General features: G+C 45.0%; 3 protein-coding genes across 3 annotated transcripts; all 3 read right to left on the bottom strand.

Moving 5' to 3' along the window:
- Positions 1 to 10,000: 10,000 nt before the first annotated feature.
- Positions 10,001 to 10,957, bottom strand: LOC142246168 (olfactory receptor 6B1-like). Its single transcript, XM_075319234.1, has one exon. It carries the CDS (start codon positions 10,955 to 10,957, stop codon positions 10,001 to 10,003), a length of 957 nt encoding a protein of 318 aa, XP_075175349.1.
- A 34,361-nt stretch (positions 10,958 to 45,318) lies between these two features.
- LOC142246080 (olfactory receptor 5V1-like) lies at positions 45,319 to 46,257 on the bottom strand. The gene has a single exon (XM_075319130.1). The coding sequence runs from the start codon at positions 46,255 to 46,257 to the stop codon at positions 45,319 to 45,321; it is 939 nt and encodes a 312-aa protein (XP_075175245.1).
- Positions 46,258 to 69,956: 23,699 nt separating this feature from the next.
- On the bottom strand, positions 69,957 to 70,892 carry LOC142246002 (olfactory receptor 5M5-like). The gene has a single exon (XM_075319036.1). It carries the CDS (start codon positions 70,890 to 70,892, stop codon positions 69,957 to 69,959), a length of 936 nt encoding a protein of 311 aa, XP_075175151.1.
- Positions 70,893 to 72,089: the final 1,197 nt, after the last annotated feature.

Here is a 72,089-nt window from a genome sequence, read left to right as displayed (position 1 = left end):
TAATGGTGCAAACCTGTTAACGGCCTTACGCCTGGGTGACATCACACATGTGCCTTGCATGACTCACATCCTCAACCTGGTTGCACAGAAATTTCTAGGCCACTATTATGTTATATTCAGATCTTAATTTTTGGAAATGTGGAGACTCCATGTAGGGACTCTAAATTGTCTTTTGTCTGCAGTGACAGGGCTCTGGGAACAAGAGGCCTACGCCTGTCTGTCATCTTACTGTATCTTGTGAAGGTAAAAATGCTGGCTCAGGCCTTGTTGCAGGACGCACACATCCATGTTGTGCCATTAGACTATTTGTAGTCATTGCCAATTTTTGCTATTTTTCCAGTTGTCTGACATTAATTTTTGGAAATGTGGAGACTCCAAGTAGGGTCTCAAAATTGTCTTTTGTCTGTACTATCAGGGGTGTGGGAGCTAGATGCCTAATACTGTCACTCATTCACTTTTTTATTTTTAAAATTGAAATGCCTGGCCACATCTTGTGTGTTGCAAGGACTATACCTCCCAGCTGTGCAAATACACTATGGAGAAATGAGGGGGGAGGGGGGGGGCAATTGATGCCACTATTCTGTTGGTTGCCTGAAAAGTTTTTAAATATCGAGACTTCAAAATGGGTCTGCAAGTTGTGTCTTTTCTGTACTGGCAGAGATGTGGGATTAAGATGCCCAAGCCTGTCTCTCATCTCTTTTGATTTTTAAAATTGAAATGCCCTATACCTGGCATGAGGGAACAAGAGGCCTAATCCTATCACACATCCACCTCTTGATTATAAAAATAGAAATGCCAGGACACATCCTGTGTATCACATGGATCATACCACAATGGGGAAATGGGGGGGGGGCAATTAATGGCACTGCCCTGCCATCTGCCTTAAATGTTTGTAAGTATCAAGTTGCCAAGATGGGTCTCCAAGTTGTGTCTTCTCTGTACTGGCAGGAGTGTGGGAGCACCAGTCCTGCACCTGTCTCTCATCCACCTCAATATTTCTTATATCAATAGTCTAGGAAGCTAATGCCTATGACAAAACAGTGGTGCTGCACTGTAAAATGTATTTTTGCTGTTTTGGAAGATTTTTGACCCCCTCCCCCCTTAAAGGTGTTTTATCTACCTTAGGTTTAGCCTCCTATTGAATCCAATGGGGTTCAAAAAGGTTTGGCGAACATAGCGTTTGTTCGGTAAGGCTCTGCGAACCGAACTTCGAAAGGTTCACTCATCTCTAGTCCCTGACAGCAGCATTTAGGTAGTGTGATCCCAGTAGATCACCCAAGCAGGCGTTCATCTGCACTCCCTTACTGTGACTGCATGGTGTCAAAAGGGTTTTCTACAAAAAAGTTAGGGACCTACTTTTTTAGCTGGGATGTGGCAGTGAGCTTCATACAGTTTGATCAAAATGTTAAACCATGAACCTCATATTCAGGTACATGCATTTTTGCCTAGTGGTAGATGATTTTTTTACTGTGCAGTTCATGTCTATTTCTCCAGCTATGTTGCATTACATGGTTTGTCCCCCCTGTGTTTTACTTGAACCAGCACTCCTCCCATTTGGCACAGGCATTTTTAATTAGCAAAAGACTGCAGGAGGGGTACTGCCTTTTTTGCTCTCAGTTCACAGACCGGGAGCTTGTGGAAGGTGAGTTGTCCAACTCCTTTCACAGGGTGTTTGTGCTATGTGGCCGCCATTGTTGTTGTAGTTTTGCATCAGTGGGGTGGTGTGGCCTGGAGTCATGGAGACTCAGCCTTGAAGCATGGGCATTCTAAGGCACTAGGTCACATGCCCTGCTTGTGATCTCTCGCTGGGCTGTGGTTGGCATGAGGCACCGCACCTTTCAGGCTACAAAAAAGGTAGGAACCCACTCAATAGTTCATCGTGACATGGCAGTGGGCTTCATACAGTCTGATCAGAATGTTAAACCAAGAACCTCATATTCAGGTACATATTTTGTACATAATTTACATTATTTTTGCAGAGTGGAATTAGATCAACTGATGATTTTTGGCTCTGCGGTTCTCTTGCTGTGTTGTTCAGGGTTTTCATATTGTTCTCATACTGGTACCCCAATAAATTCCAGTAACACGCTGTATTTCATAGCAAACCATGATGAGCTACTACAGAACAATTGATTGAAAATTATAACAGCTGGCATTTCTAGAACCTTCATTAAAGGGAACCAATCATCAGGATTTTCGTATATAACCTAAAGCCAGTACAGTGATGGCACTATCAGGCTAATTATCTACATACCATTAGTGGTCAGCTCAGATGTTTAGGCTTTCAAATCCAACAAAGTAGTTTAAAAAATCGACAGCTACTTGAGTGGCAGCTGCAACAGAGCAGATAATCTCTGGGTGGGTATTCAAATTGATTCCTTCCCCCTGCCTGTTGTTCCTCCCTCTCTCTGTTCTCTATGATAATTTTACTATTCACTAAGATGGCATTGGAGTTGGCACCTGCGCATAGCTCTTATCTCCGGCGCCATATTTGTGAAGATCATGTTACCTCCTGTTATTCTATTTTTGTAGCTGAGAGCAGCGCATGCACCCTCGCATCTTCTGCTCTTGTTGTGACTGCGGGAGCGAGAGTGGTCACAACAGTAGTGGAGAACAACTGAGTGGAGGATGCAATTAGCAAAAGGGAGGACACCATGCTAGTACAGCAGCCTGCCAGGACACCATGGCAGCACAGAGGCACTGATGTCACGGGGTTAGGTGACTCAATTGTGAAGTTATTTCACCTGACCCTGTGACATGCGATCCAGTGCCGATGTCGCTAGCGCGCTGCTGTCGGCTTGTTTCTCCAGGTTGACACATCCTCCGATCAGCTGTTTCAGGGGGCAGTCTCCACTTCTGTTTTTACCGCACGCGCTCCCGCAGTCACAATGAGAGCAGAACATGCAAGGGCGCATGTGCCGCCCTCTCAGCCGCAAGAATAGAATTGCAGGGGGTAAAACGATCTTACAAATATGGCACTGGAAATAAGCACTATGCAAAGGTGCCAACTCCGTCTTAGTGACTAGAAAAATTAGCATAGAGAACAGAAGAAAAGAGGAACAACAGGCGGGGGCGGGAATCCATATGAATACCCACCCAGATATTATCTGCTTCATTGCAGCTGCCACTCAAGCAGCTGACAATTTTTTAAACTTTACTTTGTTGGATTTGAATGCCTAAACATCCGAGCTGACCAGTAAAGGTATGTATAGAATCAGCCTGATAGTGCCAGTATAGCACTGGCTTTAGGTTATATAGGAAAATCCTGATGATTAGTTCCCTTTAAGTAGGACTTTTAAAAAGGAAAGAAAGCAGTTCCTTATCGATTGAATCTCCTATCTATCTAGCCTCAATTGTTTAGATCTGTACATCAAGCATCACCACTAAGCTCCACATTCATGTGACTGACGTACAGGATGTCATCACCACAGGAGTGAATTTGTGAGAAATTCAACAGGTAAGCAATGATTGTTTCTTTATTTTAACATTCTCTGCTCTAGGGAAGATTTTATAAAAACCTACAAAATCCTTTAATATTTATGAATTAGGAAAATATACAGTGGGTGTGGAAAGCAATAATAACCCTTTACATTTTTATCTCTTTGTTTCATTGCAGCCATTTGGTAAACTCAAAAAAGTTATTTTTTCTCATTAATGTACCCATCTTGACAGAAAAACAGAAATGAAGAAATTTTTGCAAATTTATTAAACAAGAAAAACTGAAATATCACATGGTCATAAGTATCCAGACCCTTTGCTTAGACACTCATATTTAAGTCACATTCTCTCCATTTCCTTGTGATCCTCCTTGAGATGGTTCTACTCCTTCATTAGAGTCCAGCTGTGTTTAATTAAGCTGATAGGACTTGATTTGGAAGGGTACACACCTGTCTATATAAGACCTCACAGCCCACAGTGCATGTCAGACCAAATGAGAATCATAAGGTCAAAGGAACTGCCCAAGGAGCTCAGAGAAAGAACTGTGGCAAGGCACAGGTCTGGTCAAGGTTACAAAAGAATTTGTGCAGTACTCAAGCACAGTGGCTTCCATAATCCTTAAATGGAAGAAGTTTGGGACCACCAAAACTCTTCACTGTGGCTGACCCCCAGAGATGCAGTAGGGAGATGTGAAAAGTTCCACAAAGTCAACTATCACTGCAGACCTCCACCAGTTGGGCCTTTATGGCAAAGTGGCCTGACGGAAGCCTCTCGTCAGTGCAAAACATATGAAAGATCGCATAGAGTTTGCAAAAAACACATGAAGAACCCCGAACTATGAGAAATAAGATTTTCTGGCCTGACGAGACGAAGATAGAACTTTTTGGTGATAATTCTAAGTAGTAGGTGTGGAGAAAACCAGGCACTGTTCATCACCTGCCCAATACAATCCCAATAAGTTTATAAAACAGCCAACAGAATGGAGGGAGGACACTATGCTGTACTTTAAAGGAAAATGGATCATAAATCTCATAGATCCTTAATGCATCACATTGACAATAAACAGGTATTGAAGGGAATGTGGTTGTTATTGCTATTAAAGTTACTATATTTTTTAGATTATAAGACACACTGGAGGAGGAGGAAATTATAACAAATTTTGACGCAAAATATGTGATCACGATGCACTGTTATGGGGGAATTTGCTGATGACACTGTTAAGGGGTAATGTCCCCCAATTCTGTACTATTGTCCCCATCCTGGTGTATATGCCCTCCATTCTGGTATGAATGTCCCTAATCCTGGTATATATGTGGATCATGCTAGTAAATATGTGGCCCATCATGGTATATATGTCTCCTATCCTGGTATATAAGATCCCCATCCTGGTATATACATTATGACCCCATCCTGGGCCAATCCTGGACTATTGGAACTAATGTCCCTCATCCTGGTATATATGTTCCCTATCCTAATATATGTGTCCCCGATCATGGGCCCTTCCTGACATATATGCCTCCAGTCATGCTGCACACATAAAAAATAAACAAATCTACCCACATTCTCTCTACTCCCATGGTGTGCAGTGTCCTCTTCTGATGCAAGCAACTGACTTTAGCATGTAAGTGACGGGCAGCCCATGATGACACTGCCATGCTCCACAAGTCACATGCCAATGTAACCTGTAGTCTAAAATGAATATTCACTATGGGTGTGAGGAGCAGTGAATGTTATTATTTTTAAATAATGGACGTACATGATCATACATGCAGAAAGCTGGTGGCTTGGGCCATCACATGTGTCCGCTTTTAAACAAAATTAATATTTACTACTCCCCATACCCATAATGTCGCCCACCTCTCAGCGCCAGCTTCAGTGCCTAGCGGTGGATGACATTATGGGTAGGGGGAGCAGTGAATAGTCATTCTCTTTAATACCTGACACATGTTTGCCCCAGCTGCTGTCTTCCTGCAGTGGCAACCCAGCTCCTGCCTTCTGTGATCCCCACCCCACAGCCACCCCAGCCCCACTAAAGTGAGGCAGATACATCCAGACTAAAAGATGCACCCCCACTTTCCTCCCAAATTTGGGGAAAAAAAGGGCGTTTTATAGTATACGGTATCTCATAGACTCCTATTTCCATTTTGGACAAGGTAGCCTTTCTCCTTGGTGCAGTCATGGTGTATAGAAAAACTACAAGAGGATATAGGCCAATATATCCAACTGGTTGTGAGTTTTAATATTAAGATTTATTTATACTCACAGATACAAAAGTAAATAGCTTGCATATAGGAATTAATAAAAAGTGCACATGGTGTCCAAATCAAGAAAGACTTATGTTTCAGCCAAATTTGCTTCTTCGGGACAAAAGCAAGAAGCAAATATATAAAGACTGGGCTGCAATCAATACATATCCATATATTCTAAAACTATTCTGAGTAAAACGAATAAAACACACATACTGTGCTACTGTATCTCATACTGTTTGTGAAACTAACATGTTGTATTAAAAATATGGCATAAAAGATGATACTATATACATTTTTTGTGGATTTATGAAACAACAAATGAAAAAAGAAAGAAAAACAAAAATTTCTTCTAAAGATGTGCTTTATGACTTGCATTATTTTAATCCTTATTCACTAATATTCTTTCTAATATAACTTTTTAAAATGTGTCTGGCTAATTTATAAGGGAAGTTAATTGATAAAAGAAATATATAACTATAAGTCAATTTATAAAATGCAGAAGATGTGTCATAATGACAATGGGGATAGCAGGACGCCTAAGCTGTCCCTCAGGCAAGGGGGTCCTATACTATCCTTAGTCTTAGGAATACCCCTAAAGGTGGGGATTTCTGAGCATCCTTCCGGGTCTACTCCTGAGCAGACCTGATCTGATACCCCTCCCCCAGGGGAAGCCGGGTCAGGAGTGAGATTAAACCCACAAAAATAGACAGAAAGGGGAAACCAAAATTCTGTCACACAGCACACACTCACAGAGGTATAAGACAAATGAAAGATAAGTAGGAAAACTAGAACAGGGAGGAAGCCACAAGATGAAAGGTAAATTCCACAATCACTCCAGGTAAAAAGCAACACTTCAGGACAGGACACCAAAATACACAGACCAATGCAGTATATCCTATAGCTAGCATAGGTAGAAGATTTCATCCAGCCTAAATATGAGAGGAGCAGATGTGTTTTGCTTCCTCACAACGTGTGTTCAAAGACAATCTGACTAAGGCCGGTGTCCCACTTGTGATTACCACGCGCATATCTCGCGCGAGTTTCATGGTGCATCACCCGTCACAGACTCACACGCTGCTCACAGGAGTGGGTCGGTTGCATGCATTTCTATACAGACGATCCACTCCTGTGAGCAACGTGTGAGTCCGTGACGGGTGATGCACTATGAAACTCATGCAAGATATACACGCGGTAATTGCAAGTGGGACATCGGCCTTAGGCTGGAGGCACACTTTCATTTGACTCTATAGAGGATCTCATTGCAGTGCCTGGACTGACCACCGGATCTACTGATAGGAGTTTGTCAACTTCATGTAGTTCTATGCAGATGTACACTCCTGTCAAGAGAGCCTGTGGCCAGTCTGGGCAGTGCGATTCGATCCTCTTGCGAGTCACACGCAAGTGTGAAAGCCTAAGGCTGGAGTCACAAAAACAATTAAAAATCATTCCAATTTTCATCCAGGAGAGTAGAAATCTATTTTGTATTCCATATGTGATGCGCATGCTATGCGACTATGTATTTTTGTTTTTGCCTACCATCCGTATGCCAAACGTATGTATATGTGTATGTGTATGTGTATTTTTCTCAGACACTTTAATTCTACAGTCAATTACATGACCATTTACAATGTTCTACACTACAGAATGGTAATGTATCTGTAAAAAATAGACGGCATACGGATGGTCTGTGTGATGTCGAATATTTTCTCTCACCAATTGACTTGTATTGGCAATTCCCATCCAATCTAAGGGTGAGAATGCACTTTGCGTTCACCTACTTGCAGTTCAAAACGCACCTTTTGGGCTTAATTGATTTGACCAAAGTTGCCTTTTTCTGAACTTTAGCGCTGAAAACGCATGCCTATTTACCACGTTTTTGATGCGTTTTCAGCGCTTTTTACATGCGTTTTCACCTGCGTTTTGACAGATGCATTTTGAGCATCAAGACACTGCCTAATAAAGTTTAAACAGTCAAAAAGAATGAAAAAAGAGAAAAAAAAGGAAAAAATCTATATTAATGGGAAAAATAATGAAAATAGATATAATTCACAAAATTATAGCGGTAATATACATTTTATCGGAAATATAGCAATAAATGCATATTTTTCTTAAATTTAATTGTCGGATTTTGTGTGTGTGTAAAGGGACATATAAAATTATTATTTTGATGTCCAAAAAGCATGCGTTTTGGTAGTCCAAAATGCATGTTTTCTGCACTGAAAAAGCAGGTAAAACGCAGGATTTGGAAGGAATTTCCATTTCCAAAGGTTTTTGCCATTTCTCATTGACTTCAATGTTAGCAAAACGCACCCAAAATGGCAAAAACAATTGACATGCTGCTTCTTTGAACGCATGGTTTTTGCCACAAAATATGCAAATTAAACGCAGCGTTTAGAAATGGAAAGTGCGGTCTGAAAATCACCATTTTCCATTGACTTTGCTGGAAAAATCAAAACGCATGCCTTTTGGCATGAAAAAGGTGCTTCTCAAAACGAACATAAAAAGCACCTGAAACGCAGGTGGAAACGCAAAGTGCGGTCTCACCCTAAGGGTATGTGCGCACGTGTGCGTAATTCATGCAGTTACGCTGCGCTTTGTAGCGCAGCATAACTGCATGCATCCTGCGTCCCCTGCACAATCTATGGAGATTGTGCAGGGGCCGTGCGCACGTGGCGTATTAGAGCGCAGCGCTTCGGCTGCTGCCCGAAGCGCTGCATTCTAAGAAGTGACATGTCACTTCTTCCGTGCGCTCTGCCGGCAGCTCCTGCTCTGTCTATGGCAGGAGCTGCAGGCAGAGCGCATGGAATCGGCTTTTTTTTTTTTTTCTACGGACATTTTCTGCAGCGATTTGAAGCGCACGTGTGCTCTTCAGATCGCTGCAGAAATTTCTGCAGGGCTAGTACGCAACGTGCGCACATAGCCTTAGACTTCACTTGCAGCATTCTGCAAACTTTTTCTTTTCCCGAATCTGGAAGAGAAAAAATCTGCTGATCTCCTCTGCCTCATTGACTAACATTGGTGCTAGTGCAATGTAAGATTTTCTCGCATTTCACTTGTCCAATTTATACGCTCATGTGAGCGAGGCTTAATAAAGCCTCTTTTAGACCAAGGTCATTCATAGGACTTCAAATGACCAAAACCCTATTCTCCCAATTTCAAACTACCCAGTATACCTAATATTATGAACAATTGTGTCTTCTACTATTTTAATCTTCAAGTTTCTTCCATCCAAAATCTCTATTATTTTTTTTTTTGTGAAGTCATTTCTAACCAAATTCTGCAGGAACCTTGACACCTACGAGTTGAAACAGATTTCTAAAATTACAGACGTTTTTATTAATAGGCATAATGAAAGCATACCTCCAACATTTTTTGTTTTTGTTTTTTTCTTTTTGGCACTGGAGTAGTGCTTGAAATGTAAGCTCCCTGTTTTATTCTCACCCTCATATGTTTTCATGGTTTTTCAGTCCTATGGCACAATTTTGTGACTGTAATTTCGGACTGGCTAGAAGTCAGAAGTTACGTCACAAGCTCTCAATACAACTCTATGAGAGCCAGAACAAGGCCAGAACGAGGCTCTCATAGAGATATATTGAGTTGTGACTTCTAGCGCTCCATGAAACACTTTAGCTCCCATCAGGACATAAATCGCTAGAGATTAACAGTAGTGGAGGTGATAGAAGATGAAGCCCAGGAATGTGAGCATTATACAGAGGGCATAGGACTTAGTTGCAGGAAGGGAAGTATAAGACATGGGTCTGGGGACTTAGTTGCAAAGCACCACTCTAGTGATGCAATAAAAAAAAACTCTTGAGTGCTACTTTAAGCATGAGCACTCTTTATACAATAGTATATTTAGCACTGAAAACTACAAATAACACTTTATTATATTGTCCTGCTATGGAACAGTACTTTTTCTATTAGTCCCTTTAGGTCACTTGACCAACTTTGCACCAACAGAGAAGAAGTGAAGGATGACTTGCAGACTGGGATGAGATATTTACTATGAATGATGTAATTTTGGATTATAAGTGGACATGAGTTGTTCTTAATGAATAAACCCAATTTGTAAATAGCAACATACAATTATCTACTGACTATGGAGGTCCTGAGAGCTGAGCCCCCACCCCAACAGCCTATACTTTGGATAGCCTATTAAAGGAGTTTTGTCTTGGAAAAGGCCTTTAGGAAGTCACACACCTTTGCAACAACGCTAACATTTTTATGTTGTTTTCTCTTTATTAATAATGAAATTAACATCCTACCTATCATAATTGTTAGAGCTATATTTTGTATGATTGCTTCTATTTTGTTCAACCTTTACTTGAAACAGCATTACATTTAAACATTGTAGACAAACTTTTCTTCATATCGCTGTTCCTTAAGGTGTAAATCATTGGATTTAGCATAGGAATTAAAAAAGAGTATATAACAGACAGAAACTTATTGAAATCAAAGGAGTCAATAGCCTGAGGTCTTGCATACATAAATATAGTTGTACCAAAAAATAAAACTACCACTGTCAAATGGGAAGCACAGGTGGAGAAGGCTTTTTTCCAGCTTTTATCAGAAGGAATATTTTTTATAGTGGATATTATATAGACATAAGATATTATTATGAGAATTAATGAGCTAATCAACACTAACAAAGCAGTGATGAAATCAACTATCTCTACAATGGAAATGTCATTGCAGGAGAGGTGAATGACTGGTGAAATATCACATAAGTAATGGTTAATTATATTGGATCCACAAAAGTTAAGCTGTGTTATCAAACCTATAGAGAATGAGCAGGCCAGGAATCCTAAAAACAGACTACCCAAAGTAAGGATCCAGCACATCTGGCTAGTCATAATACTGTTATAGAGTAAAGGGTTACAAATGGCAAGATACCTGTCGTAGGCCATGGCAGCCAACAAGAAGCATTCAGAACACCCAATAGAAAGAAATAAGTATAACTGCAACATACAATCATATAGAGATAAAATCATATTATGGTCTGTTGAAAGGCCACTTAACATTTTTGGAACAGTAACAGAGACATAAACTGTTTCCAACCATGATAACTTGCTAAGAAAAAAGTACATGGGCTTGTGAAGTTTTGGATCCCACATAGAAATAGCAATGATTGCCGCATTTTCCAAAATGGTAAATATATAGGCAATAGAAAATATTACTGCAAGTAGAGTTTTAACCAATGGAGTCGCTTGGAAGCCAAGCAAAATAAAATGTGTTTCATTTACGCTACTGATATGTTCAATGGAGAGCATGCTGAGCCTGTGTAGTGTAAAAAGAACACATGGGCTTCATTGGTGCTTTAATGCCTCTTACTGTATAGAGTGACGTTTTATATTTATAGATTAAGTTCTCAATGGGTTTTATATTTTCAGCAAATTTCTTTTTTCTTGATGATCATATTTTAAATGGTTCAAAGCTAATGTCATAAAACCAAAAAAAATCACAGTTACCAATGACTATGCCAATGAAGTCTTATTGACTTTATGTATGTACAAAGCACACCAGCTTCTTGAGTTTGGATCTTCCATTTACTTCAGACAAATAATCAAACACTGAAGGGCTGACAAGCAGGTGCTCACAATGGCAGCTTTCAGAAACCATTACGGAGGGGGCACAATTCTATAATGCCAAGTTTTTTTCATGAATGAGAGGATTATTAATTTGGGCACTGACTGTAGTTATGAATCCATGAGCGATTGATGCTTTAATATTGTATTATATCTAGAGGTGTACCTGCGAGGGAGCTGGTGTGATATGCATCCTCTGTTTTCAATGCCAGGCAGACACCAATACACAACTAAAGACCAAGAAAAGAGGTGAAAGCTTTGCTCCAGGGTAAGACTAATTAGAACTTTGAAAATTGCTTATGTTGAGTTAAACTTTCCAAAATAACCAATATTAGTCTATGGTCTCATCATTCATCATAAAAAAAACGATAGGAATTAAAAGTGAAGATTGAAATCAAAAACTAAAAATCCAGCAAACATAAATAAAATCTGAATTTGCCAAGAAGAAGAATATGAAATCCTCGATAAAAACCAGAAATAAAGTGGCAAATATCAATGTTGTTATATGGCTTCAGCATAATGATTCTTCAGTTCTTCATCTTTAGTCACTTGGCTTACTATGTATAGTAGCATAACTTGCGCTTTTCTCGTTTTCTGGAACATCACATTAAAAATGTTCTTCATAGTAGAATGATCATGGGCTAGATGCTAATCTAAGCTTATTGGCTACTAAACTGAATGAAAAGAATATTCCATATAAATAGCATAGAAATGTATCAAGTTGTGTAAAAATGACCTTTGTTTCTTTTGTCATGTATTAGTCTTTGTTCATCTTGAGCATTTGTAAAATTAAGTCTATCCTTTGCATAGTACCATCTGTGAATATTAGTAGCACACGGTTTGGTCACCACTGTTTATATTAACTTATTATCTCTACCTGTATATAATTCATCTCATATAGCTGCACAGAATCCAAATCTCTGTACTCCAGACATTAAAGTGCCCTCGGAGATTTTCACCAGTTGACTCTAAGCTATTTTGGGGGCATACACATTGGAATATTCACAGCTTTCAAGTGTGTTCAATTTTTATAATCGACAACATCAAAAGTTCTAAAATGGTAGATAACATTTTCACACTATTTCGCAGAACTCCAATTTTGAACAAATTTTCACAGTTTTAATAAGTTTGTAAACATTTCCTTTACTTATCTTGTACGGATTTTTCACTGTATAAAAGTGTATTTTTAAAGTGACCCTCCACCCTGGCACTGATAAGTGACTATATATTTTACATGTATAGTCACCCTATCTGGCGCCCTCTATTTGCCCCTCACAGTCTTGCTCAGGTCAACGTTCCTTTACAGCTGCTTCCAAAATAGCTAGCATTGGGGTATGGTGAGTGCAGTAAGTATGAGGGGCTGCTGATAAGTCTTTGGTTTTGTAATCTTTTTTTGTTTCTATGGTAACGAATGTTACATCATATGAAAGCCTTATGTGTCTAATATATATTTTCAAAATTTTGTGTTTGTTGCTTATGGCAACAGTGTTCTACGCACGTGGGAAAACAAAATGGCGGAGTCTAATGCGATATTCGCAGCAACTGAGAGTGATAAAATTCTTCTTTCTGCAAGGAAAGTCCGGAAAGGATACTCATGGTGATATGTCACAGACATTGGGGATCAATGCCCTTCATATTCCACAGTTAAGAACTGGGAAACTAGGAAAAAAAATTTACAGTTAAGAACTGGATTGCCAAATATAAAACAGGCCACTTCATCACCAATGATGAGGAACGTCCTGGGCGACCAAGAGTGGTTGTTGTTCCGGAGATCGTCGATGCCGTGCACAACCTCATACTGGAGAATCGACGAATTTAAGCTGAAGCAATAGCAGACATCATGGGGATTTCCCGTGAACGTGTTTGCATCATTATCCATGAACATTTGGGCGTGAGGAAGCTATCTGCAAAGTGGTTCCCCAAATGTATGACAACAGATCAGAGAAGCATGCGAGTGAAAACGTCCCGGTCCATTTGTCAGCATTTCCGGACTGATAAGTACTTCCTGGATCGACTGGTCACTATGAATGAGATCTGGATTTATTTGTATGACCCTGAAAATAAGGAGCAGTAAAAAGAGTGGAGGCACAGTGGTTCTCCTAATTCAAAGAAGTTCAAGGTGCAAAAATCAACCACTAAGGTGATGTTATCTGTGTTCTGGGATAAGGAGGGTATGCTGCTAGTGGACTACCTTCAAAAGGGATCCACAATCAATGCAATGTATTAAATTGAACTTTTGGACCAATTGAAGGCAGCTCTGAAGGTAAAAAGGTGGGCAAGCTGTTCAAAGCACAAGCAATCACAGCAAAACAGGCAGGCAGAACTGGCAGGCAGAACTGGCTTCCAGCTGGTTGACTATCCACCGTATTTACTAGACCTATCTCTCTCCGACTATCATCTGTTTCCAAACCTGAAGAAACACCACAAGGATACCAAATTTCACACCATTTCTGATGCCATGGCTGCTACGGATGCCTGGTTTGAGGTACAACCGAAATCCTTCTTTTTGCTAGGCTTACAGAACTTGAAATATCGATGTAAGTAGTATGTTGACATCAGTGGAGAGTATGTGGAATATATGTAAAGTTTCGTCATCCTATCTCATTTCTTTCTGGGTAAAACCAAAGACTTATAAGCAGCCCCTCGTATATACCCTATATGGTACTTAATAATATTCTTGTTAGATCATGATTGTGGGTTAGTGTTAGCCGAAATGCTTTGACTTTGTAATTTTTTTGTACACCCCTGTGTGTTTTTATGGATTTTTTGATTGCTGAGAATGTATATGGATTTTTAAAAGAAAAATAAATGTGAAGTTTTATTTTCATCCATGTGGTCAAGTGCTTTCTCAAGTGCTTCTACAGTTTGTTTTCCTTCTGTGGTACACCATATCCAAGTGTGATCTGTGCAGAGATTGACACCGAGAGAAGGGAGAGAACGGTGAATTGACATAGTTGTGTGTGCTATTGTATATACTATATATCTATATCTCACCTACATTATCTATCCCACAGTTTTGGTATCCAACAGAGTGCACTAGGTAAAGTGACTATACATATGGCTGTCACTTTTCAGTCCCAGAGTTTAGGGATACTTTTAACCCTTCACCCCCGGGTGATTTGCCATTTTATGTTTTTGTTTTTTCCTCTTCAAAAACCATAACTTTTTTATTTTTCCCTCAATATAGCCATACGAGGGCTTTTTTTTGTGGGACAAGTTGAACTTTGGAATTAGATCATTCATTCTACCAAATATTACACAGGGTAAAGGGGAAAAAAATCCAAGTGTGGTAAAGTTGCAAAAAAGTGCAATTCCGCTATTATTATTTTTTTTTTACTTACCGTGTTCACTATATGGTAAAACTGACCTGGTAATATGATTTCCCACATAGGTATGAGTTTGTAGATACCAAACATGTATGTACCGCCCCAGCGTCAGCAGCAAAGACTGCTCGGATCCAGATCGACGTTGGCTCGAGAAGTCTCCGGACCCGGGAGGGGTCGCACAGTCACTCGAAATAAAAGGGGGGTATTTACAGGGGGTGTTACGGTTGCTGCGAGCACTGGAGACTATGTCCAGATTTCTTGCTACTGCACATGTGCGAGCGCTGGAGACTAAGTCCAGATTTCTTGCTACTGCACATGTGCGAGCGCTGGAGACTAAGTCCAGATTTCTTGCTACTGCACATGTGCGAGCGCCGGAGACTAAGTCCTATCTTGGAGCCATTGCACATGTGCGGGTGACATCATCGCTGACACGAGGTCACATGTCTCTGACACCTTCTATGCCGATTGGTCGCTGGTCATGTGCTTGTGATGCCTTGCTCGGTGATAGGCCAGCATGACGTCACTCCTGTCGTTCTGGCAGCGGATTGGCTCTGGTGTCCTCCATCTTGGATGAGGCACAGAGTCTATATAAGACCCTGACACACGCCGCATGGCGCTCAGTCCTCTTGGTTCATGCATAAGAGTAGACGCTCTGTGCGCGTTCCTCTAGGCATTCCTCTGTCTATGCTAGGTGAGCGCTACCGGCAGGGTAGCGTTCTTATACCTTACAGCTTCGGCTGCTGTCCGTATCCTTACCTCTTAGGGGAGCGGACATAGGCAGGTGCCTGAGGCACATGGTCTGGCTGGGCCTTGTGGTTTGACTCGTAGGTGGACGTTGCCGCTAGGGTAACGTTCCTTATACTGCGTCTGGCAGTTGTTCGTATCCTCGCACACTAGGGGAGCGAACAGAGGTAGGAGCTTTGTGCGGCTTACGCTGCTGTTCGTCTCTTTTGCACCACTAGAAGAGCGGACCTAGGCAGGTGCCATATCTAGTGGTTCGTGTCCTCGCACACTAGTGGAGCGAACGCAGGTAGGAGCTTTGTGCGGCTTACGCTGCTGTTCGTCTCTTTTGCACCACTAGAAGAGCGGACCTAGGTAGGTGCCATTTCGCACGCATTGCCTTTGTCTCTGGGATTATTAACAGAGATCATTCCACACACCCTCCAAGTAAGGGAGGAATTGCTTTACTTACTTATTATATCCTTCTGTGAGTTAACAGAGGTATTGCACTCTGCCATAGTCTGCAGCAGAGTCTTTGCACGGTGGACCCTGACTGTCTGATACTCCTTTAAGTTATTATCAGACAGCCCCCCGTAACATTAGGACTGAGCCAAGGGTCTGGCAGTTATGGCAGAATATCAGCAATTACACCGTTACATACAAGTACTTGAGTCACGGCTCAAGAGTATAGAGGATAAACCTCAGACCATGGTGACATCTGCACATGATCCTCGACTTGCTCTGCCAAACAGATATTCTGGCGATACCAGATCATGTCGTGGTTTCATTAGTCAGTGTCAGATACACCTAGAGGTCAACTCTTCTCGCTTCTCTACGGAGAGGTCCAGAGTAGGCTTTATCATCTCCTTACTTCAGGACAAAGCCTTAGAATGGGCGACTTCCCTATGGGAGCACTCTGATGTGGTTACTCTGAGACATCAAGACTTTCTTGATGCTCTTAAGGCGGTATTCATGGGTCCGCAGGTTACCCATGATGCGGCCCTGAGACTGTTAGATCTATCTCAGGGTTCGTTATCCACTAGTTCTTATGCCATTGCTTTTAGAACTCTGGTGGCAGAACTAGATTGGCCAGAGAAGGTGTTGATTCCTATCTTCTGGAGAGGGTTGGCAGGCTATGTCAAGGATGCTCTTGCTACTCGTGAGGTCCCTGCTTCTCTGGAGGACTTGACCACAGTAGCAACGAGGATCGATGTACGCCATAAGGAACGTAGACTCGAGGTCTCTTCCTCACGCCCTAAGCATCGGCCTATTCCAATTGTTGAGGGTCCACTACCATCTTCCTCAGCATCTGAAACATCTCCCACTCCTATGGAGTTAGGTCATACGTTCTCCAGACTACGCAAGTCTGGTCCTCCTATATGTTACGTATGTCGTCAGGCTGGGCACTATGCCAACAAGTGTCCTAGTCGTCAGGGAAACTCCCTGGCCTAGTAACCATTAGAGGGGGGTTACTAGAGACGTCTTCTGCACCCTCTAAGTGTTGTATCCCAGGTCAGCTCTCGTTATCTGAGAATACATGGCCTATTATGGCTTTTGTGGATTCCGGAGCTGACGGGACTTTTGTGTCCTCAGGATTTGTAAAGGGACACAATATTCCCTCTATCATGTTAGAGGCGCCTATTCCTGTCCGTGTTGTTAATGGAACTATGTTGTCTGACTCCATTACATTGAGGACAGTTCCCTTGCGCCTTTCCCTGTCTCAGGGTCACATAGAGGAGATTTCTTTTCTTGTTTTGCCTGAGGGTATAGACGACGTCCTTCTGGGTCTCCCATGGCTTCGGACTCATGCTCCTCACATTGACTGGGAGTCTGACAGCATTATTAGTTGGGGTTCGAAATGTCAGTCCCGATGTCTTCCCTTACCACCTAAGGTCATTGCGGTTGCATCTACTGATCTCTCTCCCATACCTACACCCTATCTGGATTTCACTGACGTGTTCTCCAAACAGGGTGCTGACGTTCTTCCACCCCATAGGCCGTTTGACTGTGCCATAGACCTTATCCCAGGTTCGGTTCCACCTAAAGGCAGGGTTTACCCCCTGTCGATACCTGAGTCGGAGGCCATGTCGACCTATATAAGAGAGAGTTTAGAGAAGGGGTTCATTCGTAAGTCTGTCTCTCCCGCGGGAGCTGGGTTTTTCTTTGTTCGGAAGAAAGAGGGTGATTTGCGTCCCTGCATAGATTACAGGGGTCTCAACGCAATCACAATAAAGAACAAATACCCATTACCTTTAATTTCGGAGCTCTTTGACAGACTGAGAGGAGCTCAAGTTTTTACGAAGTTGGATCTGCGGGGTGCGTATAACTTGGTACGAATTCGAAAGGGTGACGAATGGAAGACCGCTTTTAACACCCGAGACGGTCACTATGAATACCTCGTCATGCCTTTTGGGTTATGTAATGCACCCGCAGTATTTCAGGACTTCGTAAACGATGTGTTCAGGGATTTACTGTTATACTCAGTAGTGGTGTATCTGGACGACATCCTGATTTTTTCTCCTGATCTGGAGACTCATCGTCAGGATGTCGTTCGTGTCCTTTCCCGTTTAAGGGAGCACTCATTGTTTGCTAAACTCGAGAAATGTGTATTCGAGCAGTCCTCATTGCCTTTTTTGGGTTACATTATCTCACAAGAGGGCCTGGCTATGGATCCTGCGAAGCTCTCTGCTGTCCTGCAATGGTCCGAACCTCATTTCTTGAAGGCGGTGCAACGCTTCTTAGGATTCATAAATTATTACAGGCAGTTCATACCCCATTTTTCTACTTTGGTGGCCCCTTTGGTGGCCTTGACTAAGAAAGGTGCTAATCCCAAAGCCTGGTCTACTGAGACATCTCAGGCTTTTGAGGCAGTAAAAAGACACTTTTCAACTGCACCCGTTCTTCAAAGACCCGATGAGAGTAAGCCCTTCCTCTTAGAGGTTGATGCCTCTTCAGTGGGTGCTGGTGCGGTCTTGTATCAAAAGAACGGTGCAGGTAGAAAAAGGCCGTGTTTCTTCTTTGCGAAAACCTTTTCACCGGCAGAGAGAAACTATACCATTGGGGATAGGGAACTGCTCGCCTTGAGATTAGCCTTGGAGGAGTGGCGTCACTTGTTGGAAGGAGCGAAACATCCTATCCAGGTCTATACAGACCATAAGAATCTGACGTACTTACAAACCGCTCAGCGTCTGAATCCTCGCCAAGCCCGCTGGTCCTTGTTTTTCTCCCGCTTTCACTTCTCCATCAACTATCTGTCTGGGAGTAAGAATAACAAGGCAGACGCCCTGTCTCGCTCTATGCTTTCTACCCAGGAAGAGATTGACGAACCTCGTCTTATCCTTCCCTCCAGGGTTTTTCATACGCTCTCCCCTGTGACGTTAGACCAAATCCCACCGGGCAAGACCTTTGTTCCGCCTGATCGACAGAATGATATACTGTCATGGGCCCACACCTCAAAGGTGGGTGGGCATTTTGGTATTAGGCGGACACGAGAGTTACTGGAGAGGTTGTATTGGTGGCCACACTTAGCCAGCCACGTCAAGAGATATGTCGGTTCCTGCTACTCGTGTGCTCGCAACCGTCCATTACGGCAGAGACCGGCTGGGCTCTTGCATCCTTTACCAGTGCCAGATAGACCATGGGAGGTGGTAGGCATGGACTTTGTGGGTGATCTTCCATGTTCACAGGGACATAGATTTGTGTGGGTCATTACGGACCATTTCTCCCGGATGGTTCATCTCGTACCGTTATCGAGAATCCCATCTTCCAGGGTACTAGCCAAACTATTCCTCAAGCATGTCTTTAGGCTTCACGGGATGCCAGATCGTATCATTTGTGATAGAGGCCCGCAATTTACTTCCCGTTTCTGGCGAGATCTTTGTAGCCTTCTGCAAATTGAGTTGAATCTCTCTTCGGCATACCATCCGGTGACCAATGGTTTGGTTGAACGTACCAATCAATCTATGATTATATACCTTCGACACTTTGTTGCTGAGAACCACGATAACTGGTCCTCCCTCCTACCCTGGGCAGAATTTGCCCTTAACAATTCGCTGGCTGAGGCCACTGGGCAGACACCGTTCGTACTCAATAATGGGCAACACCCTAGGGTACCGGTACCGTTTCACGCTGCTGCACCTCCTCCTCTTGTGGCCGACTGGGCAACTAATGCCAGAGAGGTTTGGGATCGGACTCAAGAGTCGATCCAAGCAGCCTTGGACCGTATGAAGACGGTGTCCGATCGGTTTCGTCGACCGGCTCCTGTCTTTTCTCCAGGGGACTTTGTGTGGCTCTCTGCAAAACACGTGAGACTTAGAGTGAGCTCTGTCAAATTTGCTCCTCGCTTCCTGGGTCCTTATGAGGTTCTTCGACAGGTAAATCCTGTAGTCTACCAATTGAAGTTACCCGTCCATCTTAGGATTCATGACAAATTCCATGTTTCACTGCTAAAGCCGGCAATTTTACCTCACGCTCGTGAAGTGCACTTTCCTGCCTCTGATTCCTCTCGCTCTAGCTATGAGGTACGAGCCATAGTTGGTTCTAAGATGGTTAGAGGGCGCAGGTTCTTCTTGATAGATTGGGAGGGTTACGGCCCGGAACATCGCTCTTGGGAGCCTGAGGAGGCTGTCCATGCTCCCGACTTAGTTGCCGATTACCTGCGTCGCCGGGAGGGGGGCCCTTGAGGGGGAGGTACTGTGACGGTTGCTGCGAGCACTGGAGACTATGTCCAGATTTCTTGCTACTGCACATGTGCGAGCGCTGGAGACTAAGTCCAGATTTCTTGCTACTGCACATGTGCGAGCGCCGGAGACTAAGTCCTATCTTGGAGCCATTGCACATGTGCGGGTGACATCATCGCTGACACGAGGTCACATGTCTCTGACACCTTCTATGCCGATTAGTCGCTGGTCATGTGCTTGTGATGCCTTGCTCGGTGATAGGCCAGCATGACGTCACTCCTGTCGTTCTGGCAGCGGATTGGCTCTGGTGTCCTCCATCTTGGATGAGGCACAGAGTCTATATAAGACCCTGACACACGCCGCATGGCGCTCAGTCCTCTTGGTTCATGCATAAGAGTAGACGCTCTGTGCGCGTTCCTCTAGGCATTCCTCTGTCTATGCTAGGTGAGCGCTACCGGCAGGGTAGCGTTCTTATACCTTACAGCTTCGGCTGCTGTCCGTATCCTTACCTCTTAGGGGAGCGGACATAGGCAGGTGCCTGAGGCACATGGTCTGGCTGGGCCTTGTGGTTCGACTCGTAGGTGGACGTTGCCGCTAGGGTAACGTTCCTTATACTGCGTCTGGCAGTTGTCCGTATCCTCACACACTAGGGGAGCGAACAGAGGTAGGAGCTTTGTGCGGCTTACGCTGCTGTTCGTCTCTTTTGCACCACTAGAAGAGCGGACCTAGGCAGGTGCCATATCTAGTGGTTCGTGTCCTCGCACACTAGTGGAGCGAACGCAGGTAGGAGCTTTGTGCGGCTTACGCTGCTGTTCGTCTCTTTTGCACCACTAGAAGAGCGGACCTAGGTAGGTGCCATTTCGCACACATTGCCTTTGTCTCTGTGATTAGTAACAGAGATCATTCCACACACCCTCCAAGTAAGGGAGGAATTGCTTTACTTACTTATTATATCCTTCTGTGAGTCAACAGAGGTATTGCACTCTGCCATAGTCTGCAGCAGAGTCTTTGCACGGTGGACCCTGACTGTCTGATACTCCTTTAAGTTATTATCAGACAGCCCCCCGTAACAGGGGGTTTTGTGTTTAGAGTTCGTGACGCCACCCATGGTGTGTGGTAAGGTGGGATACCACCGCTGCTGTTGGGAGCGCCCGGTGGCGATGGGATGGCAGCTAGATGTTTAACCCCTCCGTGGGTAGGGGAATGCCCCGGGGCTCAGTGATGGTGTGTCGCACTAGGGATGTTGTTCCTCTTCAGGGACTCCACAGGGCTTCTTTAGTATGGCAACAGGTACTGTCAGTTTTGTATATGTGTCGTGATGCCACTCACGGTTTGCGGTCAGGGATGTGGATGACCACCACTGCAGATTCTACGAGCGTCTGGGGCTTCAGTCAGATGATGTAGCCTCCCGTGAGTGAGGCAGGCCCCAGGGGCTCGGGGAGCAGAGTAGCGGGTCCGGAATAACACAGGCTTAGTCCAAAAGTCTTTTTAACGGTTTTTAATCACCTTGATGTTGCTGTGAGCTGACCCGGGCGTTGATGTGATCAACCAGGTAAGAATCAGGGGCTCCTTTGGGCCAGTCTGAGGGTAACCAGTTAGCTCGCCTTCCTAGCACTTCTGTGTTCGGATCAACCCCTGACTTGAAGTACCATGGGGGTCTATCCAGTGAGTCGCAACTGCCTTTTCTCCCCTATGTTTGGCTCGTTTGCCAGCAGCGTGGACCAGGTGAGATGGCTTCAAGCTCTGTCTCCTTATGGGTCCCTGCGTTACTGCTGAGGCTTGGACTCTGTGTGGTTGGTGAGGTACCTTTAGTTCCCCTCACCAGCAGGTTTATCAGGTAGTTAAAACTGGAGTATGCTCTAGGGACCTGTTCCCCGTACGTGCCTAGTCACCAGGAGCACCTGTTTTCTCTGACTACCAGGTGACCATTTCCCCCGCCAACTGTCACTACACCGCGCAGGGTCTGACTAGTGGCCGCGCGCGTATCCCCTAGCAACTGCCGCTCACCACTACCAGACTGGCTCGCTCCACTTCTTTCCTGACAACCTCTGCACTTTAGCTCTCAGCCCCTCCACTACACCCCTTGATGAGAATTGAAGGCTAGCCCCCTCCAGAGACTACCCAAGGGTTCCATCTAAAGGTGTGGGAGACCTGGTTGCCTTGTGTCTGTGCGTACACACCTCGTTCTGGCCCTTAGGATTACCTGGAAGTACTGTCCCAGCATGGGTGCAGTACTCAGTGGTGCCAGACCGGGTCAGGAGCGCCACATTCCCCCTTGGATATCAACAGCACATCCTCGGACTGCAAAGACAAGGAACAAAATACAAGTTTTCCCACACAGGGGAGATATTTACGTGTAAACATACCAGGTATCATACCACCACCCACCACCCACGGGTCCTTAACCCAAGACACAAATACGGAGTGATCACCAGTCCTTTTGGTGACCTGGTCTTGTCCTGGTGGTGTAGGGTAGGCTCCATAAACAGGCATACCTGCTTCTTCTTTGTGTTGGAGAGCAGGCCTCATAAACAGGCATGCCCCCTTGGTGGTGCAGAGCCTTGCCCCTCAACAGGCAGACTCTGGGGTTGGTACCACTGGGGTAACTATGTACACTGCTAGAGTTTTTGGTTATAGCCAGTTCATAACCTATGGCCCATATAAAGTGCACATAACAAGGTGAAAGAATATTTGAAAAGTTCGCGCGCAAAAAGTCTTTGCGGGCACATTTTTTCTTAAACGTTACTTAACTTTTATAAAAACATTTTTAAATTAACTTTTTCTTTTTAACTAAATAGACTAGATTGACTAAACTATACATTTTCTATACCGTATTGGGAGCTGACCAAAGTTGCTGCGGTTTGACCTACGCAGTACTATTCCGTCACCTGTCTGAGGTCGTGCCCTCCCACCCGGTGTATGTGTCTCAATGTGAATGATGGGTGTACTAGGTGTTGATACTTGTGTATGGTCTTCTGAATTGGCTACACCCGGCTCTTCTAGGTTCTGAACAGGTTCTTCTTGCCCTCTAACTTCTTCGCTGGGTTGAGGGAAGGGGATCACTGGGATTACAATGTCTCCATTATATTGAGGCCAACTTGCAGGGAAATCACCAAGCATAGTGTGGATCATCTTCTCCCTTTGTTCTTTAACTGGCGAAGAGTTGGGGACTTCCTCAGGGGTTCTTAGCTGTTCAGGGCACCTCTTAAGGTGGTCTCTGGAAACCACAGCTGTTCTTTTTCCTCCATCTTTGCTGATGAGGCATGCCTTCTCATGGCTAAGTGTTGACGGTAACACGGTGTAGGGTTCTGCTTCCCAGTGATTGTCGAGTTTGTGATTTCTCCTCTTTCTCTTGAGGACCACTTCTCCAGGCATCAAAGGAGCAGCAGGTGCATTTTGATTGTAGCCTTTTTCTTGTCTCTCCCGCTGCTGGGTCAAGGTTTGCTCCACACATTCTTGTACTCTCTTGTACTTGGCCTGGCGGGTGGAATCCTAGTCGACACCTTGTAGAGGGTCTTCGAGAGTCTTAATTCCCATTTCCAGATCCACTGGCAATCTTCCAGGTCTGGCCCTCATCAGATATGCTGGTGTGCAGTTCGTGGAACTCATGGGGATATTGTTATACATGTCTACCAGGTCAGACAGCTTCTCTGGCCACTTGCATCTTTCTTTTAGTGGTAGAGTTTTCAGGAGGTCAAGAACAATGTGATTCATCTTCTCGCACATGCCATTGGTCTGAGGATGGTAAGGTGTGGTACGGATCTTCTTGCAGCCATAAAGGTTACAAAACTCCCGGAACACCTCAGCTTCAATTGCCGGGCCCTGGTAAGTGAGCACTTGGTCTGGGTAGCCATGTGGTCTGCAGAAATGGGCTTGGAAAGCTCTGGCTGCAGTCTGGCCTGTCAAGTCCTTGACTGATACTACCACCAGGAACCTGGAGTAATAATCAACCATGGTGAGGGCATAGGTGTAGTCTTGTCTGCTAGGCGCCAACTTTACATGGTCCAGGGCCACTTATTCCAGGGGTTGTTTGGTTTGGATCAGCTGGAGAGGTGCTCTCTGACTGTGATGGTCTTTTCTTCGAAGGTTGCAGGGGCCGCAGTCTCTACACCACTTCTCCAGGGCAGCTCTCATGCCCACCCAGTAGAATCTCACCCTGAGGAATGCCTCCAGCTTCTTCCAACCAAAGTGCCTGCGCCATTGTGAAAGGCTTCTAGCACCATTCGAGCATCCTTCTGTGGCACAATCACCTGCCCCACCTTCTCATGCGTCTTCGGGTTGGTGATGCTTTTGTAGAGTTTGTCTTGGTGGATAAACAATCGACCCCTCTCTCTCCACAGGTGCTGTGCCTCAGACAGGGCTTCTGAATCAAGGCTGGCAGCAGGTTGGGTGATCAGCTTCTTCACAAAGCCAACCGCTGGATCATTCTTCTGGGTCTCACCCCAGTTGTAGTGAGGTAGCAGATTCAGGATCTCTTCTTGGTGGCTGGTGTGTGACTGCTGGCACTGGTTGGATCCACGGCGATGGAATGCTGGTAGCTCGATCTCTTCAAGGTCATCCACATCTTCACCCTCGTCTGCTAGGTGAGGCATTCTTGACAGAGCATCTGCGTTGCCATTCTTGCGGCCGGCCCGGTACTTGACAGTGAAATCATAGTTTGCTAGCCGGGCCACCCAACGCTGCTCCATGGCACCCAATTTAGTAGTGTCCAAGTGGGTCAGGGGGTTGTTGTCCGTGAAGACGGTAAATTTAGTGGCTGCCAGGTAGTGCTTGAATCACTGTGTGATAGCCCAAACCAAAGCCAGGAACTCTAATTTAAATGAGCTATAGTTTGCTGAGTTTCTTTCAGTAGGCCGGAGCTTCCTGCTGGCATAAGCGATCACACGTTCTTTGCCTCTCTGCACCTGTGAATGCACTGCTCCCAGCCCCACATTACTGGCATCCATGTACAGCACAAATGGTAGACCATAATCAATGTAGGCTAGAGTCTCTTCACCCATCAGGGCCCCTTTCATTTGTCTGAAGGAGTGTTCTTCTGCCTTTCCGCAGTTGAACGTTGGGCCGGAGGCCTTCCCCTTCTTTGCTTGGCCTACCAGGAGCTCTTGCAAAGGTGCCGCCATCTTTGTATAGCCCTTGATGAACCTCCTGTAGTAGCCCACCAGGCCAAGGAACTGACGTACCTCCCGGACGGTGGTGGATTTGGGCCAGTTCTGGATGACTGTGACCTTCTCTGGGTCCGGTACTACTCCTTCCTCACTGACCACATGACCTAGGTATTGGACCTTCGGCTTCAGTAAATGGCACTTGGATAGCTTCAGCTTCATCCCATATCAGGATAGTGCCTCAAAGACTTCAGCCAGGTGTTTCAGGTGGTCCTCATAGGTTTTGGAGTACACAATGACATCATCCAGGTAGAGCAGGATGGTCTCAAAGTTGAGGTGTCCCGGGCATCACTCCATCAGCCTCTGGAAGGTCCCGGGGGCGTTACAAAATCCAAATGGCATGCTGTTGAACTCACAGAGGCCCATGGGGGTGGTGAAGGCCGTCTTCAGCTGATCTTCTTCTGCTACAGATACTTGCCAGTAGCCACTAGTGAGATCTAGGTTAGAAAAGTAGTTAAAGGCCTTTAGGGCAGCAAGGGATTCCTCTATCCGTGGTAAGGGGTAGGCATCCTTGTGTGTTATCTGATTTATCCGTCTATAGTCCATCTTTCTTTTTCACCAGGACCAGGGGAGCCGCCCAATGGCTGCAACTGTCCCTAATGACTCCTGCCTCTTTCATGTTCTTCAGCATGTCTTTGGCGCACTGGTAATGGGCCAGTGGTATAAGTCTATGTCTTTCCTTAATGGGAGGATGACTGCCTGGGGGTATATGATGTTGCACATCCTTGATTCTCCCAAAGTCTAGTGGGTTTTTTCTAAAAACCTGCTCGTACTCCTGTATGACCCCTTGTTTCTGGTAGGTGGGGATAGAGTCAGTCCCCACATGGAGTTTTTGGCACCAGTCTACTAATTGTTTTTGGGAGGCCTCGTCCTCTTTTGAGTCAGCTTGCATCAGGGGGCCTACGGGCTGTATAGCGTTGCTTGGGCAGGTAAACAGTTTGGCAATAGTAGCTTATCTGGGCAGTCTAGCTTCCTCCTCCGCACAGTTCAGCACTCGTACGGTTACCCTTTCCTTGTGTACGTCAACTACCCCTCTGGCTGTCAGGATCGTGGGCCAGTGTTCTGAATGAGTGGGTTCTACTACAGCCTGGTAATCCCACCCTCTGAAACCTACCACTGCCCTGCACCACATCATCATCTCGCTTCGTGGGGGTATCACAATGGGGTTGGCATCTATCACCCGTACACTACCAATTTCCCCGCCAATCTGCTTTACTTGTTGCTTCCGCAAGATGACTTGGATCTCTTTTTGCAGGGCTCTCCGTTGTCCGCCCTCAACACCCTCAGCAATCTGGTGAAGCAACAACACTTCTAGACAATTCTCAATGACATTTGTGCCTAAAATCATTTGTGGGTTCCTTTCCTTAACATCATTATCCACAACAATTAGTTCTTGTCCCTTCATTTCCTGCATCCCCACCTTTATGGTTACCTCTTTGACCCCAATCTGGTCTATAGGTTGTCCATTAGCTGCATAGATGGTAAGGTCAGGGTCCGGTCGTCGGAGATCGTCGTCCGACCAAAACCTGCGATAAAGGAAATACCAGATTGTCGTTACCTGAGAGCCAGTGTCCAATAATGCTGGGGTTGGGATCCCATCCAGGGTGATGGACAGGACCGGTCGTCCACCTACGTACTGGTCACGACAGTCAACTGGGACAGGTTTTCTTAATCCTGAGGAATGGCCCTTGGCCCCAGGTTCATCTTGTTTAAAGGACAGACTCTCGCATAGTGGCCTGCTTCCTTGCAACGGCGGCAGATGGGTTGCCCGGACGAGTCATAATGATCGCTGCTCCTCCCTCAGGATGAAGGACCTCTTCTCCCTCACATCCAAGGGACGTTTTCTGGACTGTCAGCTAGCAGGATCCTGTGAGGGGCTTTGGATTCTGTTGGGAGTTGCATTGCTTTCAGGATCCGGGTGATGTCCTTGCTGAGCTGTTGCACCTGGGAGGACAGGATATCTGAGGTTTCGGCTGAGGTTATGAGTCCTTTTGCTGCTACCAGGGCCTGCGAGGAGGATTCTGCTCCTGCAGTTGGGATGTTGGCGGACCATGCTGGTTGGATAGGGTCCGTATCGATGGGGGGCTGGAGTGCTTTCACGACCCTGTCTTTTAGAATGGCAAAGTCCATATCACTGTGTTCCAGGGACCACAGCCTCATCTGCTTTCTATCCTCAGACGAGTGCAGGCCCTGCAAGAACTGTTCTGTCATCATCCTGTTTCCCTCCTGATCACTGACAGGGTCCACGAGCTTGAGAGCCCGCAGTGCGGCTTGCAACCTTAGGGCATAGTCTCTTATGCTATCTTGGGGCTTCTGGCGGCAGTTCTAGAAGCCCATTCTCAGCTCTGCCTCTGTACGGTTTTCAAAGGCAGTTTTCAGTTTGCTAAAAATGGTGTCTACAGAGCCCCGGTCATCACTGGTCCAGGCCTCAACCTCTAGTTCTACTGCTCCAGTCAGTTGCCCCGGCACCACTGCAGCCCTCTGCTTGCCGGTCATTGCATACATGTCCAGCAGGGTGCCGATCTTCTTTTTGAATCCGGTCAGGGTGTCTGCCTTGCCAACGTATTGGGGCAACCAGGTCGCCCCTGGGATGTACGGTAAAGAGATCGGCATGATTGGGAAGATTTCAGCCTGCGCGTTTGCGGCCGCCGCACCGGAGCTAGGCGCCGCTCCGCTCACCGTGTACTCACGGCGTCCATCTTCCCTCAAAGTTCCACTTCCTTCCTCCAATCTGGGCACTTCCTGTCTTCCTTTGCAGGTCACCTCCTCCTCTCACGGGGTCAGAGCGCTCTGGGGATCCTGGGATGGACACTCCTCTCCGTGGGCGGTTACTTTTTCTGTGCGCGTTGCAGCCTTTTGATGATGCACTTTTCAACGGTGGCAAAGAAAATGGCAGCAGTTCAAATTTTTCAGTCGGACCGCCAAGGCAGACTGTCACTCGTCTGAACGGGTCTAGTCCAGGATCCTGCTCATGAAGCCAAAAGAGAAGATGTGTTGCCCCAGGGATGTTGTTCCTATTCAGGGACACCACAGGGTTTCTTTAGTATGGCAACAGGTACTGTCAGTTTTGTATATGTGTTGTGACGCCACTCACGGTTTGCGGTCAGGGATGTGGATGACCGCCACTGCAGATTTTATGAGCGTCTGGGGCTGATGGGGTCTGCAGTCAGATGATGTAGCCTCCCATGAGTGAGGCAGGCCCCAGGGGCTCGGGGAGCAGAGTAGCTGGTCCGGAATAACACAGGCTGAGTCCAAAAGTCTTTTTAACTGTTTTTTTACTCACTTTGATGTTACTGTGAGCTGACCCAGGCGTTGCTGTGATCAACCAGGTATGAACCAGGGGCTCCTTTGGGCCAGTCTGAAGGTAACCAGTTAGCTTGCCTTCCTAACACTTCTGTGTTCGGATCAACCCCTGACTTGAAGTACCATGGGGGTCTATCCAGGGAGTCGCAACTGCCTTTTCTCTGCTTTTTGGCCCGTTTGCCGGCAGCGTGGACCAGGTGAGATGGCTTCAAGCTCTGTCTCCTTATGGGTCCCTGCGTTTGCTGCTGAGGCTCGGACTCTGTGTGGTTGGTGAGGTACCTGTAGTTCCCCTCACCGGCAGGTTTATCAGGTAGTTAAAACTGGAGTCTGCTCTAGGGACCTGTTCCCCGTACGTGCCTAGTCACCAGGAGCACCTCTTTTCTCTGACTACAAGGTGACCATTCTCCCCCGCCAACTGTCACTACACCACGCAGGGTCTGACTAGTGGCGGCGCGCATATCCCCTAGCAACCGCCGCTCAGCACTACCATACTGACTCCCTCCACTCCTCTCAGCCCTTCCACTACACCCCTTGATGAGAATTGAAAGCTAGGCCCCTCCAGAGACTACCCAAGGGTCCCATCTAAAGGTGTGGGAGACCTGGTTGCTATGTGTCTGTGCGTACACCTCGTTGTGGCCCTTAGGATTACCTGGAAGTATTGTCCCAGCATGGGTGCAGTACTCAGTGGTGCCTGACCGGTTCAGGGGCGCCACAATCACAATAAGGGAATGCCGTTGGGGAGGAAATGGGTGACCGCGTACTCACTCAGTCTAATAATGCTGACACCGACAACTTGTAAACCGAAGTTCTGAGCACTGCTGCAGGGAGGGAGCACGTCTGGATCCCGTGCCCTTTGGTGTTACTTGTTAGCCTGTGGCCTTTTCTTTGGCACTGTCTTTGGTTGGACCCTGTAGTGTAGAACTTGCTCTCAGGGTTCACGCTTGGAATTTGCTGGACTGTGTATTGGGAAAGACCTATCCCCCTCATTGCGCTAGTACCCCGATTTTGGAGCGGGTGGAGAACGGATCTTGAAGACTTCGTCCTTGTCGGGTGAATTACCAGGACGCTTGAAGCTATTTCCCGGCTTAGGGTCCACGTACCCTTCCGTGCCCTGGCCCCTGCCCGGAGATGGCTCAAGGCCACCGGCTGCCCTCCTCAGCAGTTCCGTGCCCCTTGACACAATTCCCTGCGACCGGGATTCCAGCTCCTACCAGGCCCAGGCCAACGTCTGCCACCTAGTAACGACAAGGAGCCCAGCTCCTGACCTCCTCCGACTGACTTGTGACCTCCCTCCTTGAGAGTCACCACTCAACTCAACTGCTCCTGACACTCCTGACCCTCCCTTACCAACCCCCCAAGTGGGCGGCCCTATTCCCTTCAGGCTACCCATTGGTGTGTCTGGTGGGTGTGGTGCAGAGTGTTTCTAGGGTTTTAATTAGCTAGTTTTTAGCAACACCAAAGGCCAGGGACCCATAACCAAGGAGGAGATGGATATCATGCAGAAGGGCAGGTTGCACAATATCCTGTGACGACCTGATAGGCCAGGGTGTCACATGTATAGTTTTACTTTTATATAAGTAGTGAAAAAAGTCTGAAATTTGTAATTAAAAGAAAATGCACTTTGGTTGCCATTTTCCAAGGCAAGTAGCGTTTTCATTTTTCGGGATCAGGGGCTTAGTGGCGGCTTATTATTTGTATCTTGAGCTGGCATTTTAATTACACCATTGTTGGATGGATGCGCAATTTTAATTCAATGCTTCAGCAACTAAAAAACGTAATTCTGGAGTTTTGATTACTTTTTTCTTGTTTCTCCCTTTACCAATCAGATTAATTGATTGATTATATTTTGATAGATCGAGCATTTCTGGATGTGGCAATAGCAAATATATGTATTTTTTATTATTATCGTTTGATTTCAATAGGGCAAAAGGGGTGAGTTGAACTTTTAGTCGTTTTGTATTTTTATATATATACCGTATTTGTCGCTTTATAAGACGCACATTTGTTCCCCCAAATTTTGGGGGAAAGTAGGGGGTGCGTCTTATAATCCGAATATATGGGAGGGGGTGTGTATATATATATATATATATATATATATATATATACAGAGTCCAGTGGAGGTGCGGGTAGCTCTGGAGTGGTGCTGGGGGCTGCTGGGGGCAGGAAAAGCTGGGACCGGCAGCGTTTGATCTCCTGCTCCCACTCATATAATATGCACAGCCGCTGTCCATCAGAAGCATGGTGCTGAAACTGCATCGCGCTGATGGGCTAGGGGAGCTGCACATATTATATCTGCCTGTGCTTACCTTTGATCGGACAGGATCCCCCCTCTCCCTGTGTTAGCTATAGCCTCCCGTGCTGCTGCCCATAGTAAAATAATAAACTCTTTACTCACCTCCTCCAGCGTCTGCCTGGTCTCCCTCCTGCTGCTGTGATTAGGCACGCAGAGATATCTCTCTGCTGTCCCGATCACATGACCTGCACTAGAACCAGGAAGTAGGAAGTGCAGGAGACAGGAGGTGCTCAACCCCGAGGAGGGAGACACAAGACAAGACAGTGCTGCAGAAGGTAAGGAAAGAGTTTATTTTACTAAAAGCAGCAACATGGGGGCGATATGTAACAGAGGGTGATGTCTGCCTGCCCCCAATGGGCCTGTCTGCCTGCCCCAGTGGGCCTGTCTGACTGCCCCAGTGGGCCTGTCTGCCTGCCCCAGTGGGCCTGTCTGCCTGCCCCAGTGGGCCTGTCTGCCTGCCACAGTGGGCCTGTCTGCCTGCCACAGTGGACCTGTCTGCCAGCCACAGTGGGCCTGTCTGCCAGCCACAGTGGGCCTGTCTGCCTGCCACAGTGGGCCTGTCTGCCTGCCCCAGTGGGCCTGTCTGCCTGCCCCAGTGGGCCTGTCTGCCAGCCACAGTGGGCCTGTCTGCCAGCCCCAGTGGGCCTGTCTGCCTGCCCCAGTGGGCCTGTCTGCCTGCCCCAGTGGGCCTGTCTGCCAGCCACAGTGGGCCTGTCTGCCAGCCACAGTGGGCCTGTCTGCCAGCCACAGTGGGCCTGTGTGCCAGCCACAGTGGGCCTGTCTGCCAGCCACAGTGGGCCTGTGTGCCAGCCACAGGGGCCGTGTGCCAGCCATAGAGGATGTTTGCCAGCTATAGGGGAAATGTGGCATCACTGGGGGACGTGTTCAATATAAGGTGGCCATATGCAGATTAAGGGGGCTAATTTTAGGATGAGGGGGCTATGAGGGACATATACCCTATATTATTTGTTAGATGGACACTGGCATTATAAGACGGACCCCATTTATTAAAAAATTCTCTATTCCTTCACCAAATTTCGGGGTGCGTCTTATAATCAGGTGTGTCTTATAAAGCGAAAAATACGGTGTATATATATATATATATATATATTTAAAATCTTTTTTGACATTTTTATTGATTTTATTAGTCCTCTTAGGGGACTTGAAGCCTGCACTACCCGATCACTTCTGCTGATCAGAGTGCTGAATTGAGGTGAGTGTAACGCATCTATGTACTATATAGGCACAGCTGCGATCAATATTAATGCTCAGTCCTTTTTATTGCTCTATTTGCTGCTATTTTACCTACAGAGCTGGGTCTCATAGATAATAAAGAGGATGCTGCTCTCCATATAATGTTGCGGTCTCGTCATATAGCTGATGGGCAGGGATACAAAATCAGATCCCCCTGAACTAATATTGATGACCTATTCTACAGATAAGGAATCAATTCAAGTCTTTGACCATAACTTTAATTTAATAAATTGTAATTGACTGCATCTGAACCAGCCCAAAAAACAAAATCTTTTTATTGTTTTACAAAGTAAAAAGTTAACATGAAATCATATCAGTGCAAAGAACAGTTTTACATAAAAATGTTTAGTGCAATGAAAATTAAAGCAGCTTTCCAGTGTTTTTTTTTTCATTTTTATTTTATCGCTAGAGCAGTCACACTTTTCTAAGATCCCTGACCGCACTGTTATATTTACCTTCTACCATCTTCATCTGTTCTCGGTGCCGCTCCAGTCGGTCTGCAGCCGTTTGTTACCTGCTGGATCACTCCACTGTTTGCTGGGTGAGCAGGGGGTCACTATTTAATGTAAAGGCTACTTTACACACTGCGATATCGGTCCCGATATCGCCAGTGTGGGTACCCGCCCCCATCTGTTGCGCGACACGGGCATATCGCTGCCCGTGCCGCACAACATCGCCCACAGCCGTCACACATACTTACCTGTCCGGCGACGTCGCTGTGACCGGCGAACCGCCTCCTTTCTAAGGGGGCGGTCCGTGCGGCGTCACAGCGACGTCACTGAAACGTCACTGAACCGCCGCCCAATAGCAGCGGAGGGGCGGAGATGAGTGGAACGTAACATCCCGCCCACCTCCTTCTTTCCGCATAGCGGCCGGGAGGCAGGTAAGGGGAGCTTCCTCGTTCCTGCGGCGTCACACGCAGCGATGTGTGCTGCCGCAGGAACGAGGAACAACCTCGTTACTGCTGCAGTAACGAGATTTGAGAATGGACCCCCGTGTCGCCGATTAGCGATTTTGCACGTTTTTGCAACGATGCAAAATCGCTTATCGATGTCACACGCAACGGCATCGCTAATGCGGCCGGATGTGCGTCACGAATTCCGTGACCCCAACGACTCCGCATTAGCGATGTCGTAGCGTGTAAAGCCCGCTTAAGCCTATGGGTACCAGAACGAAGCTCTCATAAAATTGCACCAAGAGCTGGTGACCATTACCACTCTCTCCCGGTCAGTCAGAAGTTGCAGTTACAAGATGGTGCCGTGGGAACGGAGCGGCACTGGGAATAGCTGGGTAGTATAATACTAGGAGCAGGGAACTTAGATTGATTAATAGCACCACGTAAGAGCTGAAATAAAAAAAAACATAGTGGTGCTTCAATGTAACTTACCAATAGATATAAATGATGTTATCATTATTCTGCCAATACAATGGCAACAATGCCAAATGTATATATTACATTTATTTGTACAATCTCTAAATAAAATATATTTTTTTTCCTCACCAATTTCTGAGACCAATAACTTTGCTTGTTTTGGAGAGGGGAATGGAAGGAAGCTGTAGTTTACACTGATCCTAATTATGGGTGCATACCACTTAGGAAATGTGCAATGACATTTTTGAGGGGCACATGCCACCATGGTAAACAATATGAAAAATGCTCGAATGAATAAACATATGCATCTACTTGCTGTGCGCAGGTTCAGGCTTTTGAGCATCTTTGAACCATTTCAGATTTCTAAAACCAACAATTAGATATAAAAAAGTGACTGCCCTATTCTTCTGATGTTTTCCACTTGGTCAATAGGAAGGTTTGGAAGATACCCGGACGGCTGTTGTTGCAGTAAAAAATATGTGAGAAAAACAATGGGAAAACACTAAAAGCAAAAACTAAGATGGTCAAAACCATAGAAAAAATGCATGCAAACTACTGTAAAACCACACAGAAGCTGGTTCAGGAAAATAATGCCATGGTTTTCAGCATCATGTGCTTCAAAAACTTCTGTTTTGCTTGAGTTTAAAATACCATCTGTGCACATACCCTTAGGGGTACTTTGCACGTTATGACATCGCTACTACGATATCGTCGGGGTCAAATCGAAAGTGACGCACATCCGGCGCAATGTGTAAAGCATAGATGTGCCGATAAATGATCGCAAAAGCATCGGAAATCGGTGATCTGTGTAGCGTCGGACATTTCCATAATGTCGCACCAATAGGAGATATGATGTTGTTCCTCGTTCCTGCGGCAGCACACATCGCTGTGTGTGAAGCCGCAGGAGTGAGGAGCATCTCCTTACCCGCCTCCACGGTGGAGGCGGGATGGTTACGTCCCGCTCATCTCCGCCCCTCCACTTCTATTGGAAGCCTGCCGTGTGATGTCGCAGTGACGCCGCACGACCCGCCCCCTTAGGAAGGAGGCGGGTCGCCGGCCAGGGCGACGTCGCAGGGCAGGTAAGTGCGTGTGAAGCTGCCGTAGCGATAATGTTCGCTACGGCAGCTATCACAAGATATTGCATATGCGACGGAGGCGGGTACTATCGCGCTCGGCATCGCTATCATCGGCTAGCGATGTCGCAGGGTGCAAATTACCCCTTAAAGTGGTAAACAAACTGCTTTATTTAATCACTCCAGGTCTGCTATTGTCTGCACTGTTGATGTCACTTCACAATAACAGCACTGCAACCAATCAATTATAAACATCTGGCACAACAGCAGTTTCTAATTTTTATAACAAAAAAAACGCATCATAAATCAAGAGGATGTGAGGAGTTAGCATCATGTAAGGGGTACTTACATGAATACATCACTAGAACTACCCATCAGTACATTAATCCGTATTCATGCACTGACGGTTCTGGCCCTGCAGTTGTGCTGATGGTGATTCTGGAGCTGCAGTCATATGCTGATGTTGTGGTGCTGCAGTCATGAGCTGATTGTGGTTTTGGCACTACATTCATGTACTGATGGTGGTTCTGATGTTGCATTGCAAGTTTTGTGTATTTCACGAGGATTTGGTGAGATTTTGCTCAGCTTTTTCTCAAAAAAATAAATATGAACATATGCTAATGCTAATTTACACTGTTTTTGGATCAGAATCTCTCCAAATTCTCCTCATAATTTCAAAACAAAGTTTTGAGGATTTTTAAATGCTAAGTTAGCCATGATGCTATTTTTGGCTTGTTAAATGTGTACAAGACCAGAACCACCGTCAGTACATGAATGCAGAGCAAGAACCACCATCAGCACATGAATGCAGTGCCAAAACCACACTCAGCATGAGTGCAATGCCAGTACCACAATCAGCAAATGAACGCAATGCCAGAACCACTGTCAGCACATAGATGCAATGCCAGAACCACCATCAGTACATGAAAGTAGTGCCAAAACCACAATCAGCTCATGACTGCAGCACCAGAACATCAGCACATGAATGCAGCTCCAGAATCACCATCAGCACAACTGCAGAGTCAGAAACGTCAGCGCATGAATGCAGCATCAGAACCACCATCAGCACATGAATGCAGTGCCAGAACTACCATCGGTAAATGACCAAGCTTAGCACCCTGTACAATTGTATTGCACAACATACAACTCTCAGGTTGTCCTGAAGAATAGTGAGGAGATTCTGGGAGTTATCAGTCATCATCAGACTGTGGACAATACAGAAACCCTAGTACTGATAAGTAGAGTTGAGCGCGGTTCGCGGTTCAAGGTTCTCCAGTTCGCGGCTCGAGTGATTTTGGGGGCTGTTCTAGATCGAACTAGAACTCGAGCTTTTTGCTAAAGCTCGATAGTTCTAGATACGTTCGAGAACAGTTCTAGCAGCAAAAAGACAAGCTAATTACTAGCTGGCTTTCCGCTGTAATAGTGTAAGTCACTCTGTGACTCAGACTATTATGAAATTTCAGTGTATAATGTGCGGGAACAGCGCATTCAGATCACTGCATTATGGATAATGGCGATCGCCATTTTTTTTTTTTCCCTTGTCTTCCTTCCCTAAGCGCACACGTGTAGTGGGGCAGGCCAGCATGTCAGCCAATCCCAGACACACACACAGCTAAGTGGACTTTTAGCTAGAGAAGCAACGGCATATGTGATAGGATGTCCATGTCACATGTCCCTGCATTATAAAAACGGACATTTTCCTCCAGCACGCCATTATCTGCCTTCTGCGTCCTTGGTGTCAGTCACCGCTGGTGCAGCTCCTATCTCCGATACTGCTGTGTACGCTCTATACACAGCGCTGTACAGAATAGGGATAGAAGTTTCTATCAGTCCTTTTAAGGGCTAATACCGGCAGGGTCAGAGCCATAGGTGACAGGTCTGTGAAAAATGAGTTTAACAGCTACACAAGATGACAGCGTCTGTGTAGCTAAGGTCAGGGATTTCCTCGCTGCATTTCCCCATTAGGAGGGATAGAAAGGCAGGCTTCCTTTCCTCTACCCAGAGACCCACAACCCTGCCACTGTACCCTCCTGCCCTTTGCACACTCAAACTCATTGTTACTAAGCCATTATACTAGCAAACACTGACTGAACTTAGTGGCATCCTAAAAGTGGCTGTTGGACTTCTGTATTGTCCCACTAGTGCAAAGATATTTGCAGCACGTCTGCCTGCATTGCACACTCAAACTCATTGTTACTAAGCCATTATACTAGCAAACTCTGAGTGAACTTAGTGGCATCCTAAACGTGGCTGTTGGACTTCTGTATTGTCCCACTAGTGCAAAGATATTTGCAGCACGTCTGCCTGCATTGCACACTCAAACTCATTGTTACTAAGCCATTATACTAGCAAACACTGAGTAAACTTAGTGGCATCCTAAACGTGGCTGTTGGACTTCTGTATTGTCCCACTAGTGCAAAGATATTTGCAGCACGTCTGCCTGCATTGCACACTCAAACTCATTGTTACGAAGCCATTATACTAGCAAACACTGAGTGAACTTAGTGGCATCCTAAACGTGGCTGTTGGACTTCTGTATTGTCCCACTAGTGCAAAGATATTTGCAGCACGTCTGCCTGCATTGCACACTCAAACTCATTGTTACTAAGCCATTATACTAGCAAACACTGAGTGAACTTAGTGGCATCCTAAACGTGGCTGTTGGACTTCTGTATTGTCCCACTAGTGCAAAGATATTTGCAGCACGTCTGCCTGCATTGCACACTCAAACTCATTGTTACTAAGCCATTATACTAGCAAACTTAAGCAAGCATTGTTGACCTTAGGGAGATCAACATATCCACTGCGGAGACACCATCACGTGTTTCTCAACGCAGTGATTCTAGAGCAACGCCCCCTGGGAAGTATGCAAATAAGAAAGCCGCGGAGACACCATCACGTGTTTCTCAACGCTGCCAGGAAACTAGCCATGTCTTTCACCGGGAAGGAACAACCACGGGAAGGGCAGTCTCCAGTCAAGGAAACCACCTATACCAAACATGGTATCCATCCACATACAGCCGTTTCGGGGTATTTGCCCCTCATCAGTGTGGCGTAGGAATCTGGCTAGTGGGGGCAATGCCTAGTAAAAGACTACTTAAGCAAGCATTGTTGACCTTAGGGAGATCAACATATCCACTGCGGAGACACCATCACGTGTTTCTCAACGCAGTGATTCTAGAGCAACGCCCCCTGGGAAGTATGCAAATAAGAAAGCCGCGGAGACACCATCACGTGTTTCTCAACGCTGCCAGGAAACTAGCCAGGTCTTTCACCGGGAAGGAACAACCACGGGAAGGGCAGTCTCCAGTCAAGGAAACCACCTATACCAAACATGGTATCCATCCACATACAGCCGTTTCGGGGTATTTGCCCCTCATCAGTGTGGAGTAGGAATTTGGCTAGTGGGGGCAATGTCTAGTAAAAGACTACTTAAGCAAGCATTGTTGACCTTAGGGAGATCAACATATCCACTGCGGAGACACCATCACGTGTTTCTCAACGCAGTGATTCTAGAGCAACGCCCCCTGGGAAGTATGCAAATAAGAAAGCCGCGGAGACACCATCACGTGTTTCTCAATGCTGTCATGAAACTAGCCAGGTCTTTCACCGGGAAGGAACAACCACGGGAAGGGCAGTCTCCAGTCAAGGAAACCACCTATACCAAACATGGTATCCATCCACATACAGCCGTTTGGGGTATTTGCCCCTCATCAGTGTGGAGTAGGAATCTGGCTAGTGGGGGCAATGCCTAGTAAAAGACTGCTTAAGCAAGCATTGTTGACCTTAGGGAGATCAACATATCCACTGCGGAGACACCATCACGTGTTTCTCAACGCAGTGATTCTAGAGCAACGCCCCCTGGGAAGTATGCAAATAAGAAAGCCGCGGAGACACCATCACGTGTTTCTCAACGCTGCCAGGAAACTAGCCAAGTCTTTCACCGGGAAGGAACAACCACGGGAAGGGCAGTCTCCAGTCAAGGAAACCACCTATACCAAACATGGTATCCATCCACATACAGCCGTTTCGGGGTATTTGCCCCTCATCAGTGTGGAGTAGGAATCTGGCTAGTGGGGGCAATGCCTAGTAAAAGACTACTTAAGGAAGCATTGTTGACCTTAGGGAGATCAACATATCCACTGCGGAGACACCATCACGTGTTTCTCAACGCAGTGATTCTAGAGCAACGCCCCCTGGGAAGTATGCAAATAAGAAAGCCGCGGAGACACCATCACGTGTTTCTCAACGCTGCCAGGAAACTAGCCAGGTCTTTCACCGGGAAGGAACAACCACGGGAAGGGCAGTCTCCAGTCAAGGAAACCACCTATACCAAACATGGTATCCATCCACATACAGCCGTTTCGGGGTATTTGCCCCTCATCAGTGTGGAGTAGGAATCTGGCTAGTGGGGTAATGCCTAGTAAAAGACTACTTAAGCAAGCATTGTTGACCTTAGGGAGATCAACATATCCACTGCGGAGACACCATCACGTGTTTCTCAACGCAGTGATTCTAGAGCAACGCCCCCTGGGAAGTATGCAAATAAGAAAGCCGCGGAGACACCATCACGTGTTTCTCAACGCTGCCAGGAAACTAGCCAGGTCTTTCACCGGGAAGGAACAACCACGGGAAGGGCAGTCTCCAGTCAAGGAAACCACCTATACCAAACATGGTATCCATCCACATACAGCCGTTTCGGGGTATTTGCCCCTCATCAGTGTGGAGTAGGAATCTGGCTAGTGGGGTAATGCCTAGTAAAAGACTACTTAAGCAAGCATTGTTGACCTTAGAGAGATCAACATATCCACTGCGGAGACACCATCACGTGTTTCTCAACGCAGTGATTCTAGAGCAACGCCCCCTGGGAAGTATGCAAATAAGAAAGCCGCGGAGACACCATCACGTGTTTCTCAACACTGCCAGGAAACTAGCCAGGTCTTTCACCGGGAAGGAACAACCACGGGAAGGGCAGTCTCCAGTCAAGGAAACCACCTATACCAAACATGGTATCCATCCACATACAGCCGTTTCAGGGTATTTGCCCCTCATCAGTGTGGAGTAGGAATCTGGCTAGTGGGGGCAATGCATAGTAAAAGACTACTTAAGCAAGCATTGTTGGCCTTAGGGAGATCAACATCTCTGCGTTGAGAAACACGTGATGGTGTCTCCGCAGTGGATATGTTGATCTCCCTAAGATCAACAATGCTTGCTTAAGTAGTCTTTTACTAGGCATTGCCCCCACTAGCCAGATTCCTACGCCACACTGATGAGGGGCAAATACCCCGAAACGGCTGTATGTGGATGGATACCATGTTTGGTATAGGTGGTTTCCTTGACTGGAGACTGCCCTTCCCATGGTTGTTCCTTCCCGGTGAAAGACCTGGCTAGTTTCCTGGCAGCGTTGAGAAACACGTGATGGTGTCTCCGCGGCTTTCTTATTTGTATTATTAAATTAGCAAACACTGAGTGAACTTAGTGGCATCCTAAACGTGGCTGTTGGACTTCTGTATTGTCACACTAGTGCAAAGATATCTGCAGCACGTCTGCCTGCTTTGCACACTCAAACTCATTGTTACAAAGCCATTATAGTAGCAAACACTGAGTGAACTTTGTGGCATCCTAAAAGTGGCTGTTGGACTTCCATTAGTGTCCCACTGGTGCAAATCTATGTGCATTACCTCTGCATTGCACACTCAAACTCATTGTTACTAAGCCGTTATACTAGCAAACACTGAGTGAACTTAGTGGCATCCTAAACGTGGCTGTTGGACTTCTGTATTGTCACACTAGTGCAAAGATATTTGCAGCATGTCTGCCTGCATTGCACACTCAAACTCATTGTTACAAAGCCATTATAGTAGCAAACACTGAGTGAACTTAGTGGCATCCTAAAAGTGGCTGTTGGACTTCCATTAGTGTCCCACTTGTGCAAATCTATGTGCATCACCTCTGCATTGCACACTCAAACTCATTGTTACTAAGCCATTATACTAGCAAACTCTGAGTGAACTTAGTGGCATCCTAAATGTGGCTGTTGGACTTCTGTTTTGTCCCACTAGTGCAAAGATATTTGCAGCACGTCTGCCTGCATTGCACACTCAAACTCATTGTTACAAAGCCATTATAGTAGCAAACACTGAGTGAACTTAGTGGCATCCTAAAAGTGGCTGTTGGACTTCCATTAGTGTCCCACTTGTGCAAATCTATGTGCATCACCTCTGCATTGCACACTCAAACTCATTGTTACTAAGCCATTATACTAGCAAACTCTGAGTGAACTTAGTGGCATCCTAAATGTGGCTGTTGGACTTCTGTTTTGTCCCACTAGTGCAAAGATATTTGCAGCACGTCTGCCTGCATTGCACACTCAAACTCATTGTTACAAAGCCATTATAGTAGCAAACACTGAGTGAACTTAGTGGCATCCTAAAAGTGGCTGTTGGACTTCCATTAGTGTCCCACTGGTGCCAAGCTATTTCTAGCACCTGTGCAGGACACCCTCCTCCTCTGTTTTTAATAAGCTATAATGATAGCAAAAAATGCTGCCATTTAGTGGCATACAAGAACTGGCTGTTGTATTTCATTATTGTCCCACTGGTGCCAAGCTATTTCTAGCACCTGTGCAGGACACCCTCCTGCTCTGTTTTTAATAAGCTATAATGATAGCAAAAAATGCTGCCATTTAGTGTCATACAAGGAGTGACTGTTGGACTTCCATTAGTGTCCCACTGGTGCAAATCTATTTGCAGCACCTCTGCATTGGATTGACACACAAGTCGTGGGGACGGCAAGACTTGTACAGCAAACCCTTCTCCATCTCTCACCATAGTTACCCAGTGCCCAGTCAGCAACATGTAACTCCCCTGTCCATGCTTACTAGTCCAAGTATCTGTGGTAAAATGCACCCTGTCACACACAGAGTTTCTCAAGGAATCGGTGAGGTTGTGTGCTACCTGCTGTGGTAGCGCGGGCACGCCTTTCTTGGAGAACAAGTGACGACTGGCCATCGGCTCTTGGGGCACTGCAATGGGCATAAGGTCTCGAAAATCCTCGGTCTCAAAAGGGTGTAAAGGCAGCCTTTCTGTTGCCAACAAGTTGCAGATGATGAAACTCAACCTCTTAGGCATGTTATGCCCTTCGAAAATCATGTAAAACACAGCGAGGGGACTCCAACCACAGTCTCCCTCGTTTCCACTAATTGGGCCACACACACCCCACTTGACTGGCATCAGTTGACCCCCCTTTTCAAAATGAAAAAGATGCTTTGCATGAAGCACTCTCAAAAATACGCGTGCCTTTCCCGTCCCCTGGCTGACCCAGGGGAAGAAAAGTCCTCTGAGAGCCATGACTTGTTCATCTTGGTTCTTTTAGAAACACAGCGAGGGGACTCCAACCACAGTCTCCCTTGTTGCCACTAATTGGGCCACACACACCCCACTTGACTGGCATCAGTTGACCCCCCTTTTGAAAAAGAAAAAGATGCTTTGCATTAAGCACTCTCAAAAATACGCGTGCCTTTCACCTCCCCTGGATGACCCAGGGGAAGAAAAGTCCTCTGAGAGCCATGACTTGTTCATCTTGGTTCTTTTACAAACACAGCGAGGGGACTCCAACCACAGTCTCCCTCATTTCCACTAATTGGGCCACACACACCCCACTTGACTGGCATCAGTTGACCCCCCTTTTCAAAATGAAAAAGATGCTTTGCATGAAGCACTCTCAAAAATACGCGTGCCTTTCGCCTCCCCTGGCTGACCCAGGGGAAGAAAAGTCCTCTGAGAGCCATGTCCACATTGTCAGTGGACAGACACGTGTGCTTATCTGCCAGCAGACCCCCAGCAGCACTGAAGACAGGTTCCGAGAGAACGCTGGCTGCAGGACGCAAGATCCCCAAGGCGTACGTGGCAAGCTCAGGCAATTTATCCAGATTGGAAGCCTAAAATGAGCAGGGCTCAAGTTGCACAGTAATGGCATCGATGTTTCCTTGCATATACTCATATATCTGTGTGTCCTCCTCTTTTTCCTTGTCCAGCTCTTTTGTTTTTGCATGAGTATATGTCCTTGTCACTTTCCTATGTGTTTGTGTTGTGTTGTGAGTTGTTTGTCACCTTTTGGACACCTTTGAGGGTGTTTTCTAGGTGTTTTTATGTGTTTGTGATTGCCTGCCATTGTTTCCTATGCAGTTCGAGTTCGGTTCGTCTTACACCTGCAACATAACAGGGCGGCATGGTGGCTCAGTGGTTAGCACTGCAGTCTTGCAGCCCTAGGGTCCTGGGTTCAAATCTCACCAAGGACACCATCAGCAAGGAGTTTGTATGTTCTCCATGTGTTTGCGTGGGTTTCTTCCAGGTACTCCCGTTTCCTCCCGCACTCCAAAGACATGTATATAGGGACTTTAGATTGTGAGCCCCAATGGGGACAGTGTTCCTGATGTATGTATAGCGCTGCAGAATATGTTAGCGCTATATAAAAATAAAGATTTTATTTTTTTTTTTTTGTAACACCCCCACCATTAGAGGCTATGGTGTAAACCAGGTGTGGTTCTACAGTCAAGCCTCTCTGGGATTTCTGCTTGTTGTGATCCAGTGGGTCTGCTAGATGACTGCTCGCCCTGACAGCATAACACACAGTTCCTCTCCAAAATATTCCCCCACACTGACCCAGTACAAAATTTCTCCCTCCCCTCACAGACACACATTGCCCCTCTGAATAAAGTACTTCCTCATTTTGTGCCTTATTCCCCTTCCCACTTATCCACATTAATATCACACTTAATCTTCGGCTCCTCCGTTGAGCACTTACCAGTGCCTGACGTGTCTCTGTGTGCCAACAGCATGATGATGTAGCAATGTACTGATATAATCATGATGCTGCACTTTGGGGCACCAATCATGTTGCTACACTGATCAGGAAGGAGGCAGCAGTGTACGAGTAACACATCTCGTGGGCCTGATAGTAGCTCGCTCTATAGCCACTCTCTCATTAGCTGGATCAGGAGGAGGCACGGAACCACACAGTGCACTGCCCCCTGGACCTTCTGATTTTAGCTGTGCAGCACAGCACAATCATTTGCTCAAAGCAAACTAATGCTGTCTGCCATGCACACTGAAGAAGAGATAGTGGCTGTAGATCGAGCGGTCCACTAAGGGACCAGCCCGGCTGGCAATATACAGAATTTCCAGATGGCCTTTGGCATGCTGCAAGTGGCTCAGATATATCTATCCAAGCACCCATACAATTTTGTGGGTGCATGTCAAACATCGGACACAAAATCCCTGATGAAGTCATTCATGGTGAAACATGGCGGGGAGACTTATAGCTGAACGTTTTAATTAACAGATGAAAGATAGGAAATGATCTAAACAGGCACACAGATAGGGATCTTTAGTCCATGGCCATTATCCAGGATCATGAGGAAGGTGAGAGATCAGCCTAAAACTACACGGGGGAACCTGTTAATTATCTCAAGGCAGCTGGGACCACTGTCAGTAACACGTCACACCGATAGGCTTAAAATCCTGCAGTGCCCACAAAGTCCCACTGCTCAAGAAGGCACATGTGCAGGCCCGTCTAAAGTTTGCCAATGAACACCTGAATGATTCTGAGAGTGATTGGGAGACGATGCTGTGATTAAATGAGACAAACATTGAGCTCTTTGGCCTTAGCTCAACTCGCTGTGATAGGAGAAAGAGAAATGCTACCTATGACGCAAAGAACACCTTCCCCACTGTCAAGCATGGAGGTGGAAATGTTATGTTTTGGGGGTGTTTCTCTGCTAAGGGCACTGGACTACTTCCCCACATCAATGGGACAATGGATAGAGCCATGTACCGAAAAATCCTAAATGACAACATCCTTCCCTCCTCCAGGACATTAAAAATGGGTCATGGCTGGATCCTCTAGCATGACAATGACCCAAAACATAAAGCTAGGGCAACAAAGGAGTGGCTCTAAAAGAAGCACATTAAGGTCATGGAATGGCCTAGCCAGTCTTCAGACCTTAGTCCCAGAGAAAACTTATGGAGGGAGCTGAAGCTCCGAGTTACCAAGTGACAGCCCCAAAATCTTAAAGATTTAGAGATGACCTGCAAAGAGGAGCGGACCAAAATTCCTCCTGACATATGCGCAAACCTCATCATCAACTACAAAAAAAGTGTGACTGCTATGCAGCCAACAAGGGTTTTGCCACCATGTATTAAGTCTTGTTTGCCAGAGGGATCAAATACTTATTTCTCACTGCAAAATGCAAATAAATTGTGATTGTGATTTTCTGGATTTTATTTTGGATAATTTATCTCTCACTGTTCAAATTAATCTACCTTTAAAATTATAGACTGTTCATGTCTTTGTCAGTGGGCAAACTTACAAAATCAGCAAGTGATCAAACAATTATTTCTTTCACTGTATTTCTACTATACAACCTCACAGTGGATTCTTTGTGTCAGTTCTTCCCTCAATGTTAATAATGATGAAGAGTATAATGGTTGCTGTACAATATCTGACTGCGGAATGATTCTGCTGAAAGCTGAAATGTACAACAGAATTGATTCGGTCAATTCAATCTTACACTATTTGAGACGCACATATAAGCTGTTTTGCTCGTTTTTTTGCAGTAAGCTTGTTTTTGTCTTTATTCAACACCATGCAGCAAACTTCTGAGTGTGGCTCCACATTAATATAACCTCAGGGAAAGAAAAGAAACAAAACCAATAATGTCATAAATAATGAATCATTATTCTATAATGACTTATTCTGTATGGAAAATGGTGATCATTTATTAGCGTATAATAAAGTAATAAAAATATAATTTGGGGGGAAATATTAAAAAATAAACACTGGTATTGTGAGTTGAGACCACTGTCTAGTATTGTCTTTTCACCAATACTCCCTTAACAAGTTTTGCAAATGCCCCTTGGATTTCCTTGTTCCGTAAGCTGTATATGAGGGGATTTAAGAGCGGTGTAATACAGGTGTAGAACAGAGACAGAAGCCATTCCTTATCAGCCAAAAGATTTGATTTTGGACGCATATACATGAAGCTACCGCTTCCATAAAAGAGCAGTACAACAATAAGGTGGGATATACACGTAGAAAAAGGTTTGCTTCTCCCACGTCCTTTAGGAATGTTCAAGACTGAAATTAGAATGTGCAGATACGAGCCACAAATCAACAAGAAACAGCCAACCATTAGAAACCCCCCCACCACAATAACAGTGGCCTCATTAGGGAACGTATTAATACAGGAGATTTTCAACAATGGCGGAATATCACAAAAGTAATGATTAAGAACATTGGAACCACAAAAAGGCAATCTAAAAGTGTTTGCAGTATGAATTGCTCCATAAATACCACCAATTACCCAAGTCCCGGCAACCATATGGAGACAAGCATCTTTACTCATGATAACTGAATATCTCAATGGATTACATATAGCAACGTATCGATCATAAGCCATCGTGGCCAGTAAGGAAGACTCCGAGGCTGCTAATGAGAGGAAGACATATAGCTGGAAAATACATGCTGGTAGGGAAATGGCTAAATGCTCTATTAATAAATTGACAAGCATTTGTGGAAGTGTGGTAGACGTATAGCAAATGTCCAAATAGGAAAGATTTCGAAGAAGAAAGTACATTGGTGTCTGAAGGCGATGATCCATTTTTGTGAGAATGATAATAACCACATTGCCTATTAGTGTGGAAAGGTAAATAATGAAGAATATAGTGAATAATAAACTTTTTAGTTTCATACTGTTGGCGAAGGCACACAAATAGAAGACAGTAAATGTGGTGGAGTTATCCATGAGGAGAGTCTTTAATCTAAATACTAATATTTTCGCAAATGTGTTGAATATTTAATTGCTTAGTATTTTGAAAAATTGGGTTAGTATGCTAAAACCCGAATGTAATGTAATGCATAGGATGCAAAACATTTGTTCTATTACATCATTCCAAAAATGAGCTCATCTCCGGAAGATACAGATAAAGCATTTATGGTAAAAAAAAAAAAATGCTGCCAAGATAAATATACGGTATATGCATGGAATGATAAGTAATGCCTAAGTGGTTTTTGAAAATCACATATACTATTCAGTTGAGTTGCTACATACAAGGCTTATATTTGAGTAATGTGTATTACAGACTAGTGAAGTTGAAATAAAAGCTACTAAACTGTGGGATCCGGCAAATCTGAAATGAAAGCTGAAGTGATGGTAATGACTGCTTATATAAGATATACACAGATATATTAAATATAAGTGGAAACCTCATTAATTGCAGCCTTCCCAAATGGCTTCACTACAAGGGGGATTTCTCAACACAGATGTGTAACAATTCAGTGATTGCACAGGACGAATGAATATTAAAATAGCAATATATTTACTGATTATTGGCTTTTATTATTGTAATTCTAGAATCCTCTTTCTAGTAATGATTTGCAGTGAATGATTTGTGTTTAATAATGACCTTAACCCCTTAAATACCTGGGAATTTTCCATTTTTATTTTATTTTTTTCCTCCTTTTCGCCAACATCCATAATTTTTTTATTTTTCCATCTATATATGGAGGCTTGGTTTTTGCAGGACAAGTTGTACTTTTGAATAACACCATTCATTTTGCCTCATAGTGTTTTGGACAATCGGAAACAAATTCCAAGTGCTGTGGAATTGCAAAAAAGTGCAATTGCACAATAGTGTTTTTTATTTTTTTTATTTACCATGTTCGCTATATGGTAGACCTGGCCTGGTAGTATAATTCCCCAGGTTGGTACGAGTTTGTAAATACCAAACATGTATAGTTTTACTTTTATCTAAGTAGGGGAAAAAAAATCTGAATTTTGTAAAAAAAAAAAAAAGGAAATAGTGCTTTTGTTGCCATTTTCCAAGACCTGTAGCATTGTTATTTTACTGTGTTAGGACTTATTTTTTGTGGCTGACATTTTTAATGTTACCATTTTTGCATAGATGCAATGTTTTGATTGCCTGTCATTGCATTTTAATGTACTGTTTCGGCGACCAAAAAAGTGTAATTGTGGCATTTTCATTTTTTTTCTCACTACACCGTTTACCGATCAGAATAATTGATTTTATATTTAGATAAGTCGGGCATTTCTGAACTCGGCGATGCCCAATATGTGTTTTTTTTTTATTACTGTTTAGTTTTCAATAGGGCAAAAGTGGGGTGAACTTTTAGGTTTTTTGTTTTTTTTCACGTTGTTAAAAAATTATTTTTAATTGAGTTTATCAGTCCTCTTAGGGGACTTTATGGCTGCACTGTCCAATGTCCAATCGCTTCTGCTTTTCAGCGCGATGCTTCAATATTTCTTTGGTCAACAGATATGCTGATCTCCTGTGAATGCCGACATTCACAAGACAATCATCATGGCAGCAACAGGGGCTATCAGATGACTCCACGCTGTCATGACAATCCATGATCTTGTCAAGGGGCCGCCGATGGTGGTGGAAAATGGCCAAGTGAGTGTTGTCATGTTTTATATGTTGCTTTACACTAGAAGTCCCAGGAATTTCGAGCTCTATAGGGTTCCAATGGTAGAAATGTCAAATGACCACTCTCTGGGGCTTCTAGTGTTTATGTATTTGGTTGTCTGCAGCACTTAGTTAACTGGAAAACAGGGTTAACTATTGGGCCACCACATAGTGGGAGAAGTTAATTGCGCAAAGGATTTACTTCCTGGTTGTTAGGCAGTTGTTGGAAAGTACAGAAAAGAGAAGGACCTTTGGTTTGCAGACAGGACTGTTTTAGGCTATGTGCGCACGTTGCGTACTGGCCCTGCAGAAATTTCTGCAGCGATTTGAACAGCACATGTGCACTTCAAAACGCTGCAGAAAGAGTCCGTAGTGAAAAAAAAAAGCCGATTCCATGCGCAGCTGACTGCAGCTCCTCCCATAGACAGAGCGGGGACTGCAGGCAGATCGCAGAAAAGAAGTGAAATGTCACTTCTTAGAACGCGCGCTTCGGGCAGCAGCTGAAGCGCTGCGCTCTAATACACCACGTGCGCACAGCTCCTGCATAATCTTCATAGATTATGCTGGGGACGCAGGATGCATGCAGTCACGCTACGGTGCAGATCGCAGCGTAACTGCATGCAATTACGCAACGTGCGCTCATAGCCTAAGAGTGTTGTGTGTAAAGAACAAGGAGGAGACGATACTCGGATAGCAAGTGGCAGAAGGATTATTTTATCTTAGGCAAATAAGAGCCTACAGCCACTATTATCTATTTTAGATAAAACTTTAACTTGTAGCGAGACCTGAGGGTCATAGTGATGACTGGCCAGGCTGGGACACGTGTTCTCCTAAGGCTATGTGTCCACGGTAGAATGTTGCTGCGGATTTTTCTGCATGAAAATCCGCGACTTTCGCGGCAAATCCGCACCTTTTTTTGCCACGGATTTACCGCGAATTTGCCGTGGATTTTGATGCAGATTTTTTTTTTCCCCCATTCTATACCCAAAATCCGCACCAAAATCAGCAACAATAATTGACATGCTGCAGATTTTTCCGGATCAAAATCCGCGGCAAATCCGCCACGGAAAAATCTGCAGCATGGACACAGCATTTCCAAAATGCCATTGAAATGGCTTGGAAGTGCCGCTGCTGCAGATTTTCGGAAAATCCGCAGCAAATCCGCGGCAAATCCGCGGCAAAATCCGCAGAGTGGGCACATAGCCTAAGGAGATTGCAATAAGTGTAAACAGGTATGCACACGCACACCAACAAGAGTTGTGTGGCCCATGTCATTGGGAAGGTGAGACTAGCTGTGTAGATCGTGAACATACAGTGAATAGGTGAACAAGGAAAAACTTGCCAGGTAAACTTTTACTAAAGAATTTGGTTCAAATACTTTTCCAACCACAAAAAGAAAGTAAATAAAGTTAACTCACACACACCCAGTCAAGACTGAGTAGCACTGTTGCGCTGCACAAAGCAACAGGCCTGAAAGTAGTAAGTATAATGCTATAAATTACCTAATTATGCATCAGGCTAGTTGAGACGCTGAGCATTTACCTGATGACGTGTTGGTGGAGAAGGAAAGTGACTGGAAACCCACTTCTGCTCACCCCTTGGCGAACTTCACAATGGGAATGATCAATATAGTGAGGTACAGTGGGTACGGAAAGTATTTATACCCCTTTAAATTTTTCACTCTTTGTTTCATTGCAGCCATTTGGTAAATTCAAAAAAGGTCATTTTTTTCTTATTAATGCACACTCAGCACCCCATCTTGACAAAAACAACCCTGAAATGTACAAATTTTTGCAAATTTTTTAAACACGAAAAAGTGAAATATCACATGGTCATAAGTATTCAGAGCCTTTGCTCAGTATTGAGTAGAAACACCTTTACAGTTATGAGTCTTTTTGGGAATGATGCAAGTTTTTCACACCTGGATTTGGGGATCCTCTACCATTCTTCCTTGCAGATCCTCTCTAGTTCTGTCAGGTTGGATGGGGAATGTTGGTGGACATCCATTTTCATGTATCTCCAGAGATGCTCAATTGGGTTTAGGTCAGGGATCTGGCTGGGCCAGTCAAGAATGGTCACAGAGCTGTTCTGAAGCCACTCCTTTCCTATTATTCTGTGTGCTTAGGGTCATTGTCTTGTAGGAAGGTGAACCTTTGGCCAAGTCTGAGGTTCAGAGCACTCTGGAAGAGGTTTTCTTCCAGGATATCTCTGTACTTGGCTGCATTCATCTGTCCTTCAATTGCAACCAGTCGTCCTGTCCCTGCAGCTGAAACATCCCCCATAGCATGATGCTGCCACCACCATGTTTCACTGTTCGGATTGTATTGGGCAAGTGATGAGCAGTGCCTGGTTTTCCCCACACATACCACTTAGAATTATCACAAAAAGGGCTATCTTCATCTCATCAGACCAAAGAATCTTATTTCTCATAGTCTGAGAGTCCCTCATGTGTTTTTTTTAAAACGCTATGCGGTCTTTCATATACTGAGCAGAGGCTTCCATCGGGCCACTCTGACATAAAGGCCCAACTGGTGGAGGGCTGCAGTGATAGTTGACTTTGTGGAACTTTCTCCTAACTCCTTACTGCATCTCTGGATCTCAGTCACAGTGATCTTGGGATTCGTCTTAACCTCTCTCATCAAGGCTCTTCTCCCATGATTGCTCAGTTTGGCTGGATGTCCAGGTCAAGGAGAGGTTCTGGTTGTCCAAAACTTCTTCCATTTCAGGATTATGGAGGACACTGTTCTCTTAGGAACCTTGAGTGCTGCAGAAATTCTTTTGTAACCTTGGTCAGATCTATGCCTTGCCACAATTCTGTTTCTGAGCTCCTTGGGCAGTTCCTTTGACCTCATTATTCTCATTTGGTCTGACATGCACTGTGAGCTGTGAAGTCTTATATAGATAGGTGTGTGCCTTTCCAAATAAAGGCCTATCAGTTTAATTAAACACAGCTGGTCTCCAATGAAGGAGTAGAACAATCTCAAGGAGGATCACAAGGAAATGGACAGCGTGTGACTTAAATATGAGTGTCTGAGCAAAGGGTCTGAATACTTTTGACCATGTGATATTTCAGTTTTTCTTGTTTAAAAAATTTGCAAAAATTTCTACATTTTTGTTTTTTTGCTGTCAAGATGGGGTGCAGAGTGTACATTACGGAGAAAGAAATTAACTTTTTTGAATTTACCAAATGGCTGCAATGAAACAAAGAGTGAAAAATTTAAAGTGGTCTGAATACTTTCCGTACCCCCTGTTTTTACTTTAAGAACCACATGACAACACTGGAGGGGGGACTTCTCTCCAGAAAACCTCAGTATGCTTAAAATATTACATTTTACTGTTGTAGGCTTTATAAGGCTGGTAGTTCAGAGCTAAGTATGATGGGCACTGATACTATAAAGTTCCTGTATGTACCTGTCTGAGATTGGTGTCAAACTAACAGTGTTCGTGCATGCTACCACCATGATCCCTGCAGTGGACCAGAGCTTAGTACTTAACGGCCTGGGTTTGGTCGCTGTAGTGCTGCACAGATGTGTTCACCCGGCCAACGACTGCATGAACAGGGGGATACTGACTCTCCAACTGATCTATAGTATCATTGCTGACTTGCTGGCAGGCACTCCAGTCATATCGCTGATACTGGCTCCCAAGATTTTTTACTCCATTTCCTCTTGTAAACATCATGACTATAAACTCCTCCCTTGTCAGCAGAACTGTAAAAGGATGTTATCCTCTATCATATGAAGTAGTCTTTGTCTTCCCAAGACACAAAACTCCGTGGATAGTGCTGGATGGAGATGCAACACTTCCTGTCTCTCTGATCAAGGAGGTTTCGTGTCAGTCTAGGGACCATGTGTGTCAAACCAGCGGCCCTAGGCCAGAAAATGACACCCAGTGGCTGAGAGACTGTTTAGCCAGACAGTGATAAGAAATCTGTGGAGAGAAAAGCGCATATAGGGTCTTACCCCAGTATATAAGGGGTGGGAGGAGGGTGAAACTACTCACCAGATGTCGTTGTGAGAGTCACAACAACTGTATTCGCATGTAGAATCTGATCCAAGGCTGCAGCCACCCAATTGGCAGATAACAGAGAGCAAAAGAGAAGGGTGTTTGATACTGCGCCAAAGGATCACAGGAACAGATGTTTAGATTAATGCATCTTTATTTCATCCAGGTCTACGCGTTTCCGGAGCCACTGCCCCCTTCCTCAGGACCGTCAGGAAAGACAAAACATCAAATCAAAGGGATTTGATGTTTTGTCTTTCCTGACGGTCCTGAGGAAGGGGGCAGTGGCTCCGGAAACGCGTAGACCTGGATGAAATAAAGATGCATTAATCTAAACATCTGTTCCTGTGATCCTTTGGCGCAGTATCAAACACCCTTCTCTTTTGCTCTCTGTTATTAGCCAGACAGTGAGAGAGAGAAGAAGGTCCGCATAGCTGAGCCAAAGTGGTTTACCCCTGTACCTGCAAGCTGTAGAGATGGACGGGAATCCTCATCATAAAGGAAGTGCTCCCTGAAGAGAACGGTTCAAGATCTTGAGACTGAACTAAAGTACCATGAGTGCTTTATTGGGGCATCCCATGCTAGGGTTAGCATAGGTTACAGTAATCAGGTTGCTGCAGTACCATGGCTTGAGTAGCGGAGGCCAGTTAGGGATTAGAAAAGACTAGCTGTTGGTGAATCTTTTCATTGTTGATAGTGAATTTCAAGTATAATTGTCAGAGTGCAGCCGGTTGGTTGCTTTCAAGGTAATTGTGTGAGTGTTTGTATTGCTACTGTGAATATACCCAATGTTCACTGCATTTCATGGCCCATTCATTTTCTGTTTGCAATAAAGCCAATCTTTTGTTGCTGTCTCTTCTACTGTACTGTACTTGAGTCCTGCTGGATGGTGCACACATTTATGTCAAAAGATTTATCTTCAATGGTGAATGGTTACGTCTGTCCAGTAACAGACTGCAGGGACAAAAACAGTTCAGTGTTGGGTCAAGCCCATCTTAGGAGAGGTCAGCTGAGAGGGAAAATAAGGTTCATTCTAGAAAGAGTTAAGGTACCGTCACACTAAGCGACGCTCCAGCGATCCCACCAGCAACCTGACCTGGCAGGGATCGCTGGAGCGTTGCTACACGGGTTGCTGGTGAGCTGTCACACAGGCAGATCTCACCAGCAACCAGTGACCAGCCCCCAGCCAGCAGCGACGCGTACAAGCGATGCTGCGCTTGATAACTAAGGTAAATACCGGGTAACCAACCCGATATTTACCTTGGTTACCAGCGCACACCGCTTAGCGCTGGCTCCCTGCACTCCTAGCCAGAGTACACATCGGGTTAATTACCTGATGTGTACTCTGGCTATGTGTGGAGGGAGCAGGGAGCCGGCACTGACAGCGTGAGAGTGGTGGACGCTGGTAACGAAGGTAAATATCGGGTAATCAAGGAAAGGGCTTCTTGGCTACCCGATATTTACATTGGTTACCAGCGTCCGCAGAAGCCACCTCCCTGCTCACTGCACATTTAATTGTTGCTCTGTCGCTGTCACACACAGCGATGTGTGCTTCAGTGACCTCAAACCAGGGGCCAGGTTGTTGCTGGATGTCACATACAGCAACATCGCTAGCAAGTTGTGCCTCAGCAGCGATGCTGCTAGCGATGTTGCTTAATGTGACGGTACCTTTAGTAAAGGTTTAGTGAGCAAACATGACAGATGTATAGTGGGTCGGTCATGAAGGTCGCACACAGTGGGTGGTTTGAGGCAACGTAGCAAAGATGACAGAATGCAAGATAGCGTGCATCTTGAAAAATGCCAGAGGCACAGGGTGCAAACAATATTGTAACTAGAGACTGATCCTTGAACAGAGAGGCCTCAGCCTGTAGGAGCCAGAGGACAGAATCCTAACATCTATGCCCCTTAACCATCACGGTTGACTTCTACTAGTGCAGGACTTTAGTGAAGGAGAAAATCACACCAGGGAACTTTCACACAGCGCAGACATCAAATCACTGGTCACCAAATGAAGGATTGCCACAGACACTGGAATATCGCAAGCAGAAACTATCTTCGGTGGTCTCCTACAAGACTGCCCAGCCTTAAGGTCCAGTCACACTAAACAACTTACCAGCGATCCCAACAACGATAGGGATCGCTGGTAAGTTGCTAGGAGGTTGCTGGTGAGATGTCACACTGCGACGCTCCAGCGATCCCACCAGCAACCTGACCTGGCAGGGATCGCTGGAGCGTCGCTACACGAGTTGCTGGTGAGCTCACCAGCAACCAGTGACCAGCCCACAGCGCCTCGTGGAAGATGCTGTGCTTGGTAACTAAGGTAAATATCGGGTAACCAACCCGATATTTACCTTGGTTACCAGCTCACGCAGCTACACGTGCAGAGAGCAGGGAGCAGCGCACACTGAGCGCTGGCTCCCTGCTCTCCTAGTACAGCACACATCGGGTTAATTACCCGATGTGTGCTGCAGCTACATGTGCACAGAGCAGGGAGCAGCGCACAATGCTTAGCGCTGGCTCCCTGCTCTCCTAGTACAGCACACATGGGGTTAATTACCCGATGTGTGCTGCAGCTAAATGTGCACAGAGCAGGGAGCAGCGCACACTGAGCGCTGGCTCCCTGCTCTCCTAGTTACAGCACACATCGGGTTAATTACCTGATGTGTGCTGCAGCTACATGTGCACAGAGCAGGAGCCGGCGCTGACAGTGAGAGCGGCGGAGGCTGGTATCAAAGGTAAATATCGGGTAACCAAGGACAGGGCTTCTTGGTTACCCGATGTTTACATTGGTTACCAGCCTCCGCAGAAGCCGGCTCCTGCTGCCTGCACATTTAGTTGTTGCTGTCTCGCTGTCACACACAGCGATCTGTGCTTCACAGCGGGAGAGCAACAACTAAAAAATGGCCCAGGACATTCAGCAACAACCAACGACCTTACAGCAGGGGCCAGGTTGTTGCTGGATGTCACACACAGCAACATCGCTAGCAACGTCACAAAAGTTGTTCGTTAGCAGCGATGTTGCTAGCGATGTTGCTTAGTGTGACGGGGCCTTTAACTAGGAGGAGACCTTCTGTGGAAGCAAATCAGCAATCTGGCTCTCAGAATAGTAGCACACTGCTCCAAAAAGGATTAACCCCTGCATGGCCGAGAGCAGTGAAACAACTCAGCCGACGCCCAGCCGAGCTGAGCACTGTCGGACTCTGCAATTTGAACGGAGTCTGACACAGTACAAGGAGTTTGTGTGTATAAATACAGACAGTGCATGACACACATGGCCTTAATATAAGTGTAGATGGGTGTTACATGACTCCCAGGTTCTGCTTGCAGCTGAGTCAGCAATTAATTACCACTTCTAGTAACCAGACAATGTTGCACCATATGGCTTTTTTTATATCTATGTATTTACATCTTTTGTTCTGAAGCATTTGTTTATTTATTTATTACTTTGTTAATATGGTTATGTACCGCCCGCGGGCTCGGCTACGACCGCCGAGCCGCTCGGATGCGACCGTCGAGCCACTCGGATCCGTGCTCGTACAGTGGGTGGCTCAAGCTCCTCACGGACCCGAGGGGCACGTCGCTCTGCAAGGGGGTTGGCGCTACACGCAGGGACTTCAGTGGGGAGTTCCATGGCCGGGGCCGCGGTGGTTTGGAAGGGATGTAAGTTCATGACGCCACCCACGGGTTGTGGTGAATGGATGGACACCACCGCTGCCATTAACTAGGCCTCCTGGGGACGGTGTTGCGCAGCTTGGTGTTGACCCCTCCATGGGTAGGGGAGTAATGGTCCCGGGGGCCCGAGGGAGGTGCTGAGGTGAGTGGACAGGTGAGGGCTGGATGCTGGTGCGGTGCGGTGCGCGGCCCAAAGGCACTGGTGTACTCACTATGACACAATACACTGGAGTCTCTGGTAAACCAAACGGGATGATGAACGGGGCCCACAGCCGTCTGCAGCTTCTCCCTTAACAGGTTGGTCGTTTCCGCCTTTCTCCTGCACCTCTTTGTGTGAATGTTTGACTCCTATGGTAAACGGTAGTCCGCTCCCCGGCTTGCTGGTTGTCGGTAGAGCCCTGCTTGCCCGCAGATGCTGGCCCTTTGGGTCTCTATGCCTTGGCGGTGGCTTTACCCTGTATGGTTGGGCAGTTGTCTTCTAACGGGTCTTGTGTGGGAAAGGTCCTTAAGTCCAGTCCTCAATCAGTTGATTTGACTTGGCCCTGTCAGTTCGGGGCTTCATACTGGGTCTGAGTACCCCTCCTGGTGCTCCGGTTTCCAATCGGTTCCCCGATTCGGTACCGGCAGGCCACCGCCCGACCCCGGTCCCTACGGTGCCACCGGCTGTAATCCCAGCTCCTGCAGTCGGCCACCACCGTCTGCCTCCTTGCCAGAGGTGACTGGGCTCCAACCCAGACACCTGAGTAGACTATTGGCAAGCCTGGTCACAGGTCTGCCCTTGAACTCGACCTCTCTCCTTCACTGTCAAAGCTAATCTCCCGCACTGAATTTGTGTCTGTTTCCCGCCTCCAGGCCTGTGAACTACTCGGTGGGTGAAGCCAACCACCTGGCTCCGCCCCCTGGTGTGGACATCAAACCTGGAGGGTGGTGACAAGGTTTTGAAGTTTGGCTGCTGTCACCTTTTCAGGGAGGGGCTGTGTATGCATGGGACTACCTGGGACAACCTGACTAGTCCAGGGCATCACAGTTATGCCCCACTTTTACTCTAGCATTTATTGATCATTAGCTACGAGCAGTGCACCGGCATTGGAATGACTTGTGATGGGTATTCATGTAGGTTTGAGGTCCATATATCATGGGTGTAATAGGTTGTATTAACAATACTCTTATAGGTACCTAAAGGCCCTGTCACACACAGAGATAAATCTGTGGCAGATCTGTGGCAGATCTGTGGCAGATCTGTGGCAGATCTGTGGCAGATCTGTGGCAGATCTGTGGTAGATCTGTGGTAGATCTGTGGTAGATCTGTGGTAGATCTGTGGTAGATCTGTGGTAGCAGTGAAAATTGTGGACAATCAGTGTCAGGTTTGTGGCTGTGTACAAATGCAACAATATGTCACAAACCACCGGGGGGTCACTCAGAAATCCCCCGCGCTGGCTACCAGTACGTCACAATCGGGGGGTAACAAGTGGGGTCACCCCTCCTTTATACCTCCCGACCGACAGACAGAGCACGTGACGCGCTCTCTAGCGCCCCTCTTATAGTCAGGCCAATTATGGAATTGCCCGACAATAAGCAAGGAGGCCGCTATACTACTTATGCCGATTATTGAAGGGTCCCCGGTGAGAGTAGGGTATATATTCCCCCGACCTCCGCGGGCGGAATATATAATATCTTCCCGAATCTCACTGGCCTCCCCACAATAATCCTTGGCACAACTCGCTGCCACCAACCGCTTCACGGTAACTATTAGCCGAACACACAGACGTGGGATTCAAGATCGAGATAACAGAACAGCCCAAGATTAATTATATAATTTAATCAGCCTAAAGCACACTAGAAACTACAATATATACAATAGGGAATCTACGGAATATACATATGTCAGAGTACAGTTACAGATAAAGCATGGTTTACAAACAGGTATGCAATTTGATCAGTTACCTTGTGCGTCTGTACTGCCCTGACTAAAATCACAAATGACTTGCTTACTGCCAAAGCGAACAAGCACTTCTCTATACTCCTACTCCTAGACCTGTCCTCAGCCTTCGATACCGTTGACCACTCCCTCCTATTACAGACCCTCTCTTCCCTTGGTGTCAGAGATCTTGCCCTCTCTTGGATCTCTTCATACCTCTCAAATCGCACTTTTAGTGTCTCCCACTCCCATACAACCTCTTCATCCCACCATCTCTCTGTTGGCGTCCCTCAAGGCTCTGTCCTAGGACCCCTACTTTTCTCTATCTACACATTTGGCCTGGGACAACTCATAAAGTCCCATGGCTTCCAATACCACCTATATGCCGACGACACCCAGATCTACCTCTCTGGCCCAGATGCCACATCTCTGCTGTCCAAAATCCCGAAATGTCTATCTGCTATATCCTCCTTCTTCTCCTCTCGCTTCCTAAAGCTCAATGTGGCCAAAACTGAACTAATCATCTTTCCTCCGTCTCACCTACACTCTCCACCTAATCTATCTATTACAATAAATAACACCACGCTCTCGCCAGTACCCAAAGTTCGCTGCCTCGGAGTGACCTTTGACTCTGCCTTATCCTTCATACCACACATCCAATCCCTCACCACCTCCTGCCGTCTTCAACTCAAAAATATTTCCAGAATCCGCCCTTTCCTCAATTTGCAATCAACTAAAATGCTAGTGCATGCCCTCATAATCTCCCGCCTCGACTACTGTAACATCCTCCTCTGTGGCCTCCCTGCCAACATGCTTGCCCCTCTCCAGTCCATCCTTAACTCTGCTGCCCGACTTATCCACCTCTCTCCTCAATACCACCCCGCTTCTCCTCTCTGCATGTCCCTCCACTGGCTTCCAATCTTCCACCGTATCCAATTCAAACTTCTAACACTGACCTACAAAGCTGTGCATAATCTTTCCCCTCCGTACATCTCCGAACTACTCTCCCACTACACTCCAACACGTCACCTCCGGTCCTCCCAAGATCTCCTCCTCTCCTCCTCTCTCATTCGCTCCTCACACAACCGACTCCAAGACTTCTCCCGAGCATCCCCAGTCTCCTGGAACTCGCTGCCTCAACACGTCAGACTATCCCCTACCCTTGCAAACTTCAAACGGAACCTGAAAACGCACCTGTTCCGAAATGCCTACAATCTACAATGAACTCGCTGCCGCCCGACCACCGTGCGGAGCTGCCGCCCGACCACCGTGCGGAGCTGCCGCCCGACCACCGTGCGGAGCTGCCGCCCGACCACCGTGCGGAGCTGCCGCCCGACCACCGTGCGGAGCTGCCGCCCGACCACCGTGCGGAGCTGCCGCCTGACCTACACCCCACCTATTGTCTCCTCCCCATAATCCTATAGAATGTAAGCCCGCAAGGGTAGGGCCCTCTTCCCTCTGTACTAGTCTGTCTACTGTAACTTGTATACGTATTTTGTATGTAACCCCCTTCTCATGTACAGCACCATGGAATTAATGGTGCTCTATAAATAAATAATAATAATAATAATAATAATAATGTCCATGATTTCACCGCAGGTGTATATAGCACTGGTATTTAAAATTTAACCTTTATTAATTTATTATTAAAATTGTTATAAAAACCAGACAAGTGATACCACAAGGTAATTAACACAATGTACAGATTGGATGTCTACAAAGAACTTTACAGGAGTTATTCAAAATTCCCTCACAGTCCTCCTGGTTCAAACATATCCATCCAAATAGAATTAAAGTGACATTGTGCAAAACCGTTGTCCTCCCTTAAAGCGGGCTTTACACGCTACGACATCGCTAATGCGGAGTCGTTGGGGTCACGGAATTCGTGACGCACATCCGGCCGCATTAGCGATGCCGTTGCATGTGACATCGATAAGCGATTTTGCATCGTTGCAAAATCGCTAATCGGCGACACGGGGGTCCATTCTCAAATCTCGTTACTGCAGCAGTAACGAGGTTGTTCCTCATTCCTGCGGCAGCACACATCGCTGCGTGTGACGCCGCAGGAACGAGGAAGCTCCCCTTACCTGCCTCCCGGCCGCTATGAGGAAGGAAGGAGGTGGGCGGGATGTTACGTCCCGCTCATCTCCGCCCCTCCGCTGCTATTGGGCGGCGGTTCAGTGACGTTTCAGTTGCGTCGCTGTGACGCCGCACGGACCGCCCCCTTAGAAAGGAGGCGGTTCGCCGGTCACAGCGACGTCGCCGGACAGGTAAGTATGTGTGACGGCTGTGGGCGATGTTGTGCGGCACGGGCAGCGATATGCCCGTGTCGCGCAACAGATGGGGGCGGGTACCCACACTAGCGATATCGGGACCGATATCGCAGTGTGTAAAGTAGCCTTTAGTCTTTTTTGTCTCTCGATTGTTCGTGGTCTCCCTCCACGTACCAGTCCCAAGAACCCCAGTAAATAGGAGTTTATGCAAAACAAGCATTGGATGCTGTCGGTTCCTGCTACCTTCTACATTATGTTTCTCTGAATATATTACTGTGGTAACTCTTCTACATGTGCCTGGTTCTAGGGCTGTTTACTATCTTTTAACTGTTGTTATCATCCTTTTCTGAAAGGCTTACTTTGCGACCCAATGTATGTTTTTGAATTTTATTGGTGCCTTGAATCGTTTAGCTTTCATTTTATTTGCGATATTGTTTCTGTTTGTATTTATTCTTGTTGTCTTCTGTTGCCGCTATACTAATACCATTTGGATTAACCCCTTAAGACTGGGCAATTTTTCATTTTTGTGTTTTCCATTTTTCCACCCTTATTACAACAGCCATAACGTTTTTTAATTTTCCATCAACATAGCTGTTTGAGAGCTTGTTTTTTTGTGGGATGTGTTGTACTTTTGAATGACACCATCCACTTTATCATGTGATGTACTGGATAGTAGGAAAAAATTCCAAGTATGGCAAAATAGTAAAAAAGCACAATTCCACAATTGATTTTTTTTTTTTTTTTTTTTTTTTTTATTTTCAGAGTTAATTTGACCAAAAATATAACCTGGCAATATGACTCTCCAGGTCAGTACCAATATGGGGATTCCATTCATAGTTTTTGTTTTATTTAAGTGGTGAAAAAAAATTCAGGAATTTGTAAAAAAAATGTTTTGCTTGTGTCACCATTTCCCTACAAGCCATTATTCTTTCAATGTTTAGGATATAAAGGTGTGGGACAGCTAGAGATGAGCGTACCTGAGGTTCCATGTTTGAGGTTCGGGTTTGGAAAAAGACTTACAAAAACCAAAGTTCGGGTTCAAAGTTCGAGAGAGTTACGAGTGCAAAATACTCAAGTAAGCAGCGCTGTGCTTGGGTATTATCGATGCTCAGTGTTCGAATGGCTAACACTTGGGGTTAAATAAGCATGATCAGATACAGTGTATACACACAAACAAACAAATAAAAATTAAAAAACTCTGCCCCTGAAAGTGTTCTGCTTATGGCTGGCTGTATGTGGATGGAGTCATGATGAACTGCCCAATTACTGAATTCCATCAAGGTTCGGTTCAAATCTGGGTCACAAACCAAACCTTAGCTAAGGTTCGAATGTGCCTTGTGAACTCAACCCCAAAGGTTCGCTCATCTCTAGTGACAGCTTAATTTTTGCTACCAAATATTGATATAATTTTGGAATAGATAGGATGATTGATCGCCTGTTATTAAAAAATTTTTGTGTATTTTTGTATGTTGTTGCTGCAGCCTAAAAGCCACAATTCTGGTGTTTTCATTTTTTTTCTTGTTACGTCATTTACCGATAGGATTTATTTATTTTATATTTTGATGTATTCCAAGTTTTACCAATGTAACAATATGAAATGTGTATTCTTCCTTACTATTTTTGATTTTTTTCACTTTTGTTTTTTCTTCTTCTTCCAAGAGTCACAACTATTTTATTTTTCCATCCCCACACCGTATGAGGGATTGTTTTTTTTTGTGGGACAAGTTGTACTTTTGACTGACTTAAAATATTCCAAGTGTTTTGAAATTGCAGAAAAAGTGCAATTTCATAATGTTTTTGTGTGGTTTTTATTTACCATTTTCACTATATATATAATTAAGAATTTTTTTTTACTTTTGTTGACACTTTTTGTGACATTTTAAGGATATGGGGCTATGTGAGAGTTTATTTTTTACACCCTGAGCTGACATTTTTACTGATACCATTTTCTAGTAGATATAGTGTTTTAAATTTTTAAATGGCTCTTATTGGATTTTATTGCAATGTTTCGACCCTTCCCCCCCCCAAAAAAAAAAATTCTGGCATTTTGACTTTTTTCTTGTTATGCCGTTTACCCATCATATTAATTAATGTTATAGTTTGATGCATCAGACGTAACAAACTCAGTAATACTAAATATGTGTATTTTTAACATATATTTTTTAATGAGGCAAAAGGTGGGTGATTAAACTTTTGTGTTTTTTTATTTTTTTTCATATTTTAAAACCTTTTCTCCAACTTTTTATTGCATTTACTAGTCCCATTAAGTGACTTGAAAATTTATGCTTTGAAAAACAGTGCATCAGTCCTGCTCTGTGTAGCAGAAATCACAGTCTCCTATGAATGCTGGCTCTCTGCCTGCATTCACAGGAGGATCGTAATGACAGACAAAGGGGTCATCAGCTGTCCTCTGGCTGTCATGGCAACGCATCGGTGCCCCACAATCACATTACTTGTGCGTCAGTGGGTGGAGGGAATTACGCGCTCTCCTGCTGGCTCGTGTTAAATCCCACTGTCAGGCATTTACAGCGGGATTTAACTGGTCAACAGAAGCGAGCAGATCTTTGATCCACCAATGGCTGTTAGAGGCACATGATGGCTGATTATCTTAGAGATCATTTGTCAAGAAAGATGCGGGCTTGGCGTGTACTACAAAGATCGTAAAGGATTAATGGGGAAAAAGGGGGTGATTTGACCTTTTATATATAGTTATTTTTTATAATTTTTCAAACATTTTTTACTTTCCCCTGTATTTGTTAGTCCCAGTGAACCTGCAATTTTCTGATCGATTCTACTATACATGGCAATACCACAGTACTGCTGTGTTTAGTGAAATTATGGTCTGCTCCACCTGCGGCTGTTGGAGGCAGATGATGGCTGAATAACATAGTGATCATCTGCTGGGAAAGATGCAGGCCTGGCTTCTGAGCTCACATCAAATTCAGGGACCATGTATTTGACATACTCTGTACATCATGTGTCATTAAGGAGTTAAAGAGAACAGAAATATTTTTGCAGTTTATGCATTTGTTTTTGCAATATGTTTACGTGACTTTACTAACCTGAACCGGATGTGTCTTTTTTACTTTTACTCCAATTTAAAAATATTTTCTGATGTGTGGAATACCAGCTTGTTAATGCTATATTTGTCTATATGTAGCCAGTGAGTCATTATGATGTCAATCGCAGCCTCACAAGGCTAGCATGTTGCCATGTTGTATTAAAGTTATTTTGTGAGAAATTAGAGGTGCTGAGCTCAGTGATTGATAGTAGCGGTAATGTGCACTGTCGATGTGATATCACCGCTGCAGACAAAACAGATATTGGAACAGTGGGCAGAAAGCTGGTGAGGAAATAAATAAAGTGTAACAACATATGCTGTCATTTTACAGGTGTTAATGCATTTTAAGACCACTTTTCTTAAAGGGGTTGTTTAGGTTTGGGTGAAAGTCTGCAGTCACTTTATATGACTTTCCTCACAGCCGATACATCGCACGTTGTCAGGATTCTCAGAGTGATTTGCATACTTCTGACCACATGCGTGGCCTTGCTCAAAGCAAGTTAATTGAGCGAGGCCGAGCAAGTTTAGTTGACACGTAAACGCATGTTGGCAAATCATGTACTTGCAGCCACATTACCGCTCGCTCTTGCTTCCGGCACCAGAGACTCTGTAAAGATTCAAGTGTTTGTAGTCACTTGGAGAGACTCTAGACTCTCATCCCAAACTTGGACAAAACTCTTTAAAATGAAAAATATCTTTAATAGGGATGATTGATACCTCAAATATTCGGATTCGCGAACATCCGACAAATAGGCTGCTGCTATGCGAATATTTGATGCGCAATGTAAGTCTATGGGAAGCCCGAATAGTTCAGAATAGTTGTTATTCGGGCTTCCCATAGACTTACATTGCGCATCGAATATTCGAACAGCAGTGACCTATTCAGCAAATATTCGCGAAGCCGAATATTTGAGGTATTCTATCATCCCTAATCTTTAAAAAAAAATTAATATGATGTAAGATTAAACACATCTAGATAGACAGACAGACAGACAGACATAGATAGATAAATAGATAAAGTAGTATTCAACCCCCTGCAGATTTAGCAGGTGGCCGCTAAAAACGCACAAAAACGCACCTGCGTCGAAAAAACACATCAAAAACGCATGCGTTTTTGCCGCGATTTGGTGCGTTTTTGGCTGCGTTTTGCTGCGTTTTTGATCTCTGCGTTTTGCTGCGCTTTTCAAATGCATTGCATGGGCGGAAAACGCAGAAAAACGCAGGAAAGAACTGACATGTCCATTTTTTTTTTTAACTCAAAAACGCAGGTAAAAAAAACAGATGTGTGCGGACAGCAAAAATGAAAACTCATAGACTTTGCTGGGGAAGCAAAGTCCTGCAGTTTTGAGGCCAAAAACGCACCCGAAAAACGCGCAAAAACGCAGCGAAAAACGCACTGTGCACACATAGCCTTACACATTCGGAATTAACTTGGCATTGTGACATTTGGACTGTAGATCAGCCTGGAAGTGTGAAATGCACTGCAGCAAAAAAGAATGTTATTTCTTTTTTTTTTTTTTTTTTTTTAATTGAGAAAAGTTTATTCAGAGAGTCATTTATTATTCAACCCCTCAAACCACCAGAATTCTGTTTGGTTCCCCTAAAGTATTAAGAAGTATTTCAGGCACAAATAACAATGAGCTTCACATGTTTGGATTAATTATCTCTTTTTCCAGCCTTTTCTGACTAATTAAGACCCTCCCCAAACTTGTGAACAGCACTCATACATGGTTAACATGGGAAAGACAAAGGAGCATTCCAAGGCCATCAGAGACAAGATCGTGGAGGGTCACAAGGCTGGCAAGGGGTACAAAACCCTTTCCAAGGAGTTGGGCCTACCTGTCTCCACTGTTGGGAGCATCATCCGGAAGTGGAAGGCTTATGGAACTACTGTTAGCCTTCCACGGCCTGGACAGCCTTTGAAAGTTTCCTCCCGTGCCGAGGCCAGGCTTGTCCGAAGAGTCAAGGCTAACCCAAGGACAACAAGGAAGGAGCTCCGGGAAGATCTCATGGCAGTGGGGACATTGGTTTCAGTCAATACCATAAGTAACGTACTCCACCGCAATGGTCTCCATTCCAGACGAGCCCGTAAGGTACCTTTACTTTCAAAGTGTCATGTCAAGGCTCGTCTACAGTTTGCTCATGATCACTTGGAGGACTCTGAGACAGACTGGTTCAAGGTTCTCTGGTCTGATGAGACCAAGATCGAGATCTTTGGTGCCAACCACACACGTGACGTTTGGAGACTGAATGGCACTGCATACGACCCCAAGAATACCATCCCTACAGTCAAGCATGGTGGCGGCAGCATCATGCTGTGGGGTTGTTTCTCAGCCAAGGGGCCTGGCCATCTGGTCTGCATCCATGGGAAGATGGATAGCACGGCCTACCTGGAGATTTTGGCCAAGAACCTCCGCTCCTCCATCAAGGATCTTAAGATGGGTCGTCATTTCATCTTCCAACAAGACAATGACCCAAAGCACACAGCCAAGAAAACCAAGGCCTGGTTCAAGAGGGAAAAAATCAAGGTGTTGCAGTGGCCTAGTCAGTCTCCTGACCTTAACCCAATTGAAAACTTGTGGAAGGAGCTCAAGATTAAAGTCCACATGAGACACCCAAAGAACCTAGATAACTTGGAGAAGATCTGCATGGAGGAATGGGCCAAGATAACTCCAGAGACCTGTGCCGGCCTGATCAGGTCTTATAAAAGATGATTATTAGCTGTAAATGCAAACAAGGGTTATTCCACAAAATATTAAACCTAGGGGTTGAATAATAATTGACCCACACTTTTATGTTGAAAATTTATTAAAATTTAACTGAGCAACATAACTTGTTGGTTTGTAAGATTTATGCATCTGTTAATAAATCCTGCTCTTGTTTGAAGTTTGCAGGCTCTAACTTATTTGCATCTTATCAAACCTGCTAAATCTGCAGGGGGTTGAATACTACTTGTAGGCACTGTAGATGATGGATAGATGATGATGGATAGATAGAAAAATAGATAGATTTATAGATAAATAAATATAGATAGATATAGATAGATAGATAGATAAAAGCGTAACTTGTTAGATTATAATTTGATTTTACAATAACTGGAATAAATTATAATAGACATGATCGAATCTTTTGATTGAATTTGATTGAAATTGAATTTGCGTTGAATTAATTTGCATTGAATCACAGGTACTCCAGATGACTTGTAAACATGTGTACAACACACTAAAGCCCTTATTAGACGGGTCAAAAATCACAATATTGTTCAAAACAAAGCGATATTTGCAGAGTGTAATAGATGCTAGTGATCGTAATATCGTTTGATTATCGCCAATCAAATCTTTCAAGTTGCTTAAAAATTATCACTTGGCGGCATAAAATTTCACAGTGTCATAACTCAATGCAAGCTATAATTCATATTTTTATGAGTGATTAGCGACTTTCCTTCTAACACAACAGCGATCCTTCGAGCGTACATTTGCTTGTGTAAACTATCTGCTTGATAATGATCGTAATAGGGCCTTTAGGTTTCTTAGGACTGTATTCAACCACATTCAGTGAAACTGCCACTATGTAAATATATATGACAGGTGCTTCACAATGCTGCTGATCAGTGGGGGTTCAGGTCTTGAGACCCCACTGATCATTCAAAATACTGCTCTAAGATTTGCAGCGCCTATGGGCTCAATAGTAAGTCTACGGGTTTGTAGACAGATTTATGAGAGTGAATGTATGGACTCATAGGGGTACTTTGCACGTTGCGACATCGCTACTGCGATCTCGTCGGGGTCAAATCGAAAGTGACGCACATCCGGCGCCGGTAACAACGTCGCAATGTGTAAAGCCTAGATGCACCGATAAACGATCGCAAAAGCGTCGTAAATCGGTGATCTGTGTAGTGTCGGTCATTTCCATAATTTCGCTGCAGCTAAGGTACAATGTTGTTCCTCGTTCCTGCAGCAGCACACATCGCTCTGTATGAAGCCGCAAGAACAAGGAACATCTCCTTACCTGCGTCCCGTCTGCAATGAGGAAGGAAGGAGGTGGGCGGGATGTTTACGTCCCGCTCATCTCCGCCCCTCCGCTTCTATTGGCCGCCTGCCATGTGACGTCGCATGACCAGCCCCCTTAGGATGGAGGCAGGTCGCTGGCCAGAGCGATGTCGCAGGGCAGGTAAGTGTGTGTGAAGCTGCCATAGCGATAATGTTCGCTACAACAGCTATTACAAGATATTGCATGTGCGACGGGGGCGGGGACTATCGCGCTCGGCTTTGCTAGAATCGGCTAGCGATGTCGCAGTGTGCAAAGTACCCCATAGACTTACTATTGAGTTGGAGCTCTGGACTTCAAAGGAGTATTTTGATTGATTGTTGGGTATCTCAGGACCTGAATCCCACCGGTCAGCAGCACTATACAGGATCTCTAATATGTTTTATATTTAATAAAGAGTAAGTCATAAACTATGGACCATCAGAGTGGCATCCGATTTTCATGGATAGATTTCTGTTATAAAGTTAGGAAACTGTTTTAATGTAGTTATATGAAAACGGACGCATATGGAAAACACAAATGGCACAGGGATGAAAATCTGCTGAAATTAGAAAATAATTGTTCCAGTTTTCTGTATGAAATTCAGACAATTTGTCATATGCTCGTCTGGAGTGAGCCTGAAACAAACACATTGGCAAAGTGATTTCGCCATAGACACAGATGGTAACCCAGAACTAGACAGGAGCCCGTTTGATAACAGTGCACTGACAGATTTTATTTTTTTTTAATAATATAAAGGGGATTCAAAAATTATGTAAAAAGAAGTGTAAGGTTGGTAGTTTCATGTGAGAAAGCAAAATGAGGCCTCAAGCTGCAATATAGATGTGGCTTCTAGGTTGAGAAATTGGAATAGTAAAACAGATGTGCATAACCAGACAAGCTGTTAAATGTCTATATTTTTACATTTTTTTTAAAAAAAATTCAACAAAATTCAACCTTCCTCCTCCAAAAGTATAGAATTAAAGATGGAAGATAGGTACACAATCAAAATCCCAGTACCTGCAACTTGGTGCTATATTAATGTGGTGTGTACATTTGTAAAATAGATGTGCAAAGAAAAAAAATTGTGTTTATGACACGCACACTTTGTGACATAGACAGTGACACTCTAATATTTGCATTTTGTTTTGTTTTTTTTGTATTTTATAAAAACTATTATTTCACCCTTCACAAAAAATATTGACCAAGAAATAAAAAAGCTTAGTACAGAACTTGTGTCCAATCACCTGTCTAAGGTCTGTTTCACACATCAGTGATTCTGGTACGTATGTTACTGTTTTTATATGTAGCAGAATCACGGACATACGCAGGCCCATTAAAATCAATGGGTCTGCGCACACATCAATGATTTTTCAGCAACCGTGTCTCCGTGAGGTGTACACGCGTGTCCGTGATTGCTGTACGGAGACATGTCCGTTTTTTTCTGACATCACTGATGTCCCACGGACCACACTATGGTGTGGTCCATGAAACGCAAACCAGTAAAACACGGACATTGAAAATAAAAAGCATTTTTAACTCACCTTCTCCAGCGCTTCTTGTCACCGGCCTCAGCTGCCTCAGCTTCAAAGTTGGCTGCTAATTCTCATGCATATTCATGTATGCAGCCACATCTGACCCGGAAGTAGCTGCGGCGGGGGCAGAAACACAGCAGAGGCGAAGAGTTCAGCACCACGGACAGCAGGAGCGGGGACAGGTAATAATAATTTACATGCATATGCAATCATGGATAATGGATAACGTATCACGGATTGCACATGGCCAACCCACTAGTGCCACGGCACACGGAGGGACATATGCAATTTTTACACGTCAGTGAAAAACGTCTGTGTTTTTCACTGATGTGTGAAAGAGGCCTAACACTGATTTCCCATTTTTATTTTTTTCTGGGAAAACGGTTGTGTTGTTTCACACTTGTGAGGGCATGAAAGAAGTAGTCCTATGAACAAAGGACATTCTTGGAATAATATGTTCCACAATTGGATGTGTTTATAAAATATATCCTTGTGTGCTGAGATAATCTTGTAAGTGTGTCCCTGCTATGTACTGTATAAAGGCCATCTCTGACCACAAAGGGACATGGGCTGATCATACCACATGGAATGCAAAAAAGTATAAAGATATTACTGCATGGGATGAGTATATAGACAGGATAGCATGGAATTGCAGCTGATTCTTTCTGTGAGGTAAAACATTTCCCTGCCTGCTTTTAAACATGTTTTACCTCTCAGAAACCAGCAACCGTGATCCCACACTTTAATGTTTGTATACTCCTTTGCCTTCTCCCCTGCTCAGAAGCTGTGATATGATCACACCATTTTCTTGTACACTCAAACACGGCTATTACACAGCACATAGCAGGGACACATTTACAGGATTATCTCACCATAAGAATTTTTTTTTAACCATATTTAATGGTGGAACTTATTATTATTCCAAGATCTGTTGATTAAAATATACTTAGTTTGCTGGACAACCCCTTTAATAATAAAGAAAAACGATGTAATTGAAAGTCAAATAAAGCAAGACAGATGCCGGATACATCATATCACTGATCAATCACCCTGTTACAGCTGCTGGTACCATCACTGTCTTTACTTGACTTTATGAATTGAATCCCTGTATGATTCACAGGCGATTTCTCTCATCTTCTTTACTGCTTAAGTTATCCAATATATTACTGTCTGGATTATGTATCCAATGTGTTATGGTTTTCTCTTCCTTTTTCTGTTGCTGATTTATGAGCTCTGATGTCCTCTCGCTATCCAATGATAATGCTTACATGGCTGATGCATTCACTGCTTCATTTTTTATACAGGCCATTATAATCCCTCCTGATTGGCTGCACAATGCCATATGATGTGAGAGCTTCAGTGCATTTTGGGTAAGCCTGTTCAGTTGCAGCTGAGGTAATGTCAGCCTTCCTTGAAAGATGCCATTTTCTCCAATGTGCGTTCATTTTTTTGAATGGCAAATTGTTGATATTCCTCAGGACTTTCAAAGTAATTAAATCGATTTAATCATCTATAGTTGTCACAGAAATCTTACAAATGCCCATGCATCCGATTTTTCTTAAAATGTTTTTGGAATGCCCCTTGAATGTCTTTGTTTCTCAGACTGTATATGACGGGGTTTAAGAGAGGTGTAATGCTCGTGTAAAACAGAGAAAGAAGCCATTCCTTATCGGCAAGAACTTTAGATTTAGGGCGGAAGTACATACAACTGCCACTTCCATAAAACAGCAGAACAACAATGAGATGGGACACGCATGTCGACAAGCCCTTCATTCGCCCACTTCCTTTTGGAATACTGAGGACTGAAAGCAATATTTGTATGTAAGATCCAAATATCAATAAGAAGCAGCCGTGCATTAGGAGGCCCCCAACCACAAACACAGTAACCTCATTAGGAAAAGTATCAATACAAGAAATCTTCAACAAAGGCGGAATATCACAGAAGTAATGGTTGAGGACATTGGAACCACAAAAAGGCAATCTAAAAGTGTTAACAGTATGAATTGTCCCAAAAATGACCCCAATTATACAAGTCCCACCAACCATGCGGAGGCAAAGATCTCTAGTCATAATGGCTGTATATTTCAATGGATTACAGATGGCAACATATCGATCATAAGCCATCGTGGCCAGTAAGGAAGACTCAGAGGCTGCTAATGAGAGGAAGACATATAGCTGGACAATACATGCCGGTAGGGAAATAGATGAATGCTCGAATAATAAATTGACAAGCATTTGTGGAAGTGTGGTAGAGGTGTAGCAGATATCTAAAAATGCCAAATTTCTAAGAAGAAAGTACATTGGTGTCTGAAGAACATGATCTATTATTGTGAGGCCAATGATAAAAATATTACCAGTTACTGTGACAAGGTATACAATCAGGAACAAAGCAAAGTACAAGCCCTTGAATCTCATGTCTGCAAAAGCATAGAGGTAAAACACCTTTATATCCGTGTTGTTAGTCATGATTGTCACTCATGTAGCCATATAAATGATGTGGTACAGTTACCTCAATGTGTGTATCAGGCTTGCAGAAGCATGAAGAGTCACAGTACTAGCAATGGACTTAACCAATATACCAGTATTCTAGTCTGAGCTTGTAAATCCTTAATATTTTAATTCAAGAACCAGCATATAAGACAATAAGACCAGCGCCTACACTTATATACACTTTGCCCTGGCCCCTGACAGTTCAATTCCCATGATCTCTAAAGAGAATCCTTTCTCAAGAGATTTTTCAGCAAGACTCTATATTTAGATATTGTTGTTTTTAAAATCCAGATAATTTTTAGAGCTTTATGAATAGAGTATTTTCAACCTTGCCTATTGGTAACAAGCGTGCTTTGGAAAACCTCTGTTGCCATAATGATATTCTTATGTGTCTCTTTGGATCAGTCATTTTACAAGGAACATTTTGAACATGTTACACTTCTATATACACCAGCATAGTCCATTATTAGGGATGATCGAATATCTCAAATATTCGGCTTCGTGAATATTTTCCGAATACCTCGCCACTATTCGGATATTCGATGCACAATGTAAGGGGCACTTTGCACACTGCGACATCGCAGGCCGATGCTGCGATGCCGAGTGCGATAGTCCCCGCCCCCGTCGCAGCAGCGATATGTGGTGATAGCTGGCGTAGCGAAAATTATCGCTACGCCAGCTTCACACACACACTCACCTGCCGTGCGACGTCCCTGTGGCCGGCGACCCGCCTCCTTGTTAAGGGGGCGGGTCGTGCGGCGTCACTGCGACATCACACGGCAGGCGGCCAATCGGAGCAAGGGGCGGAGATGAGCAGGATGTAAACATCCTGCCCACCTCCTTCCTTCCGCATATCCTACGGAAGCCGCGGTGAAGCCGGTAGGAGATGTTCCTCGCTCCTGCGGCTTCACACACAGCGATGTGTGCTACCGCAGGAGCGAGGAACAACATCGGACCGTCGCGTCAGCGTAATTATGAATTACGCCGACGCTGCACCGATGATACGATTACGACGCTTTTGCGCTCGTTAATCGTATCATCAAGGCTTTACACACTGCAATGTCGCATGCGATGCCGGATGTGCGTCACTTTCAATTTGACCCCACCGACATCGCACCTGCGATGTCGCAGTGTGCAAAGTGCCCATAAGTCTTTGGGAAGCCCGAATAGTAC

The sequence above is a fragment of the Anomaloglossus baeobatrachus genome, chromosome 1 (genome assembly GCF_048569485.1).
Source record: "Anomaloglossus baeobatrachus isolate aAnoBae1 chromosome 1, aAnoBae1.hap1, whole genome shotgun sequence".
Taxonomy (NCBI): Eukaryota; Metazoa; Chordata; class Amphibia; order Anura; family Aromobatidae; genus Anomaloglossus; species Anomaloglossus baeobatrachus.
The sequence above is the reverse complement of the archived record's forward strand: the minus strand, read 5'-3'. Positions and strand labels throughout refer to the sequence as shown.

Coding starts and splice junctions, on each gene's coding strand:
- LOC142246168 (XM_075319234.1), bottom strand. CDS start 10,957: ATGCTCTCCATTGAACATATCAGTAGCGTAAATGAAACACATTTTATT.
- LOC142246080 (XM_075319130.1), bottom strand. CDS start 46,257: ATGGATAACTCCACCACATTTACTGTCTTCTATTTGTGTGCCTTCGCC.
- LOC142246002 (XM_075319036.1), bottom strand. CDS start 70,892: ATGACTAACAACACGGATATAAAGGTGTTTTACCTCTATGCTTTTGCA.